Here is a 56234-nt window from a genome sequence, read left to right on the forward strand (position 1 = left end):
ACTGCTCGGGCGCTGTATGGATGGACGGGCATATTATAAGTGAGGGGGGCAAATATAAGTTAGGGGCACATATCAGGGGGGTATTGTATGTGAGGAACACAGGACAGGGGGGATTATATATGGGGGCACATGACATCCCTCCCTGTCATGTGCCCATATAATGCCCCCCTGACTTATAATACCCTCTGTCCTGTGCCCCTCACATATAATGCCCCATGTCCTTTGCCCCTCACATATAATGCCCCCTGAGGGGGCAGGACATGGGGCATTATATGTGAGGGGCACTGGACAGGGGGCAATATATGTGAGGGGCACAGGACAGGGGTTATTATAAGTCAGGGGGGCATTATATGGGCACATGACAGGGGTGGGCTGTCATGTGCCCCCACATATAATCCCCCCCCCCGTCATGTTCCCCTCATACATAATACCCCCTGTCCTGTGACCCCCACATATAATGCCCCATGTCCTGTGTTCCTGATACTACTACTGCCAAAAAGGGGTACTGCTACTACTACTACTACCTAAAGGGGACCACTACTACTACCTAAATGGGGCCACTACTACTACTACTGCTACTAGCTAAAGGAGGCCGCTACTAGTACTACCTAAAGGAGGCCGCTACTACTACTACCTAAGGAGGCCGCTACTACTACTACCTAAGGGGGCTGCTACTACTACTACCTAAGGGGGCTGCTACTACTACTACCTAAGGGGGCGGCTACTGCAACTACCTAAGGGGGCTGCTACTACTACTACCTAAGGGGGTGGCTACTACTACTACCTAAGGGGGCTGCTACTACTACTACTACCTAAGGAGGCCGCTACTACTACTTCCTAAGGGGGCGGCTACTACTACTACCTAAGGGGGCTGCTACTACTACTACCTAAGGGGGCGGCTACTACTACTACCTAAGGGGGCTGCTACTACTACTACCTAAGGGGGCTGCTACTACTACTACCTAAGGGGGCTGCTACTACTACTACCTAAGGGGGCTGCTACTACTACTACCTAAGGGGGCTGCTACTACTACTACCTAAGAAGGCCGCTACTACTACTTCCTAAGGGGGCGGCTACTACTACTACCTAAGGGGGCCGCTACTACTACTACCTAAGGGGGCTGCTACTACTACTACCTAAAGGTTGCTGCTATTGGTAATATCTAAAGAGGAATATTAATACTACTACCTACTGCCCACTGCTCCACCAGCTTTTTACGTATTTTTTTACTCTTTTACTGGTTCACGGCAACCAAAGTGGCAAAAGTACTAAAGTTCAGTGAGCCGAGCAAAACCTAAAGTTCGGATCAAATCCAGGTCGCCACGATCAGTTCGCTCAACACTATTTATTAAGCTCTAGACTTAAGAGTTTCTTTTCGAGCAAACCAACTGGATCAGAAATCTTGTTGGTCAACAGGACTGCTTTGTCCTGTTTTCATGCACGAGACCCACATCCAGAAGTGTTGTAGTGCAAGTCTTTTTATTTTACTATTGTTGCTGACCTTTGCCACATTCCATGCAGCCAGAGACAAAATGTCATTAGTCACATGGTCTCCAGGGGGCATGGCTATGCTGCAATAGATAGGTGGATAGCATTTCTTTAGTATATCCCTTTCAACCTCTTATCCACCAATACACTGCAGCATAGCCACGCCACCCTGGAGATCATGTGATCTATGACATATTGTCTCTGGCCACATGGAATGCTGGGAAAGGTCAGGCACAACATTAAAATTAAAAGTTTTGCCCTACAGCACTTACGGGTGTGGGTCCTCTTCATGAAAATGAGACAAAGTGCCACTCGGAGGTAATAGAAGCATGTTACGCTGTAATATAACTTGGCATCATGGGCCCAAAGGCTGAAAAACAAAATCCTGGAATACCTCTTTAAAGGGGTACTCCACTGGAAAACTTTTTTTTTTATCAACTGGTGCCAGAAAGTTAAACAGATTTGTAATTTACTTCTATTAAAAAAATCTTAATCCTTCCAGTATTTATCAGTTGCAGTTATGATGCACAGGAAGTTCATTTCTTTTTGAATTTCCTTTCTGCCTGACCACAGTGCTCTCTGCTGACACCTCTGTCCATTTTAGGAACTGTCCAGAGTAGGAGCAAATCCCCATAACAAACCTGTTCCCCATAGCAAACCAAGTTCCTGACATGGACAGAGGTGTCAGCAGAGAGCACTGTGGTCAGACACAAAGGAAATTGAAAAGAAAAGAACTTCCTGTGGAGCATAAAAGCAGCTGATAAGTACTGGAAGGATTACGATTTTTAAATAGAAGTCATTTACAAATCTGTTTTACTTTCTGGCACCAGTTGATTTAAAAAAAAAATATATGTTTTTCCAGTGGAGTACCCCTTTAAGCTGATCACCATTTTTTGTTTATGTTGAAGCATATTTGACTGTTGCTGCTATCTGTGTGTCCTTCACCTTCATAGAGGGTATTTGTGGCCGGCATCGGCTATAGCAGTAGCATATTTGGTTGGTGTCAGCAGTGTATGTGGAATCATTGATTGGCGCTGACTGTAACCATTTATGGCTGGCCCTGCTTGGAATGGCGGGCGTCATAAATTGCATCAGTCTGTAAGTGAAGAACTACATTGCATATCGCATAGACTTTATTTCAGTCCTGGGTGCAGGCAGACCCAAGTCATCAGTGTATGGCCGATCTCTCCTTGTAGGAAGACAAATATTAAACTTGGCAACCCCTGCTCTAGATTTTTAGGGAACTGGTTTGAAGCGTCGAAAAAAATACATACAGTAAATGGTTTTGCATTAACAAGCAGGTTTTATTTCATGCAATAGATATTACAGAAAACAAAGCGTTGTGGGTTTTTAAAACTTATTTTATGTTTTAATCAATATTTTCTATCATTTTATATTTTTATATTGGTTTTATGTTGTGTGATCATATGACCTCACCACCAGGTTGGCTCTCAGGAGCCTTAGACTATGCATTTCTGGATGTCTCCATTCTGGTTGAGAAGCCACACGACTCCCCCATCAGTAGAAACGTGTCGGAAAGTGCCGGGGACATTCAGCCGGGACCAAGAGTTTCCAGTAGGCATTTTAGCCGAGATCCCTTCCCTGAAATAGAAAGGAGAGGCCACTTAGATCTACAATGGTGGTATATTGATTACGACAGCCGCGTTATAGCTACAGCATCTCCCATAAGTGACTCCACCCCTCACATTATATATACAGTATATCCCATAAGAGAGTCCACCCCTCACATTATATATACAGTATATCCCATAAGAGAGTCCACCCCTCACATTATATATACAGTATATCCCATAAGTGAGTCCACCCCTCCCATTATATATACAGTATCTCCCATAAGTGACTCCACCCCTCACATTATATATACAGTATCTCCCATAAGTGACTCCACCCCTCACATTATATATACAGTATCTCCCATAAGTGAGTCCACCCCTCACATTATATATACAGTATCTCCCATAAGTGAGTCCACCCCTCACATTATATACAGTATATCCCATAAGAGAGTCCACCCCTCACATTATATATACAGTATCTCCCATAAGTGACTCCACCCCTCACATTATATATACAGTATATCCCATAAGAGAGTCCACCCCTCACATTATATATACAGTATATCCCATAAGAGAGTCCACCCCTCACATTATATATACAGTATATACCATAAGAGAGTCCACCCGTCACATTATATATACAGTATCTCCCATAAGTGACTCCACCCCTCACATTATATATACAGTATATCCCATAAGAGAGTCCACCCCTCACATTATATATACAGTATATCCCATAAAAGAGTCCACCCCTCACATTATATATACAGTATATCCCATAAGAGAGTCCACCCCTCACATTATATATACAGTATATCCCATAAGAGAGTCCACCCCTCACATTATATATACGGTATATCCCATAAGTGACTCCACCCCTCACATTATATATACAGTATATCCCATAAGAGAGTCCACCCCTCACATTATATATACAGTATATCCCATAAGAGAGTCCACCCCTCACATTATATATACAGTATATCCCATAAGAGAGTCCACCCCTCACATTATATACAGTATCTCCCATAAGTGACTCCACCCCTCACATTATATATACAGTATATACCATAAGGGAGTCCACCCCTCACATTATATATACAGTATATCCCATAAGTGACTCCACCCCTCACATTATATACAGTATCTCCCATAAGTGAGTCCACCCCTCACATTATATACAGTATATCCCATAAGTGACTCCACCCCTCACATTATATATACAGTATCTCCCATAAGTGATTCCACCCCTCACATTATATATACAGTATATCCCATAAGTGAGTCCACCCCTCACATTATATACAGTATATCCCATAAGTGACTCCACCCCTCACATTATATATACAGTATATCCCATAAGTGAGTCCACCCCTCACATTATATACAGTATATCCCATAAGTGAGTCCACCCCTCACATTATATATACAGTATATCCCATAAGTGAGTCCACCCCTCACATTATATACAGTATATCCCATAAGTGAGTCCACCCCTCACATTATATACAGTATATCCCATAAGTAAATCCACCCCTCACATTATATACAGTATATCCCATAAGTGAGTCCACTCCTCACATTATATACAGTATATCCCATAAGTGAGTCCACCCCTCACATTATATATACAGTATATCCCATAAGAGAGTCCACCCCTCACATTATATATACAGTATATCCCATAAGAGAGTCCACCCCTCACATTATATATACAGTATATCCCATAAGTGACTCCACCCCTCACATTATATACAGTATATCCCATAAGTAAATCCACCCCTCACATTATATACAGTATCTCCCATAAGTGACTCCACCCCTCACATTATATACAGTATCCCCCATAAGTGAGTCCACCCCTCACATTATATACAGTATATCCCATAAGTGAGTCCACCCCTCACATTATATATACAGTATATCCCATAAGTGACTCGACCCCTCACATTATATATACAGTATCTCCCATAAGAGAGTCCACCCCTCACATTATATACAGTATATCCCATAAGTGAGTCCACCCCTCACATTATATATACAGTATATCCCATAAGTGACTCCACCCCTCACATTATATATACAGTATATCCCATAAGTGACTCCACCCCTCACATTATATATACAGTATCTCCCATAAGTGACTCCACCCCTCACATTATATTTACAGTATATCCCATAAGTGAGTCCACCCCTCACATTATATATACAGTATATCCCATAAGTGAGTCCACCCCTCACATTATATACAGTATCTCCCATAAGTGAGTCCGCCCCTCACATTATATATACAGTATCTTCCATAAGTGAGTCCACCCCTCACATTATATATACAGTATATCCCATAAGTGACTCCACCCCTCACATTATATACAGTATCTCCCATAAGTGAGTCCACCCCTCCCATTATATATACAGTATATCCCATAAGTGAGTCCACCCCTCACATTATATATACAGTATCTCCCATAAGTGAGTCCACCCCTCACATTATATATACAGTATATCCCATAAGTGACTCCACCCCTCACATTATATACAGTATCTCCCATAAGTGAGTCCACTCCTCCCATTATATATACAGTATATCCCATAAGTGAGTCCACCCCTCCCATTATATATACAGTATATCCCATAAGTGACTCCACCCCTCACATTATATATACAGTATATCCCATAAGTGACTCCACCCCTCACATTATATACAGTATATCCCATAAGTGACTTCACCCCTCACATTATATACAGTATATCCCATAAGTGACTCCACCCCTCACATTATATATATACAGTATATCCCATAAGTGAGTCCACCCCTCACATTATATACAGTATCTCCTATAAGTGAGTCCACCCCTCACATTATATACAGTATATCCCATGAGTGAGTCCACCCCTCACATTATATATACAGTATATACCATAAGTGAGTCCACCCCTCACATTATATACAGTATCTCCCATAAGTGACTCCACCCCTCACATTTTATACAGTATCTCCCATAAGTGAGTCCACCCCTCACATTATATACAGTATATCCCATAAGTGAGTCCACCCCTCACATTATATACAGTATCTCCCATAAGTGAGTCCACCCCTCACATTATATACAGTATATCCCATAAGTGACTCCACCCCTCACATTATATACAGTATATCCCATAAGTGACTCCACCCCTCACATTATATACAGTATCCCCCATAAGTGAGTCCACTCCTCACATTATATACAGTATATCCCATAAGTGAATCCACCCCTCACATTATATATACAATATCTCCCATAAGTGACTCCACCCCTCACATTATATATACAGTATATCCCATAAGAGAGTCCACCCCTCACATTATATACAGTATCTCCCATAAGTGACTCCACCCCTCACATTATATACAGTATCCCCCATAAGTGAGTCCACTCCTCACATTATATACAGTATATCCCATAAGTGAGTCCACCCCTCACATTATATACAGTATATCCCATAAGTGACTCCACCCCTCACATTATGTACATTATATCCCATAAGTGACTCCACCCCTCACATTATATACAGTATATCCCATAAGTGACTCCACCCCTCACATTATATATACAGTATATCCCATAAGTGACTCCACCCCTCACATTATATATACAGTATATCCCATAAGTGAGTCCACCCCTCACATTATATATACAGTATATCCCATAAGTGAGTCCACCCCTCACATTATATATACAGTATATCCCATAAGTGAGTCCACCCCTCACATTATATATACAGTATATCCCATAAGTGACTCCACCCTTCACATTATATATACAGTATATCCCATAAGTGAGTCCACCCCTCACATTATATATACAGTATATCCTATAAGTGAGTCCACCCCTCACATTATATATACAGTATCTCCCATAAGTGACTCCACCCCTCACATTATATATACAGTATATCCCATAAGTGACTCCACCCCTCACATTATATACAGTATATCCCATAAGTGAGTCCACCCCTCACATTATATACAGTATATCCCATAAGTGAGTCCACCCCTCACATTATATATACAGTATATCCCATAAGTGACTCCACCCCTCACATTATATATACAGTATATCCCATAAGTGACTCCACCCCTCACATTATATATACAGTATCTCCCATAAGTGACTCCACCCCTCACATTATATTTACAGTATATCCCATAAGTGAGTCCACCCCTCACATTATATATACAGTATATCCCATAAGTGAGTCCACCCCTCACATTATATATACAGTATATCCCATAAGTGAGTCCACCCCTCACATTATATATACAGTATATCCCGTAAGTGACTCCACCCCTCACATTATATATACAGTATATACCATAAGGGAGTCCACCCCTCACATTATATACAGTATCTCCCATAAGTGAGTCCACCCCTCACATTATATACAGTATCTCCCATAAGTGAGTCCGCCCCTCACATTATATATACAGTATCTTCCATAAGTGAGTCCACCCCTCACATTATATATACAGTATATCCCATAAGTGACTCCACCCCTCACATTATATACAGTATCTCCCATAAGTGAGTCCACCCCTCCCATTATATATACAGTATATCCCATAAGTGAGTCCACCCCTCACATTATATATACAGTATCTCCCATAAGTGAGTCCACCCCTCACATTATATATACAGTATATCCCATAAGTGACTCCACCCCTCACATTATATACAGTATCTCCCATAAGTGAGTCCACTCCTCCCATTATATATACAGTATATCCCATAAGTGAGTCCACCCCTCCCATTATATATACAGTATATCCCATAAGTGACTCCACCCCTCACATTATATATACAGTATATCCCATAAGTGACTCCACCCCTCACATTATATACAGTATATCCCATAAGTGACTTCACCCCTCACATTATATACAGTATATCCCATAAGTGACTCCACCCCTCACATTATATATATACAGTATATCCCATAAGTGAGTCCACCCCTCACATTATATACAGTATCTCCTATAAGTGAGTCCACCCCTCACATTATATACAGTATATCCCATGAGTGAGTCCACCCCTCACATTATATATACAGTATATACCATAAGTGAGTCCACCCCTCACATTATATACAGTATCTCCCATAAGTGACTCCACCCCTCACATTTTATACAGTATCTCCCATAAGTGAGTCCACCCCTCACATTATATACAGTATATCCCATAAGTGAGTCCACCCCTCACATTATATACAGTATCTCCCATAAGTGAGTCCACCCCTCACATTATATACAGTATATCCCATAAGTGACTCCACCCCTCACATTATATACAGTATATCCCATAAGTGACTCCACCCCTCACATTATATACAGTATCCCCCATAAGTGAGTCCACTCCTCACATTATATACAGTATATCCCATAAGTGAATCCACCCCTCACATTATATATACAATATCTCCCATAAGTGACTCCACCCCTCACATTATATATACAGTATATCCCATAAGTGAGTCCACCCCTCACATTATATACAGTATCTCCCATAAGTGACTCCACCCCTCACATTATATACAGTATCCCCCATAAGTGAGTCCACTCCTCACATTATATACAGTATATCCCATAAGTGAGTCCACCCCTCACATTATATACAGTATATCCCATAAGTGACTCCACCCCTCACATTATGTACATTATATCCCATAAGTGACTCCACCCCTCACATTATATACAGTATATCCCATAAGTGACTCCACCCCTCACATTATATATACAGTATATCCCATAAGTGACTCCACCCCTCACATTATATATACAGTATATCCCATAAGTGAGTCCACCCCTCACATTATATATACAGTATATCCCATAAGTGAGTCCACCCCTCACATTATATATACAGTATATCCCATAAGTGAGTCCACCCCTCACATTATATATACAGTATATCCCATAAGTGACTCCACCCTTCACATTATATATACAGTATATCCCATAAGTGAGTCCACCCCTCACATTATATATACAGTATATCCTATAAGTGAGTCCACCCCTCACATTATATATACAGTATCTCCCATAAGTGACTCCACCCCTCACATTATATATACAGTATATCCCATAAGTGACTCCACCCCTCACATTATATACAGTATATCCCATAAGTGAGTCCACCCCTCACATTATATATACAGTATATCCCATAAGTGACTCCACCCCTCACATTATATATACAGTATCTCCCATAAGTGAGTCCACCCCTCACATTATATATACAGTATATCCCATAAGTGAGTCCACCCCTCCCATTATATATACAGTATATCCCATAAGTGAGTCCACCCCTCACATTATATATATAGTATCTCCCATAAGTGAGTCCACCCCTCACATTATATATAGTATCTCCCATAAGTGACTCCACCCCTCACATTATATACAGTATCTCCCATAAGTGACTCCACCCCTCACATTATATATACAGTATATCCCATAAGTGACTCCACCCCTCACATTATATATACAGTATATCCCATAAGTGACTCCACCCCTCACATTATATATACAGTATATCCCATAAGTGACTCCACCCCTCACATTATATATACAGTATACCCCATAAGTGACTCCACCCCTCACATTATATATACAGCATATCCCATAAGTGAATCTTATGTAGTGTACAATTAATTGCTTCTCTAATTTGAACGATTCTCTCATAGCTGCTACTTGCATCCACCACTAGGGGAGCCCTGCACATAGATTTGTTCGCTCTCATTAATATTAGCCGTATAAATCCGTATTCTCTGAGCTGATCCTGGTTGTAGCTGCAGAATATTATACTAATGACTCTAGGAATCAATCGTATGGCTCTATGGTGTCAGTCACTATACCGCCACATCCTGTTTATATACCATGTATAATAGTGATATACAATGTCTACAAAGCTTTTACCTTTTAAATGCAGTTCCCTCGGAGTTCACACCATACACTGAGCCATCTGAGCCGACCTCCACCATGACCAATTTGCCATTGACCTTCTTCCAGTGACTTCCCCTGCATTCGGTGGGCTTCACATCGTAGCGGTACATTATGTCATTGGTGGGAGTGATACCCCAGCAGCCATTAAGGCCACAGCTGTAATACTTCAGACTCCCATCTAGTTTGGTATAGGAGAAGGATGTAGATCTGGAAACGGTTTTATCCTGGTTCAGGCAGAAAACCGAATTCCCTGAATTGACTCCAGACAGGAATTTATTCCCACCTGCGTCCACCTGCTTCAGACGACCTAGAGCAACAAAATCATGGATAATGTTAGATGGATCAGATAAAGATAGATAGATAATCCCAAGCAGAACAGCACAGCTACAAATTTAGAAAAAATGAAAAAATATGAAGAGGCGCTCGCAGAGGTCAGAGTCTAGGTCAAGGACTCCTTCAGTATATAACATCCAATGATTCCACAGCACACAGGAGTTTTTCCAAAAAAGAGAAGGTGATTTATTCCATTCCCAGTGTTACAAAATAAGTGCTACGTTTCAGCAGCCTCTCGACGCCATTTTCAAGCATGTTCAAGTGACTTATGGGGAGGGTATATATAGCCCCTCCCGTTATTCAGTGTCATTACATAATTCTACATAATTCTACATCATAAAGTGCATATAAGGTATGGAAAGTTTCCATGACCACGGGGAAGCTTCTACACTATTGGATGAAGATGTGAGCTACAACTTCCGGCCTATTCGGCGCGCGGCTGCGCACTAGAGAGGATCCACGCCAATATGGAGGACAAGCATGGAGATGCGATGTACTTTGTTTACAATGGTATGTGCAACGCCCCCCTCCACTGATTATTGCTATTATTGTTTTTATGAAACACAGGTGGATTAGTTTATAAGGTATTACATGCACTGGCACTTTGTTTGTAACGTTTTTGGATTTGCACTTGTTTTTATGTGAGATTATACACTGATGCACTTTATAATGTGCTTACTTGAAAATCATACCTTATATGCACTTTATTATGTAGAATTATGTAGAATTATGTAATGACACTGAATAACGGGAGGGGCTATATATACCCTCCCCATAAGTCACTTGAACATGCTTGAAAATGGCGGTGAGAGGCTGCTGAAACGTAGCACTTATTTTGTAACACTGGGAATGGAATAAACCACCTTCTCTTTTTTGGAAAAACTCCTGTGTGCTGTGGAATCATTGGATGTTAGATAGATAGATAGATAGATAGATAGATAGATATGAGGTAGATAGATAGATATGAGATTGATAGATAGATATGAGATTGATAGATAGATATGAGATAGATAGATAGATAGATAGATAGATATGAGATTGATAGATATATATGAGATAGATAGATAGATAGATATGAGATAGATAGATAGATAGATAGATAGATAGATAGATAGATAGATAGATAGATGTGAGATAGATAGATATGAGATAGATAGATATGAGGTAGATAGATAGATATGAGATTGATAGATAGATATGAGATAGATATGAGATAGATAGATAGATAGATAGATAGATAGATATGAGATAGATAGATAGATATGAGATTGATAGATATATATGAGATAGATAGATAGATATGAGATAGATAGATAGATATGAGATAGATAGATGATAGATAGATATGAGATAAATAGATATGAGATAGATAGATAGATAGTTAGATAGATATAGATAGAAGATAGATAGATAGATATGAGATAGATAGATAGCTATATATGAGATAGATAGATGATAGATAGATATGAGATAGATAGATATGAGATAGATAGATAGATATAGATAGAAGATAGATAGATAGATAGATATGACATTGATAGATAGATATGAGATTGATAGATATGATATAGATAGATATGAGATAGATAGATAGATAGATATGAGATAGATAGATATAAGATAAAAAGATAGATATGAGATAGATATGTGGTGTCCCAGTACAGGTAAATTGTGTCAAGGTATTTTAGGCCCTGTCAGATTGAGACATCCAGTGTCCTGGGGGCTCCCCTGCAGGGACTCAACCATTTCTAATGTGTATTTGCACTGTTATAACTTAGCAATCCGTTATTAGGTGTCTGTAGCTTTAAGTATGTTACCTAGCAACCTCATGCTTAGTCAGGGTATGTGAGAATGGAGGACTGAGGGCTAGACTAAACTTTTGTGTAAGGTGTTATATTATGTTATTACTTGTATGAAACTTTATTGTAAATCCTAAAGGGGATACAGACAACTCTATGATCCACAGCTGCCTGGCCAATGGGCTTTAGTTCAGCCTTCCCTTATAAGGGGTGACATTTCCTGTGTAGAGGAGTTCTGGAGTGGTGTTGTGGAGTAGAGGTGTGGAGGAGTAAAGGAGTTGTGTGGAGTTCAGAGTACAGAGTGGAGGTCCGAGCAAGTTCAGAGGAGGTGAAGCTCCGGAGTAGCAGAGAGAATCCGCAGAGGAGTGAGAGCAAAGATGAGAGGGAGATAAGAAAAGCATGAAGTAACCCCAACTAATAGCAAGCCTTTACTTCAGCCTTGATCAGAGAATTCCTAAAGGACAATTCATTATCTTCCGGCGAAAAGCCACAAATCTACCGACACTTCAGTAAGTGACTTTAATCTCAAGCCTAATATAGCGCAGACCTAAAACTCCTAGTCCGGCCGTAAGAGCCAAGCATATATGCAATATCAAGTCCAGGCACTGCAAGCTGTGTGGTCCTCTAGAGACTGTCTGTTAACCCTTTGGGAGACTTTGGTTGAGCGCTGTGGAGATTGTACCACCTATCTTCAAGTTAGTAAAGCTTCCGTTATACTGCAACCTAGTGTGGAGTCAATTCTTTCCTTGCTAGCCTGTGGGGAGACGGAGTTCCCCGGACCTGTAGTACCCCGGGAGATACCAAGATTACAGTGGGGTCACGTGACATTAAGGGTTAATACCATCCGACCCTGGGTTAATACCCCCAAGAACCAAGTAGCTAACCCCAGCTTAGTGGCGGTCATGGGTTCCACTCGTGGTTACCACAGATAGATATGAGATAGATAGATAGATATGAGATGGATAGATAGATGTGAGATTGATAGATATGAGATAGATAGATAGATAGATATGAGATAGATCTGTGTTTCCCAACCCGGGGTGCCTCCAGCTGTTGCAAAACTACAACTCCCAGCATGCCTGGACAGTCAAAGGCTGTCCGGGCATGCTGGAAGTTGTAGTTTTGCAATAGCTGGAGGCACCCCGGTTGGGCAACAGCGAGATAGATAGATATGAGATAGATAGATAGATATGAGATAGATAGATAGTAGATAGATAGATATATATGAGATACATAGATATGAGATAGATAGATAGATATGAGATAAATAGATAGATATGAGATAGATAGATATGAGATAGATAGATATGAGATAGATAGATATGAGATAGATAGATATAGATATGAGATAGATAGATAGATAGATAGATAGATAGATATGAGATAGATAGATATAGTTATGAGATAGATATGAAAAAAATATGAGATAGATAGATAGATAGATAGATATGAGATAGATATTTATTTATTTATATAGCGCCTACAGATTCCGCAGCGCTTACAATTATGGAGTACAAACAAAGACAAGTATCAGACATAATATTACACAATAACTATTCAAACAAGAGGTGTGGGGATATATTGAGGATATGTTGGGGATATGTTGAGGATATGTTGGGGATATGTTGGGGATATGTTGGGGATATATTGAGGATATGTTGGGGATATGTTGGGGATATATTGAGGATATGTTGGGGATATGTTGGGGATATGTTGGGGATATGTTGGGGATATGTTGGGGATATGTTGGGGATATATTGAGGATATGTTGGGGATATGTTGGGGATATATTGAGGATATGTTGGGGATATGTTGGGGATATGTTGGGGATATGTTGGGGGGATATGTTGGGGATATGTTGAGGATATGTTGGGGATATGTTGAGGATATGTTGGGGGATATGTTGGGGATATGTTGGGGATATGTTGGGGATATGTTGGGGGATATGTTGGGGGATATGTTGGGGATATGTTGGGGATATATTGAGGATATGTTGGGGATATGTTGGGGATATGTTGGGGGGATATGTTGGGGATATGTTGAGGCCAATTAGAGACTGATATAGACCTGTCTGAAGAGATGTGTTTTTAGGCCACGTTTGAAACTATGGATGTTGTTGTAGAGTCTGAGGGATTGAGGGATAGCATTCCAGAGAACCGGTACAGCACAAGTGAAGTCTTGGAGACGGGAGTGAGAAGTTTGGATTATAGAAGATGTTAGTGTGAGATCATTAGCAGATCGGAGAGAACGTGTAGGATGGTAGACGGAGATGAGAGAGGAGATGTAGGGAGGTTCAGCATTGTGGAGAGCTTTGTGTGTGAGACTGAGGATTTTGTACTGTATTCTGGACTGAATTGGTAACCAGTGTAGTGACTGGCACAGGGAGGAGGAGTCGGTGTAGTGACTGGCACAGGGAGGAGGAGTCGGTGTAGTGACTGGCACAGGGAGGAGGAGTCGGTGTAGTGACTGGCACAGGGAGGAGGAGTCGGTGTAGTGACTGGCACAGGGAGGAGGCGTCGGTGTAGTGACTGGCACAGGGAGGAGGCGTCGGTGTAGCGGCTGGAGAGGAAGATGAGTCTGGCTGCAGCATTAAGGATGGACTGGAGAGGAGAGAGTTTGGAGAAAGGAAGGCCTATTAGTAAAGAGTTACAGTAGTCGAGGCGGGAGTGAATCAAAGCAATAATGAGAGTTTTAGCAGTTTCAGTCGTGAGAAACGAGCGGATTCTGAAAAAGTTTTGAGATGCAGGTGACAAGAACGTGAAAGAGACTGAATATGGGGAGTGAAAGACAGATCAGAGTCAAGTATAACTCCAAGACAGCGAGCCTGCTGCCCGGGAGTTATGGTAGTCCCACATACCGAGATGGAAATGTCAGGGTTAGGTACAGTATCAGTTGATGGAGAAAAGACAAGAAGTTCTGTTTTCGAAAGATTTCGTTTCAGATATAAAGAGGACATGGAGACGGCAGAGAGACAGTCACTGGTATTCTGTAGGAGTGCAGGGGTGATGTCTGAGACGGCAGAGAGACAGTCACTGGTATTCTGTAGGAGTGCAGGGGTGATGTTGGAGGAGGAGGTATAAAGTTGGGTGTCATCAGCGTAGAGGTGGTACCGGAAACCAAATCTACTGATTGTTTTTCCAATGGGGGATGTGTAGAGTGAAAAGAGTAGAGGACCCAGGACCGATCCCTGGGGAACCCCGACAGCAAGGGGAAGAGGAGAAGAAGTAGAGCCAGAAAACGAGACGCTAAAGAAGCGGCCAGAGAGATAGGAGGAAAACCAGGCGAGAGCAGAGTCCTTGAGACCGATGGTGCGGAGACTACTGAGGAGGAGTTGGTGATCCACAGTGTCAAAAGCCGCAGAGAGGTCCAAGAGAATCAGTAAAGAGAAATTACCATTTGATTTGGCCGTCAGAAGATCGTTAGCGATTTTGGTTAGGGCCGTTTCTGTGGAGTGAAGGGAGCGGAAACCAGACTGTAAGGGGTCAAGGAGAGAGTTCTCGGAGAGATAGCAGATAAGGCGGGAGTAGACCAAGTGTTCCAGGAGTTTGGAGATAAAGGGGAGATTTGAGACTGGTCGATAGTTGGCTGCACAGGACGGGTCCAAAGATGGTTTTTTCAATAGTGGGATTATGATAGAGTGTTTGAAGGAGGAGGGAATAGATAGATAGATAGATAGATAGATAGTAGAAAAACAGCAGCACATTCAAGAATAAAACCGTGAAGTAGAGTGGCCACAGACAGTAAAATAGAAACTTGTTCCAAAGTCTTAAAATAGTTCCCCAAAAGAGTCCACAGGAGCACTCCAAAAGTTCAAGTAAAAATAAAGATGTGTTTATTTCATCAAAAGGAGCAGGTAAAAATGTTAGTCCTCTCCAGGACCTTTCTAAAGCTCGTGAAAGGTCCTGTAGAGGACTGAAGTGTCACCCGTTCACATTAGGGATGGTATAAAGACATCTTTAGGTCTGTAGATCTGGATGCTAGTGTGATGTCCTCTTACCTGATACCTGCTTCCACTTGTTATCTTGTAATTTAAAGATATTATTCGCTTTGTTGGTTCCCCAGATACCGGCTTCACCGACCGTCACATGGTCCAGCTTTCCAGGAACCTGCTTCCATTGTTGGCCCATCAGTTTGAAGATATTGTCATCTTTATTGACGCCATAAATCTGACCAGCACCTGCATCGATCTGCTTCAGCTTCCCTGGTATCTTAGAGCACTGCAGTCCTGAGAAGAAAAACAATGAGACAGTGCAGAAAGAGCAATGCCGTAATGTAGTCTAGACCAGTGCTTCCCAACCAGGGTGTCTCCAGCTGTTGCAAAACTACAACTCCCAGCATGCCTGGACAGCCGAAGGCTGTCCAGGCATGCTGGGAGTTGAAGTTTTGCAACAGCTGGAGGCACTCTGGTTGGGAAGCACTTCAGCTGTCCAGGCATGCTGGGAGTTGCAGTTTTGCAACAGCTGGAGGCACCCTGGTTGGGAAGCACTTCGGCTGTCCAGGCATGCTGGGAGCTGTAGTTTTGCAACAGCTGGAGGCACCCTGATTGGGAAGCACTTCAGCTGTCCAGGCATGCTGGGAGTTGCAGTTTTGCAACAGCTGGAGGCACCCTGGTTGGGAAGCACTTCGGCTGTCCAGGCATGCTGGGAGCTGTAGTTTTGCAACAGCTGGAGGCACCCTGATTGGGAAGCACTTCGGCTGTTTAGGCATGCTGGGAGTTGTAGTTTTGCAACAGCTGGAGGCACGCTGGTTGGGAAGCACTTCAGCTGTCCAGGCATGCTGGGAGTTGCAGTTTTGCAACAGCTGGAGGCACCCTGGTTAGGAAGCACTTCGGCTATCCAGGCAAGCTGGGAGTTGTAGTTTTGCAACAGCTGGAGGCACCCTAGTTGGGAAGCACTTCGGCTGTCCAGGCATGCTGAGAGTTGTGGTTTTGCAACAGCTGGAGGCACTCTGGTTGGGAAGCACTTTGGCTGTTTAGGCATGCTGGGAGTTGTAGTTTTGCAACAGCTGGAGGCACCCTGGTTGGGAAGCACTTCGGCTGTCCAGGTAAGCTGGGAGTTGTAGTTTTGCAACAGCTGGAGGCACCCTAGTTGGGAAGCACTTCGGCTGTTTAGGCATGCTGGGAGTTGCAGTTTTGCAACAGCTGGAGACACCCTCGTTGGGAAGCACTTCGGCTGTTTAGGCATGCTGGGAGTTGAAGTTTTGCCACAGCTGGAGGCACCCTGGTTGGGAAGCACTTTGGCTGCCCAGGCATGCTGGGAGTTGTATTTTTGCAACAGCTGGAGGCACCCTAGTTGGGGAGCACTTCGGCTGTCCAGGCATTCTGGGAGTTGTAGTTTTGCAACAGCTGGAGACACCCTGGTTGGGAAGCACTTCAGCTATCCAGGCAAGCTGGGAGTTGTAGTTTTGCAACAGCTGGAGGCACCCTAGTTGGGAAGCACTTCAGCTGTTTAGGCATGCTGGGAGTTGCAGTTTTGCAACAACTGGAGGCACCCTGGTTGGGAAGCACTTCGGCTGTTTAGGCATGCTGGGAGTTGTAGTTTTGCAACATCTGGAGGCACCCTGGTTGGGATGCACTGGTCTAGAAGTTACCTGCAGCAGCTCCTGTCCACAACAGCACAAGACCGAGGATCTGGATCATGATGACTCCTACTGTGATGACCGACAGGTTCGGCACCTTTTATAGGCTGCCTGATTCTATAATAAGGCAGGGACCAGTGGTGATCTTGTCTTCCACCATGGGGTGTGATGGATGGGTGTAGTTTGTTTTATAAGACATTATGTTCTTGTCTCATCTGCTGTGGTATCAGGACAGTGCCCAAAGAATTTAGTGCACTGTGTTGTGAAAGGGGTACTCCGGTGGAAAACTTTTTTTCTTTTTAATGAACTGGTGCCAGAAAGTTAAACAGATTTGTAAATTACTTTCATTCTTTAAAAAAATAAAAAAATCTTTACCCTTACAGTACTTTTTAGCAGCTGTATGCTACAGAGGAAATTCTTTTCTTCTTAAATTTTTTTTTGTCTTGTCCACTGTGCTCTCTGCTGACACCTCTGTTCATATCAGGAACTGTCCAGAGCAGCATTGGTTTGCTATGGGGATTTTCTCCTGCTATGGACAGTTCCTGATACAGGCATCAGGAGTCAGCAGAGAGCACTGTGGACAAGACAAAAAAGAAAAAAAAACTGAATTTCCTCTGTAGTATACAGCTGCTAAAAAGTACAGGAAGGGTAAAGATTTTTTAATAGAAGTCATTTACAAATCTGTTTAACTTTCTGGCACCAGTTGACTTGTAAAATGTTTTCCACCGGAGTACTCCTTTAATCTATAAAGGAAAGAAAAAGAAAGATCTATCTATAAATCTATAAAAAGAAAGATCTATCTACCCTATAAAGGAAAGAGAAAGCCACTCTCGGTCCACTGTAAATATTAATAATAATATATATTTTCCTACTACCTCCAATCCTTAGGTGGGTATTTCATGTACAGGAATGGAAAGTAAAGTTGGTTATTGTCCTAGGATTGCGGTGCTTACATGACATTCAGGCTTTTATAAGGTTAACAATAACTTTAAAGGGGTACTCTCTTTTAAAAAAAAATAATGTTTAAATCAACTGATGCCAGAAAGTTAAACAGATTTGTAAATTATTTCTATTAAAATTTTTTAATCCTTCCAGTACTTTTTCGGTGCTGTCTATTACAGAGGAAATGCTTTTCTTTTTTGGATTTCTCTTCTGTCGCGACCACTGTGCTCCCTGCTGACCTCTGCTATCCATTTTAGTAACTGTCCAGAGCAGCGTACGTTTGCTATGTCGATTTTCTCCTGCTCTGGACAGTTCCTAAAATGGACAGCAGAGGTCAGCAGAGAGCACTGTGGTCACGACAAAAGAGAAATCCAAAAAGAAAAGCATTTCCTCTATAGTATACAGCATCTAAAAAGTACTGGAAGGATTAGGATTTCTTTTTTTTTATTAGAAGTGATTTACAAATCTGTTTAACTTTCTGGCACCAGTTGATTTAAAGGGTACCTACCAGTCCTGGCAGCAAGCATTTCAGACTCATGCTGGAGTCCTAAACACTACGAGCTGCCAGTCTGCTTTGTTCACAAAGGAGAACGCTCAGAACTGCCAACCTGCTTTGTTCACAGCCTATTTGGCTGTGAACAAAGCAGGCTGGCAGCTCTGAGTGTTTAGGACTCCAGCATGAGTCAGAAATGCTTGCTGACAGGACTGATCGGGAAAAATACAATAAAAAGAAGCATATTTTTCATTAACATGCTATTGGAAAGTTATTCAACATCTTTAATCTAAAATATATCAAAAGTTTATTTGATGAGAGGTACCCTTTAACAAAAAAAAAAAAGTTTTCCACAGAAGTACCCCTTTGAACGGAATATATGCTAAAATCGTTATCCTCACCATCCACGGGGGATGTTTGTGCAGAGGTGTCAGCAGAGAGCACTGTGGTCAGACTGAAAATATATTCAAAAAGAAAAGAACTTCCTGTGGATCTTACAGCTGCTGAAAAGTACTGAAAGGGTTAGGATTTTTTAACAGAAGTAATTTACAAATCTGTTTAAAAGGGTTATCCAGGAAAAAACTTTTTTATATATATCAACTGGCTCCAGAAAGTTAAACAGATTTGTAAATTACTTCTATTAAAAAATCTTAATCCTTTCAGTACTTATGAGCTTCTGAAGTTAAGGTTGTTCGTTTCTGTCTAAGTGCTCTCTGATGACACGTGTCTTGGGAACTGCACAGAGTAGAACAGGTTTGCTATGGGGATTTGCTTCTAAACTGGGCGGTTCCCGAGACACGTGTCCTCAGAGAGCATTTAGACAGAAAAGATCAACCTTAACTTCAGAAGCTCATAAGTACTGAAAGGATTAAGATTTTTTTATAGAAGTAATATACAAATCCGTTTAACTTTCTGGAGCCAGTTGATAGATATAAAAAAGTTTTTTCCTGGATAACCCCTTTAACTTTCTGGCACCAGTTAATAATTATAATTTTTTTAACACCGTAGTACCCCTTTAAAGTGCAACAGCCTAGTATGGCTCATCTCTGTCCCTCACCTTTCACCCCCTTCTTCATGAGCACCTCTGTTTTTTGTATTATTTTTTGGCTCTCGGGTGGGATTACACTGTAATATGAGAGCATGGTAAGTGAGCTATTACACCTTGTTCACACTGGTGTGGTGCTGTGCGGTGTCCGTTGCTGCCGTGGTGCCGTGTCTGCGGGGGGGGGGGGGTGCGGCCCATAGACTGGTTAGAGTGGCATTGGGGCCGCTCTGCCGGTGGGTCGTTCCCCCCTGTGGGCATTGGTGTCGCAGCGGTGGTGGTCGCCGCCCGTTGCTGCGCCATTTTATGCTAGGGACGTTAGGGACCCACTCTGGATAGGTGACCTTGACGTGGCGAGTGGGCTTGTACTTTTTGATCAAAAATGTATACTAACAACCTGTTAGTTTTTGATATTATGCTGAGAAGCAATCAGATCATTATACAAGATTGTAGATGTGCGACCATGTCTGTTTTTCTACCCGAATTCACACTGTGTTTTCTATCCCCTCCCTTTTTTTTGTTTGAACATGTGCTGCACTCTTCCCCACCACCTCAGCCCAACCCTCTATAAGTAGTAGTTAGCTACACCTGGGCCATTTCTTTCCTAGCAGCCTCCCAGTCTGACTGGGAGAGCATGGTAAGTGAGCTATTACACCTTGTTCACACTGGTGTGGTGCTGTGCGGTGTCCGTTGCTGCCGTGGTGCCGTGTCTGCGGGGGGGTGCGGCCCATAGACTGGTTAGAGTGGCATTGGGGCCGCTCTGCCGGTGGGTCGTTCCCCCCTGTGGGCATTGGTGTCGCGGCGGTGGTGGTCGCCGGCCGGTGCTGCGCCATTTTATGCTAGGGACGTTAGGGACCCACTCTGGATAGGTGGCCTTGACGTGGCGAGTGGGCTTGTACTTTTTGATCAAAAATGTATACTAACAACCTGTTAGTTTTTGATATTATGCTGAGAAGCAATCAGATCATTATACAAGATTGTAGATGTGCACCATGTCTGTTTTTCTACCCGAATTCATAATATACAAATCTGTTTAACTTTCTGGAGCCAGTTGATATATATAAAAAAGTTTTTTCCTGGATAACCCCTTTAACTTTCTGGCACCAGTTAATAATTATAATTTTTTTTAACACCGTAGTACCCCTTTAAAGTGCAACAGCCTAGTATGGCTCATCTCTGTCCCTCACCTTTCACCCCCTTCTTCATGAGCACCTCTGTTTTTTGTATTATTTTTTGGCTCTCGGGTGGGATTACACTGTAATATGCACTTGTGTATTCTTTATTTTTTTTTTTTTTTTTTATATATATAACTGTTTATTTATTGTTTTATTAATAAAATTATTAATACAGCAAAAAAGGGAGAAGAAGGAGAAAAACCCAGTAGAAACAAGGGTAAAAAAATAACATACAATTCCAGTAAAGACATGTTATAGGATGCCAAGAATCTTACATCTGTAAAGCTGTAAACTATGTCTAGGTCTCTGTAGGTTTTTGTGTCTCTATTATAAAGACTTTCTACAATCTTGTATATAGTAACTCATTAATATTTTCTTTAAACAGTCTTTCCATGCTTCTGAGTTATGACATCTATAGTTTTACTATTTAGTTCAACAGATATATGCCTAGATGAACACAAAATCTCGTACTATTTGCGTTAACAAGTGAACATTTAGTAGAGACAAAGCATTATATTTAGTTTCTGCCAGATTCCCAGAAAAGAAATAATAAAGGATGGAAAAGACAAAGGGGAGAGAAAAGAAGAAGAAATGAAATGAAATTGGAAATTGAAAAAAATAAATAAATAGATAAATACCTGTTTAATCAAGGTGTGAAAGATTAGAGTAAGCACTTGTGTATTCTTATTAAATTGTGTATGTGTATTAAATTCCGCTATGAAATTGAAGGCAGAAATTCCACTTGCTAAAATGTATAGTGTAGTGAATGGTTTTGCGTTCACAAATTCACACTTCGGAATTTGTTACGCGGAATTTGTGAACGGAAAATCCGCTTGGAAATTTCCGCCTGAAGAAAGGGGTTGCTCTTTCTTCAGGCGGAAATACTCGCGGAACACATTGTAGTCTATGGGAGACTGCAGTGTCCGCGCTGTCCTAGCGCTGACTGAATCAGTCAGCGCCGGACGCACTCGGAATCTCCGGGTGGAAACTTTCTGCCCGGAGATTCCGTAGTGTGAACCTAGTCTTACTGTCCTCAAATAAAAAACTTTTGTTATGTCATACAGACACTTCCCCCTCTAATAACGTGCCTTTCCAGACAAGCGACTGCACCGCTGATAAAAATAATTTCTATAAAAAAAATCCTTCTTTTACATTAGCATATTTTATATCAGCATTCCATCTGTATCTTTTTTTCGTTAATCTACATGGGTGTATGAAATATGCGCATATTTTAACCTTAATGTGTACTTGTGTGTTCAGGAAACATGATGCAGATTTTTTTTGTCACGTCACAATATAATAAAAAGTGCACGGTTAGCTGTATTCTTTTTTCTCATTTTTTTCCATGTTTTCTGGGTTTTCTGGGATGAATAGTGACTAAAATAACAGCGACTCTGGCATTGGGCATTACATTTTTTTTTATTTTTTATATTATTATATTTTAATGGGTTCAGACATTTTCACACACGAGGATGTCAATTAGGATGATGTTTTTTAATTTCCCTTTTTGAAAAATAGTTATGTTTTTAAAAACTTTTTATTATTACTTTTGTGGAGCCCTCCAAAGACGGGACCCGCACCTGACACATAACTATCGAGATGCTGCCGTCGCTATAGACTACAGCATCTATGAGGTTAATCAACCAGTAATGGCATGTCATTGTGTGCAGAGAGTTTTACTTGTAACTTTCTGTCTTATGTCTTTGTGATGTCCCAGTACGGGATATAGTCCTGTACAGTACTTATGCCCTGTCAGGTTGAGTCCCTCTGTGTCCTCTCCTGCAGTGTCTCTCCCATTGTTTTATCTGTATATTAGGTGTGTTAGGTATAAAGGACCTTTAAGGACCTTTGCGTTAGTCCCATGATGTTGTTGTCACATGTTTGTTACCCAGGGAGCACCAGCTCACCATGTGACCTGCAGTTTGACCTATGGGCCCCTTTATAAGGAAGGGAGGAGCTGCATTCTCTCTCTCGTGAATCATTCTCTGCTGAGGTCAAGTCCAGTCCAGACGTCTCAGAGCCAGTTTCCAGCACATCTGGAGGCCTCAAGCCTAAATTGCAGCCACAAGTCAGTAAGTCAAGTCATCTATGTCTGCTGTCACTACCTACAGTCAAGGCAAGTCTATAGTCAAGTCTATTATAGTCTGCGTGGCTGTCCTAAAGTCTGTCAAAGTCACTACAAGTCCTTCTGTGTTACTGGTCACCTCTCTGGGATCCTGGCCGAGCTGTAAAGACTATTTCCATCTGTCTACCTCAGTAAAGCTACCGTTAACCCTAACCTGTTCTTGGACTATGGTTGCCCTGCCTAACCTTGGGATAGCGGAGCAACCTTCGGGTGGTTACATAGGCAAACCATGCCCTGGCATCACAAACATTTAGGGGTGAACACCACCTGCCCCTGGGCTACAACATCTGCCCCATACACATCACCTTCCCCCCGTGGCTCACCACATCTTCTTTAGTGGAAACATGTTTGCAGTCACGTATGGTGAGAACCTCCCAGGCTTAGTGGGCACAACGGTGGCTTTTAGTTGGTGGTGGTGGCGGCAGGTCTGGTGCAATCATTTTTGTCACCCTAGGCAAAAGCTAATTTTGCCCCCTCCTTGACTCTGCCTGGTGGCCGGCCCTTTGACACGCCCCACCTTACTACTGGGGTGACACACTGTAACAAGCCCCATCCTTATGTAATCACCTTACTACTGGGGTGACACACTGTAACAAGCCCACTCCTCATGTAATCACCTTACTACTGGGGTGACACACTGTAACAAGCCCACTCCTCATGTAATTAGCTCACTACTGGGGTGACACCCAGGAAAGTTAGACAACCAGCATCCAAACCACTCGCTCAGCCAGCAGCATCATGCTGCTGGCTGAGCGAGTGGTTTGGATGCTGGTTGTCTAACTTTCCTGTGGCAGGCAGAGCGGCGCCCCCCATCAAGAGGGCGCTCTAAGCTTCTGCCTATTTTGCCTAGACGTAGAGCTGGCCCTGGGGGGCAGCATGGTTGTAACATGGGTATCCTACGGTTTACAGAGTTAGCTCCTCTATGGTTTGGCCTACTGTACTATTGGGGATTCCATGCTGGGGTGGCACTGAATGTAAAACCGAATTGGTATAAAAGATGTTACTTTAATTTAATTAGTGCAACACACAATAAAGTAGTTTACACCTAGGGTGCGCTTTAATACACAGAACATCTTCACTGGAATTCTTCTAATCTAGATCCACACCTATTCTTAAATAGGTTCCAGCAGAACTACATGGTCTATTTCTGAACTCCCTGTAAGGCCCTCAGGTTAAATGTCTTTCACAATAGTCTGGCTGCCGATATACTGATACTACAGTCCAAATATTACAGATTGACTCCAGCAGTATATCCTCCTCTCATAAAAGGCCTGTACTCCACATAGGGAATGGGGGGGCCCAAGCTTCATACAGCATGTTACAGAGTTCATAGTTACATATCCCCTATCATGTCCCCACTGTGTTGATCCAGAAAAAGGGAAATAACCCTTATGAGGCTGATGTCAATTGGGAAAAATTCCTTCGCAACTCTAATATGGCATCCGAATAAATCCCTGGATCAACGTTCTGTCCCTATAAATCTATTATCCATAACCGGTGATGTTATTATTCTCCAGAAATGTATCCAGGCCCTTGCTGGTTCACCATGACCACCTCCTCTGGCAGAGAGTTCCATAGTCTCTATGCTCTTACAGTAAAGAATTCCTATCTGTGTTGGTGCAGACACCTTCTTTCCTCCAGACGCAGAGGAAAGTCACCTTGCCAGACAGAACTGGTCACATGACCGGTCACATGCTAAGACACAATCATCACTACTCCTCCCGTCCTTACCGTTTCCGTTTAAAGGGGTACTACACTGGAAACATCTTATCCCCTAGTGACAGGGGACCCCTGCTATCTCCGGCACGGCACTCCTGTCATTCGTGCGAACTCCGCTCCGTGCCCAATGACTGGCAATGTGGGCCGCCACGCCCCCTCCATTCACGTGTATGGGAGGAGGCGTGATGACTATGTACCTGCCCTCACGGCCCCTCCCATATACATAAATGGAGGGGGCATGGCTTGACATCATGAACACGAAAGTTGCGGGGCCGCCGCTGGGAACCCCCGCCATCTAACATCTTATCCCCTGTCCTTTGGATGGGGGAAAGTATGTTTCAAATTGAGTACCCCTTTAAAAATACAACATTGTGGAAATTTTTTGAACGTCCTTCATACATTGCATTGCCCTAACGGTACACTGCCCGAGTTTACTCTTTATCTGCCAGTTACCATTGTACTGTTTAAAGTTCTTGATCTTCCATTTTGTGCATGAAGTTACGTTGTTCATTGATGTCACCAATTTCGATTGCAGCTCCTCTACTCCTGGTGCCTTGGCTTTGTCCACACCAACATGAAGGGCACCTGGAACCATCATAACCAGGACACCTCTACCATCATCTACCTTCGCCCAGCATCTGTGCAGCCCCCTCATCACTGCATTGACCTAAGGGGGTCTGCACTGCTAGATAAATCCTTGAGCTACCACCATGATCAGGCTGTGGTGCACCTCAAGGCCTAGCCTACCACAGAACCATGAGGGAGATTTATCAAAAACTGTCCAGAGGAAAAGCTGCTGAGTTGCCCATAGCAACCAATCAGATTGCTTCTTTCATTTTTCACAGGCCTTTTCAAAAGTGAAAGAAGCGATCTGATTGGTTGCTATGGGTAGCTCAGCAACTTTTCCTCTGGACGGGTTTTGATAAATCTCCCCCCCATGTCCTTGGCTATTCCCCCATCGTATGCTTTCCTCTGAGTTATTTTTTGTTTCTGTCACAGTAATTAATATTTTTCTCCTTCAAAGTGTGATGTACATCAAATGGTACGAGACCCCCAAACAGCTGTTCTAATTGTTGGTTGTCCAGGAAAAACCCCAAGGAGATGGGAGAAGCTCTTTCTTACATGTTATTTTCATCAGGATGGCATCATGGCTCAATAACCATCAGCTTAGATATTGTTGTCTCCATCACATGGCAGTAATTTCCCCTCGGTCTATTAATATGTACAGGCGACCAAACCCCTTGGTTCCTATAGAGATTATCTGTAGACTACAAGTGAATCCGATGACTAAGACAAATTAAGAAATGCAAATATTAAAAGTTGGCTTCTAAAACGTTCCAGATTAAAATCTAGAAATCTATATATAAACATGTATATATGTATACTCCCAAATGACTGGAGATATTTTACTAAACATGGTACACATGAAACTTATATGTCAGCTAAAAATATAGTAGTGTTAAATGAACCCTAACCCACCCCTTTATGTGAGGGTTGGGGGTGTTCTCTGAAATCCCATGCAAGTCTATGGGAACTCCCGGGTCCATCTCCTCATCACATTACTCTCGGGCTGCAGAAATTATCTGGGACTTTCTAATATCCTATTGACTGTCTGGTAGGCAGGTGCAGAGAATATCTAGTGCGGGGTCAGGATAGGAAGTCGGGATATGATAGGAGGATGAGATATAAGAAAGGGATATGAGGACAGGATATGAGGTTAAAGGGCTACTCTTCCCCTAGACAACTTAATCTCTATCCAAAGAATAGGGGATAAGATGTCTGCTGCGGCACCCCAGTCATCCGGTCCACGGTGCGAACTTCACTCCGTGCCGAATGACTAGCGATGCGGCACCGGAGGCTCGTGACTTCAAGGCTACGCCCCCCTCGTGATAGGCTTGCATTGAGGGGGTGTGGCAAGGAGATTGCACGGGGGGGGGGGGCTGCATATCTGCTTTAAATATGAGGGCTGGATATGAGGACGGGATATGAGATGAGACAGGATATGAGGACGGGATGTGAGGACGGGATTTGAGGACAGGATATGATGACGGGATAGGAGGACGGGATAGAAGGACAGGATATGAGGATGGGAAATAAGGACGGGATATAAGGATGGGATATGAGGACAGGATATGAGTACAGGATATGAGGACAGGATAAGAGGACAGGATATGAGGACGGGATATGAGGACAGGATATGAGGATGGGATAGGAGGACGAGATATGAGGATGGGATAGAAGGACAGGATAGGAAGACGGGACATGAGGACGGGATAGGAAGACGGGATATGAGGACAGAAGAGTAATTGTTGCATTTCTTTTTCGACAAGATTTAGGGAGAAAGACTGTACAACACTAGTTCCCCTGCTAGTAAATCTATGAGAGAAAGGTTTTAATCAACAATGTAATATTTTAAAACTTACAAGTTATGACATTATTGTTCTGTTATGGGGCAAAGGGATTATATCGCTGCTCCAGGCTCCCGGCCAAGTTCACCTGCAACCTCTGCATTTCCTTAAAGGGGTACTCTACCCTAGACATCTGCCCCCTCGTGGGGTCACCCTCAATGCAAGCCTATGGGAGGGGTCGTGGCGGCCGTCACACCACCTCCCATAGGTTTGCATTGAAGGGGCAGAGCGTGATGTCACAAGGGGGTGGAACCGTTACGTCCCCTGTATCGTGAGTCATCACGCACGGAGCAAACTTAGCTCCGTACAGTGATGACTCGGGGGGCTGCAGGAGAGATTGCAGGGGTCCCCAGCAGTGCGCCCCCCCCCCTGCGTGATCAGACATCTTATCCCCTATCCTTTGTGTGATAGCCCTTGGGGGGTGTTGGTAGTGGGGGTATTGTTTCGGTAAATGAGGGGTGAATGTTAACCCTATAGTTTGTGACGCCAGGCTGAGGGCTAGTATGCTGAGGTAATTCTCTGGCCTAACGCCGCCCTTCCCAGTAATGATAGGTGCATGTAAGAAAATGACTGAAGATCCACAAAGTAGTTGAACTTTAACTTGAAGAATTTTACTTAGATGCTTGCGGTACATCGAATGAACAATAACAGTCTCAGGCAAACAGTCTCTATATATCTCAATGACTGACAATGGTTGCGGACCTTGAATGAAATTAAAGTCTCTGAATTTAGGGTAATTATTGCAGATCCGTCCGGATTTAGGGGATAGATAAGGTCCGGTGATCCTGCAGAGTGCTTAGGGATTGATACAGTCGTGATCCTGAATATATCAGCCGTTGCCACAAGGCTCAGGCCTAACTCACTGAGATAGACAGCTGCGCAGATCCTGCTCATTTGACAGCCCGGGAACAAGAGAGAGAACAATGGCCGCCGGTCCCTTATATGGGCAGGGGCGGGGTAAATCCGATTGGTCCGGACATCTGTAACTCACTGTTACACAGTGTGATGGGATTGACTACGTCACAGGGACCTCCTAAGGTCCTTCAGCAGAAATACCATAGAGTTCACCTGACCACGTGACTCGAAAGTCCTGCCATGCTATAGAGAGGTAATTAACAATTTATAGACATTGATATAATATTTACATGCTTCCTAAATAAACTGTTAGCGCAATAACTATCTGAATGAGAAGTGACCAGGGGTGAACTAGACCATGGGGACCCCGACGTCCTAGGGACCCTAGCTAAGGAGACCCACACACGCAGGTACCGGATAGGATATGGTACCGGGACACCACAAACCCCCCTACTCAAGACAAGTCGATCTCGACGCCTGTCCCTTAAGACAGAGGGACTAGGACAGGATTATCTATATCTTTGCTATACATTTCAAGTAAACATTGAAAACATTTACATTCTCTGATACTCTTACTAGTATCTGGACTAGACAATAGAAATCTATCTAGACATTGGTGCTATCTAGACATAAATGCTATCTAGACATCAACGAAGCTATCTATCCTTTAGTTTATAGCTTCTTAGACATTTTCATTAAGCTTATTATACATTCTAAGCTTACTATACATTCTAAGCATACTAGACAATTAGGCAGCTATCTGACATATAGTTGCTAGCTCCTAAGACATTTTATTAGCTCTCTACACATTTTTATGAGGCTAAACTGAACATAAATATAACTCTCTATACATGAAACTATCTAGACATTATTTCTGCTCTATATACCTTTAGCGTCAAGCTGACTAGACAATTTTATTATCTCACACATTTTATTTCTGTGCCAACAATAAGTTACCTAAAAGTACACATAAGGTCATACTGGCTAGCCGGAAGCTAGGTCACAGCAAGGGTGGCTGCTAAGGTCTATCGGCTACACGCCACTTACCCCTAGAGCACTTTCAAAACAACCTAACTAGGTTATTCCTAGAATTACGTGTTTAATTCTGTATTAGCAAGAGCACCTACTGGCCAGGCAGAGCATCTCACACACGCAATGAAAGAGAAGAAGAAGTGTACCTAACAGTGGCAGGAATTGGGTATCAATATGCTACAATTCCTAAGTATTTTCTTAAGTGAGATATTTATTTTGATGTATGTACTAGAGAAACTTGAGGTAGTACATTTAAGTTAGTAATCTAGGGTACTGAAAAGTGATTGGCATAGCATTGAAGTGGGTTATCAAAGGTACTATGTGTGCAGGTACTAAATGTGAGTCCTGGTACCTTATGGGTAGTTTGCCCTGGGTAGTCCTTTGAGACCGCTGCAACACCACCTCCGAGTCATCAGGAGTTCCTTCACTTAAGGATTCTTCAAGAACTTCAGTCCCCGAGGGACCAGCTGGAGGGCTGGAAACAGAAGCAACATCTTCGGTTGAACTGAGGGGTTCTCTTAAGACAGGTGGAGTAGTGGCATCAATATCTGGAGCAGTCACTGGAGCAGGATTGAGGTTGGGTGTAGCAACCAATGGTGGTTGACAGGTAGCAACAGCTACTGGCAACTGACTGGGTGGTGCAACCAGTGGCGGCTGGCTGGACGGAGCTGGGAAAGGTATACCCCAATACATGGTAGGCTGCTGAGATGGGAACAAAGGAACGTCCATAGTGGGATGAATTCCTTCTCCCGGCACATATTCTCTCATTGGCCTTGGTGGAGGTGGAGTAGAAGTAGCAGGAGGATCAGGAGGAGTAGGAGGAGATTGGCCAAGCATATCTTCTTTCAGGCACACTTTTATCCTATTCCGGTGGACCACCTGTGGCTCGAACCCATCTTTTTGTATATCGTACACGTCCGTTTCAGGATAAGGAACTGCAGTAATGGTGTATGGCTCCGTTTCCCACAAGGAGTCGAATTTATGGGTTCTAGGAAATTTTCTGAGCCACACTTTTTCTCCAAGCTGCAAGGGCTGAGCCGAAGCATGTCGATTATAATCTTTCTGCTGGTGTTCATGAACTTCACCCATTTTCTTCTCAACAATGTCCTTGGCTTCCTCAATTCTTCCTTTGATGCTCTGACACCCAACCTTGGAAAGCCTGAGGAGAATTGTTGAAAGGTGCCTGTAGCCCGAAGGTTTGATCCTTTGGCAATTGGCCGTGTCGGCCCATCATCAGGAAAAAGGGCGTATACCCCGTTGAGCAGTGGATATTGTTGTTGTAAATTTCCAGGAGTTCAGGCAACAGCTCAGGCCACTCTTCGTGCTTTGAGACAGAGGCAGCTCTGAGCATCTGGATGAACACTTCATTGATCCTCTCGCAAAGCCCATTCCCTTGGGGATGGTAGGCCGTTGTCTGGAGCTTCTTGCAATCATGCAACCGGCAAAGTTCCTGGAACAACTGGGCTTCAAAGGCGGTTCCCCGATCCGTGAGGACCGATTCCGGACACCCCAGAGGTTGGATCCAATTTCAATAGAAGAGCTGAGCAGCAGTCTTGGCAGTAAGATCCTTGACCACAACCACCCACTTGGAATAATGATCCACCATAGTTAGAGCATGACAATAGCCAGATCGAGTGGGGGGCCAGCTTCACATGATCCAAGGCAACAATTTGATTCGGCCTTTCTGTACAATGGGATGCAAAGGGACTCTTGCGTCCCTCCGGGGGTTCTTTATCACGTTGCACACGGAGCACTGGGCACACCATTTCTCGATGTCTCCCCGCATCCCAATCTAGTAAAATCGCCTTCTGACGGTGATCTCTGTTTTATGGACCCCGAAGTGTCTGGATTGATCATGATAGGCGTTCAGGACCATGGCTGCATCTCTTCTGGGAACCACAATCTGATGTATGCGGTCTCCGGAAACTGGGTCCAGGGAATTTCGGTAAACCAGCCCCTTGTGCAGGAACAGGCGATTCCTCTGCCGCCACAACCGCTTCAATTCAAAGTCCCCATGGGCCATAGGCAATAGTCTAGGAGGTCCCAGATAACCCGGCTTTCATCCTGAAGTGTCTTCCAGGTGGACAGATCTTCTGGGACTTTGGGAGATTCAGGTCCGTCACCTGCCTGGGCAGTTAGAGCACTCTGGCTCACAAACCTTCGGTAGAAGGGAGGCATTTCCACATCTTCCCACACATCTTCAGCAGGAGGTGCTTCTCCCGGGGCCATGCGAGAAAGTACATCCGCATTGACATTGGTTTTTCCGCTGCAATGAAATCATAGTTGGCCAACTGAGAGGCCCAACGCTGTTCAAGAGATCCCAACTTAGCAGTGTTCTAATGGGCCAAGGGGTTGTTATCAGTGTAGACCGTGAAGGGAGTAGCATCTATCAGAGCTTGCAACCGGATACCTTCAATCATCACCTGTACATAAGGACAAGAAGCTACATACATAGACAGTCCCTTCTTGTCGCTGGTTGATTCTGGACCTTCAGCCTCTACTCCTGGGGTGCGGTCCTCGACCCCAGGGGATGCCCATTTAAAGCCCAGCATTGGCTCTTCCAATGTCCATTCTTGTTACAATAACTACAGACCGGTCTCTGACTCCCAGGTGGTCTCACAGGAGGAGTACCAGGTGGACCAACAGGGTGAGGGTCAGCCTTCTTAGGTGGTGGTGTTGCAGATCTAGAAGGATTTGGCCATACAGCCATCTCTTTAAAGGCCTTGGCTAACTGTTCAATGTCCTGTTTAATGTCTTGTAAGTCAGCTGTCCAAGGGCTAGAAGAAGGTGTTGGCAGGGCAGATTGAGAAGGGACAGGCGGCTGGGGCGCGGGCCACGGAGATTCGGTAGCGGGGACACAAGTCTCTTCTATCTGAGGTCCCAACTCTATTACTTTAGCCGCGAGTCTCTTAAAAGCTGGGAAAGCCATGTCGGGATTTTGCACTGCCAGCATTCTAAGTTGGGCCTTGTCCCATTTGTTCAGCGCCCCTTCTATAAAATGGTCCATCAGTACTCGATTGCCCTGATCGGGCGTGATGCGGTCCAACTTCTGTACCGCCTCTAATGCGCTCTGCAAAGCCACTGCATATGCTCGGAGAGTCTCACCTGGCTTCTGGCGCCGTTCATTGAGTTGTACCTCCGAGGGAGAATGAGATTCAAACACTTGAGAAAGTCCATGTCCCACTGTACCTTTATCAGCCGCTGGCCAGGTGCGAAGTTTCTCCAAGGCGAGTCCCTGGAGCTGTCCCAGAAGTAGCAGTACCTGTTGATGAGGGGGAAGTGCATAAATTCCAAAGAGGCTGTAGAATTTTTCTTTAAAGTCTCTTAATGTAAAATTGTCACCATTGTAGGTGGGAAGCACAGGATTCCCCAAGAAGACAGGTGCAGCAACAGGGGCTCCCAACACATAGGGAGAGACTGAAGGGGGACTTGCAGGGTCCTGCTCCGCCTGTGCTGGAGGTCTTGCTGGAATCACAGGCAGAGCACGTCCTTGTGAGGTCAAAAGTGTTGGTGAGGGCGGCAACACCCTTCTGGCTTGGGGTGGAGACCCCGTTGGTGGGGCCACTGGAGCATCGCTTCCTTGCTGTTCAGATGGGGACTGTGGGGCTGCAGGTTCTGACATCTCTGTATTTGGTATGCTGGCCCTTTAAATAGATCTTGAATTCCTAGGTCCCAAAGAAATACGCAGTTGTTCTCTAATCTGGAACTTGAGAGCGTAGATTTCAAATTTGAGAGCGGTGACCTGAAACTCAACAGCCTTTATTTGAAATTTTAGTGTGTTGATCGGTATCTGAAGCGACTCTATGTAGGACTTCAATTCGGCAATCTGATGTCTCAGAGTCCCGTACTGTCAAGCTCCTCACAGCTTCCAGCCCGTTGTCGCACTCTGCGCCTTTTCCCGCACTGAACTGTCTCTCTTTGTTGGTTTTTGGCACTAGACTCCAACAAAATGGCCGCGGCGGCACCGAGAGCTTCGGTGGGCAAGGTCTCTGAATCATGTACGCAGGGATGTCCCGCACTAACTTGTAGCTCTGCTGTACTGTTCGCCTCCCCCCTTACTTTACATGCGCACTTCCTCCATACAGCACCGTGTGCGCAACCCCTTACTCCGGAGTATAAGTCACAGTACATAAATAAAGTTCTTTTTCTGGGGGGAGTACACTTTCACTAATGGCGACAGTAGTAGGCAAACACCCGTATCCTGTTCGTGCAACGCCAAAAAGTCTTTGTGGTAGCCCTTGGGGGGTGTTGGTAGTGGGTGTATTGTTTCAGTAAATGAGGGGTGAATGTTAACCCTATAGTTCGTGACACCAGGCTGAGGGCTAGTATGCTGAGGTAATTCTCCGGCCTGTCGCCACCCTTCCCAGTAATGATAGGTGCATGTAAGAAATTGACTGAAGATCCACAAAGTAGTTGAACTTTAACTTGAAGAACTTTACTTAGATGTTTGCGGTACATCCAATGAACAATATCAGTCTCAGGCAAACAGTCTCTATATATCTCAATGACTGACAATTGTTGCGGACCTTGAATGAAATTAAAGTCTCTGAATTTAGGGTAATTATTGCAGATCCGTCCGGATTTAGGGGATAGATAAGGTCCGGTGATCCTGCAGAGTGCTTAGGGATTGATACACTCACGATCCTGAATATATCAGCTGTTGCCGCAAGGCTCAGGCCTAACTCACTGCGATAGACAGCTGCACAGATCCTGCTCGTTTGACAGCCCGGGAACAAGAGAGAGAACAATGGCCGCCGCTCCCTTATATGGGCAGGGGCGGGGTGAATCTGATTGGTCCAAACATCTGTCACTCACATATTGTGATGGGATTGACTATGTCACAGGGACCTCCTAAGGTCCTTAAGCAGAAATACCATAGAGTTCACCTGACCACGGAGACCCGAAGGTCCTGCTACGCTATAGACAGGTAATTAACTATTTATAGACATTGATATAATATTTACATGCTTCCTAAATAAACTGTGCAATAACTATCTGAATGAGAGGTGACCAGGGGTGAACTAGACAATGGGGACCCCGACGTCCTAGGGACTCTGGCTAAGGGGACCCACAAACGCAGGTACCGGATAGGATACAGTACCGGGACACCACATTTGGATAGAGGATAGGATGTCTAGGGCGGAGTTCCCCTTTAACCACAAATACATGGATTGCCCCTTAAAGGGGTACTCCAGTGGAAATTTTTTTTTTAAAATAAACTGGGGCCAGAAAGTTAATCAAATTTGTAAATTGCTTCTATTTAAAAATCTTAACCCTTCTAGTACTTATCAGCTGCTGCATGCTCCACAGGAAGTTTTATTTGTTTCTGGAATTCTTTCCAGTCTGACCACAGTGCTCTCTGCTGACACCTTTCTCCTGAACTGTCCAGAGCAGGAGCTTTTGCTATGGGGATTTGCATGGACTCTAGACAGTTCCTGACATGGACAGAGGTGTCAACAGAGAGCACTGTGGTCAGACTGGAAAGAATTCCAGAAAGAAATACAACTTCCTGTGGAGCATACAGCATCTGATAAGTACTGGAAGGATTAAGATTTTTAAATAGAAGTAATTTACAAATCTGTTTAACTTTCTGGCACCAGTTGATTTAAAAAAAATAGTTTTCCACCGGAGTACCCCTTTAAACTGCGGCTCAAGTGTCTCATGTAGCAATGGGATAAAGCAGTCCCTTAGTATCCTCTAGGCTTGGATGTGAGATGGTTCCTGTCAAGTTGTAAGTTATCGTCATACTCTTTATGCCAAAGCAATGGCACACCTATGCACCAGTTTTGCTTGGCTCAGATGATGCTTCAGGCTTCTAGTGACTCATTTTATGTATTGTCTGTTATGTATGTCTAGTGCCACTAGAGGGCTCTGTAGCTTCTACTGACTCATTTTATGTATTGTCTGTTATGTATGTCTAGTGCCACTAGAGGGCTCTGTAGCTTCTAGTGACTCATTTTATGTATTGTCTGTTATGTATGTCTAGTGCCACTAGAGGGCTCTGTAGCTTCTACTGACTCATTTTATGTATTGTCTGTTATGTATGTCTAGTGCCACTAGAGGGCTCTGTAGCTTCTAGTGACTCATTTTATGTATTGTCTGTTATGTATGTCTAGTGCCACTAGAGGGCTCTGTAGCTTCTAGTGACTCATTTTATGTATTATCTGTTATGTATGTCTAGTGCCACTAGATGGCTCTGTAGCTGTGAGGATTTGAAATAGTATAGCAATGTCACTTATATCTTGCTTGTCACATATGTAAAAATCTCTTTGGTTTCTTGTTCAGTCTCCATTTTGTTTGACCAGTAAAAGACATAAACCAATGCTGTCGCATCGTATTAATTATCAACAATCATTAAGTACAAGACATAACACTCAAGTGACAATTCAAGCCACAAGAATCCAGGAGCATCTTTAAGTTTGGAAGAGATTCTCCCAGCATCTAGCGAAGGGAGGAAGAGGCTCAGCCTAGAAGCAAAAAAAGATTCCGGTGACTGCAAGGGAGCCAAGAGTAGGTAAGTATATAATTTTTACTCAAATCTTGGTGAGGGGCTTCTATTAGATAGGGGAAAACTAACTGAAGTTGGGTCCTACCTAAATGGAGCAAACAACCTGCATGGAGGTCCTACTTAAACAGGATGAACTACCTACATAGGTCCTACCTAAAGGAGACAAACGACCTACAGGGGTCCTACCTAAACAGGGCAAGTGCATGCACTATTTCTCCCGCTACTATCTCCCGTCCCAAAATAACGTGCGTTATGAATGACGGGCGAGAACGGGTTAAAACGTGTATTAGAACAATCCCATGGACTATAATGGAATTTACTAACGTAAGTTAGGGCTTTTCTAATGGCCATTTTACCCCGCGATCTCCCGCCATTTTATAACGGGTGTTATATAACGGGTCCTTTTCATAGTGTGAAAGGAGCCTAAGATGTTTGTCTGGCAGATTCTGCAGAGATGAATCATGGCTGGAAGAAATCATCATGGCGGTCTGGTACAGATAAAGAAGAAAAGGGAAAGTGGTGTCATCGCTTTGCTCCGTCTGCTTAAGGAGCAGATCGATGACGGGTGTTGTCAATCACGCTGAGGGGCCGTGATTACAACCGGAGAAGACGGGACTAGGTAAGCATAGCTCCCCACCCAGAGGACTACTTATGGGGCTGGTGAGGATTTTCTGACATCATATCCTCAACATCCCTGGGGTCTACCGGGGATGGGGAGGAAGAACATTTTATCATATATAACATGTTGTCATGGACAACATATGGTAAAATCTCATGACAAATTCACTTTAAAAGATCTATAACCCACACACCCTAAATCTGGCCAGAGCAGAAGCCTCAGCAGTATACATAGATGGACAGGGCATAGAGAAAAATGTTGCATGGTATGCCATTACTCACTAAGGTATTACTTTATAACTGTGTTACTCACACTTTCTGCAGTCAGTTTATTTGGTGTTATCTAGTGATGCTTTGTGAAAGTACATGTCATACTCAATGAATAGCCTATAGGTTTACCGTGAGGAATATTCTAGAGTGGGGAAGAGTTAGATAAAAGGCTTAGGGAGTTGTTACGAGAGATAACATCTAGCCAGCTTCTGCTGCTACCGCTCTATAGGGAGCCAGAGTCATAACCCAAGATCCCTTGGCGCCCTGTCCGTGTGTAGAACTCTAGAAATCCTGGAAAATGTTACCACTCCTACTGCGGCTCCATACACAGGAGGCCATGCAGTGGGACCACATACGGCTGGGGAGAGCTGAAACCGGGCGCTCCCGTATCCCTGCCATATGTGGCCGTATGTAATGTAGACCATGGTTTTAGGGCCGGTGGGAAAACTGCATATGGGGCAAAAATGAGCCGATCGGAGCCAGCGTTTCACTCCGGTAGGCTCACCAAAATACATTACATACGGGCCGCATACGGCAGGGATACGGGAGCGCCCGGTTTTAGCTCCCCCCAGCTGTATGCAGTCCCGTATTGCCTAAAACGTGATGTGAACCCAGCCTTACATACCCTTGGAGGAAGGTTTGCACATGTACTCCGTAGCAAACTAACATAGGACCTTAGTGGGCTTCCGTCCTTAACTGGCCATACTACTACTATAAAGACCTGCATGTTGCCATGCAAACTGCAGTACATTCCTGAGTTCATGCGTGATGTCCCAGCACCAAAGGCTGACCTGTGGCTTCAGACTTCCTCATGCAGACCTGTGGCATAGGTGTGGGGCCCACTGAGGGACTTATTGTTGTGTTTATTATGTCCCAGCCCTTTACATTGTTACATCGTTTTTAAGGTTGAAAAAAGACAAGAGTCAATCAAGTTCAATCTGAAACCTGACTGTTTTCATCCAAAGGAATACAACCCCCCCCCCCCCCCCCCCCCCATGAGGCTAATGCCAATTGGCATCAGAAAAAATCCCTGGAACAATTTCTTATCCCTAGAAATCTAGAATCCATAACCTATAACATTATATTTCTCCAGAAAAATATCCAGACCCACCTTGAACTTGTTTATTGAGTTCGACATCACAACATCATGTGCAGAGAGTTCCATAGTCTCACTGCTCTTACAGTAAAGAATCTCTGCCTGTGATGATGGTGAAACCTTCTTTCCTCTAGACGTAGCGGTTGCCTCCTTGTCGTGGTTATCGGCCTAGGTATAAAAAGATCCCTAGAAAGATCTCTGTACTGTCCATTCATATATTTGTACATTGTGATCAGATCCCCCTAAGACGTCTTTTCTCTAAATAACCCCAAGTGATAACCTGTCTTGGTCCTGTAATCCCCCAATACCATTAATTATCCTTGTCGCCCTCCTCTGGACACTCTGCAGTTCAGACATGTCCTTCTTATATAGAGGAGCCCAGAATTGGACACAATACTCCATATGTGGTCTGACTAATGATTTATACAGAGGTAACTATGTCCCTGTCCCGATCCTCTATGCTTCTCTATACATCACATGACTTTGTTAGCCTTGGCAGCTGCTGCCTGGCACTGATCACTAAAGTAGAGTTTACTGCCCACCAGTACCCTCAGGCCCTTTTCGATAGTAGTTTTACCTTATGTCTTATTATTAAGCATATAATTGTAAATGTTGTTTTCACGGCCCAAGTGCATAACCTTACATTTATCCACATAAACTCCATTTGCCAATCTCATTTGCCCAAGCCTCCAGTTTCCCCAGATCCCTCTGTAATATTATGTTATTACCTTACCTAGTCATCTGCAAATATAGAAATTCTACTCTGTAATCCCTCTACAAGGTCATTAATGAACATGTTAAAAGAAGTATACCAGTACTGCCCTCTATGGTCCCCACGTGCAACTGTCCCCACCCTCTGCTTCCTATCACTGAGCCAGTTACAACCCATTTACATATTTCCTCCCCCAGTCCCAGTATCCTCATTTTATGTACTAACCTTTTATGTGGCACAGTATCAAACACCTTAGAAAAGTCCAGATATATAACATCCACAGCTTCACCCCTATCCAATCTATAACTGACCTCCTCATAGGAGCATGCGGCAGTGTCTTAAAGGGGTACTCCGCCGCTCAGCATTTGGAACAAAATGTTCCAAACGCTTAGAGTTGGCGTCGGGAGCTCGTGATGTCATAGCCACGCCCCCTCATGATGTCAACTAGTGGAGATTCCGCAGTGTGAATGCACCCTAGGAATCATAACTATTAGATTTTTCCATCCACAGAGCCATATGAGGGCTTTTTTTCTTTTTTTGTACGACCAATTGTACTTTGTAATGACACCTTTCACATTACCATAAAATGTACAGTTCTGTGAACATTTTTAATTTGTGGCGGAAAACTGAAAATTCTTTACATTTTTTTAAATATTTTTTTATTTGTAAAATGGAAAACAAAAGGGATTTAAAGGGGTATTCCATTCAAAAACTTTTTTTTTTCATATTAACTGGCTCCAGAAAATTAAACAGATTTGTAAATTGCTTCTATAAAAAAAAAATTCATCCTACCAGTACTTATCAGATGCTGGAGTTGAGTTGTTCTTTTCTGTCTGACAACAGTGCTCTCTGCTGACACCTCTGTCTGTCTCAGGAACTGTCCAAAGCAGGAGAGGTTTGCTATGGGAATTTTCTGCTACTATGGACAGTTCCTGAGTCAGCAGAGACCACTGTTGTCAGACAGAAAAGGACAACTTCAGCAGCTGAAGTACTGGAAGGATTAAGATTTTTTAATAGAAGTAATTTACAAATCAGTTTTTTGGTGCCAGTTGATATGAAAGAAAACATTTTTTTCATGGAATACCCCATTTATTGGGGAAGGGGCCTACTCACATTTATTACAAATTTATTTATTTTGTTAACTTTTTTTTTTAACCCCTTCAGGCCTTAAGGCCCATTTTGGCTTTAAGGACCGGAGCGTTTTTTGCACACCTGACCACTGTCACTTTAAACATTAATAACTCTGGAATGCTTTTAGTTATCATTCTGATTCCGAGATTGTTTTTTCGTGACATATTCTACTTTAACATAGTGGTCAATTTTTGTCGATACTTGCATCCTTTCTTGGTGAAAAATCCGTAAATTTGATGAAAAGTTTGAAAATTTTGCATTTTTCTAACTTTGAAGCTTTCTGCTTGTAAGGAAAATGGATATTACGAATACATTTTTTTTTGGATCACATATACAATATGTCTACTTTATGTTTGCATCATAAAATTGATGAGTTTTTACTTTTGGAAGACACCAGAGGGCTTCAACGGTCAGCAGCAATTTTCCGATTTTTCACAAAATTTTCAAACTCAGTATTTTTCAGGGACCAGTTCAGGTTTGAAGTGGATTTGAAGGGTCTTCATTTTAGAAATACCCGATAAATGACCCCATTATAAAAACTGCACCCCCCAAAGTATTCAAAATGACATTCAGTAAGTGTTTTAACCCTTTAGGTGTTTCACACGTATAGCAGCAAAGTGAAGGAGAAAATTCACAATCTTCATTTTTTACACTCACATGTTCTTGTAGACCCAATTTTTGAATTTTTCCAATGGTAAAAGGACAAAATTTTTACTTGTATTTGTAGCCCAATTTCTCTCGAGTAAGCACATACATCATATGTCTATGTAAAGTGTTCGGCGGGCGCAGTAGAGGGCTCAGAATGGAAGGAGCGACAAGGGGATTTTGGAGAGTACGTTTTTCTGAAATGGTTTTTGGGGGGCATGTTGCATTTAGGAAGCCCTTATGGTGCCAGAACAGCAAAAAAAAAAAAACACATGGCATACCATTTTGGAAACTAGACCCCTCGGGGAATGTAACATGGGATAAAGTGAACCTTAATACCCCACAGGTGTTTCACAACTTTTGCAAATGTAAAAAAAATAAAAAAATTTTTACCTAAAATGCTTGTTTTCCCAAGAATTTTTAATTTTTAAAAAGGGTAATAGCAGAAAATACCCCTAAAAATTTGAAGCCCAATTTCTCCTGATTCAGAAAACACCCCATATGGGGGTGAAAAGTGCTCTGCTGGCGCACTACAGGTCTCAGAAGAGGAGTAGTCACATTTGGCTTTTTGAAAGCAAATTTTTCTCTGGGGGCACGCCGCATTTAGGAAGCCCCTATGGTGCCAGGACAGCAAAAAAAAAAAACACATGGCATACCATTTTGGAAACTAGACCCCTCGGGGAATGTAACAAGGGGTTAAGTGAACCTTTATACCCCACAGGTGTTTCACAACTTTTGCATATGTAAAAAAAAAAAAAAAATTTTTACCTAAAATGCTTGTTTTCCCAAAAATTTTACATTTTTTAAAAGGGTAAAAGCAGAAAATACCCCCCAAAATTTGTAACACAATTTCTCCCGAGTACGGCGATACCCCATATGTGACCCTAAACTGTTGCCTTGAAATACGACAGGGCTCCAAAGTGAGAGCGCCATGCGCATTTGAGGCCTAAATTAGGGACTTGCATAGGGGTGGACATTGGGGAATTCTACGCCAGTGATTCCCAAACAGGGTGCCTCCAGCTGTTGCAAAACTCCCAGCATGCCTGGACAGTCAACGGCTGTCCGACAATACTGGGAGTTGTTTTGCAACAGCTGGAGGTTCCGTTCTGGAAACAGTGGCGTACCAGACGTTTTTCATTTTTATTGGGGAGGGGAGGGGGGCTGTGTAGGGGTATGTGTATATGTAGTGTTTTTTACTTTTTTATTTTATTTTTTGTGGTAGTGTAGTGTTTTTAGGGTACAGTCGCACGGGCGGGGGTTCACAGTAGTTTCTCGCTGGCAGTTTGAGCTGCAGCAGAAAGTTTGCGGCAGCTCAAACTTGCAGCCAGATACTTACTGTAATCCTCCGCCCATGTGAGTGTACCCTGTACGTTCACATTGGGGGGGGGGGGACATCCAGCTGTTGCATAACTACAACTCCCAGCATGCCCGTTGACTGTCGGTGACTGCTGAGAGCTGTAGTTTTGCAACAACTGTAGGCACACTGGTTATGTATCACTGAGTTTGTGACCTAACTCAGTGTTTCACAACCAGTGTGCCTCCAGCTGTTGCAAAACTACAACTCCCAGCATGTACGGTGCATGGTGTATGGTGACTGCTGTGAGTTGGTTTGCAACAGCTGGAGGCACACCGGTCGTGAAACACTGCGTTAGGTAAAAAAAAAACTCTGAGTTTCACAACCAGTGTGCCTTCAGCTGTTGCAAAACTACAACTCTCAGCAGTCACCGACAGCCAACGGGCATGCTGGGAGTTGTAGTTATGCAACCAGCAGATGCACCACTACAACTCCCAGCATGCACTTTAGCTGTTTGTGCAAGCTGGGAGTTGTAGTTATACAACAGCTGAAGGTACACTTTTCCATAGAAAAAATGTGCCTCCAGCTGTTGCAAAACCATAAGTCCCAGCATGCCCATAAGGGAATGCTGGGAGTTGTGGGGGTCTGCCTCCTGCTGTTGCATAACTACAGCTCACAGCATGCCCTTTTTGCATGCTGGGAGCTGTTGCTAAGCAACAGCAGGAGGCTGTCACTCACCTCCAACGATCCAGCCGCGTGAGGTCAGTCCCGCCGCTGCCGCTGCTCCTGGGGCCCCGATCCCAACATTGACGCCGGGGATCGGGGTCCCCAGCACCCGGGGTGCACGTCCCGCACCCGCTCACGCCCTCCGGAAGAGGGGCGGAGCGGGTGCGGGAGTGACACCCGCAGCAGGCGCCCTGATTGGTCGGCCGGTAATCCGGCCGACGAATCAGGGCGATCGTGAGGTGGCACCAGTGCCACCTCACCCCTGCAGGCTCTGGCTGTTCGGGGCCGTCAGAGACGGCCCCGAACAGCCAGTAATTCCGGGTCACTGGAGACCCGATTGACCCGAAATCGCCGCAGATCGCTGGACTGAATTGTCCAGCGATCTGCGGCAATCGCCAACATGGGGGGGCATAATGACCCCCCTGGGCGATATGCCGGGATCCCTGCTGAACGATTTCAGCAGGCATCCGGCTCCGGTCCCCAACCGGCTAGCGGTGGGGGCCGGAATTCCCACGGGCGTATGGATACGCCCTCGGTCCTTAAGGACTCGGGATGCAGGGCGTATCCATACGCCCTATGTCCTGAAGAGGTTAAAGTCCCACAGGGGACTATTTATTGCATCATATTATCTTTTGCTTGCTTACACTGATCAGTGTATGCATAGACATAGCACTGATCAGTGTTAACTGCAATCTACTCCTCTGGTCTGCCATAAGGCAGAGCAAAGAAGAAGATCACAGGAGCCTGCCAGAAGCAGGTAAGCAAAGCTCAGGCGGCCATCTTTACTAATCGGACCCACAATAGCACTGGGGGTGCTTGGATAAGTACTCCTGAGCCCTACAGATGCCGTGATAAATATTGATTAGAAGGAATAATGGTGGACATCAACAGGTAGGTATTTTTGCATATTTGTACATGTTTAGAAACACTGCCACTCCTGTGCACAGGCTGCGACTGGTATTGCAGTTCTCTGGTAATAACATGAATGGAGCTGAACTGTAATACCAGACACAGGTCATGTACAGCAGTGGTGATGTCTGATAATAATATTCATTCTATCTAACCCTGAAAAACCGAATAAACAAAGCAATTGTTTTATAAAAAAAAAAAACTTTAATTGTAAAAGTAAGGTGTCACAAAAATGTTCAGTTTCTTAAAAAAAATATTTGATCTTTCTAAGTTACAATACAGTTAAACCTATAAACACATTGCACTTCCTTAAAATTAGAAACATTCCCCCTATTCCTCGTAACACTTATAAACGTCGTCATTCTCAGACAGAAGCCACAGGAACCCAGCATCATAAGTCACATGACTGAAGGTGGCGCAGAAATCCAGGCGGGTCCATGCTGTACCAGTGACATTCTGGGCAGAGATCCCGTCCCTGAAAGGATAAGAGATTATTAGGAATATTTCTGATATAAAACAAAAGGTTCAAATGTAATTTCGTGGATGTAAGATGTGGAGACAACCCCCTCACCAGGACATCATTTCCTTCTCAGGACCCCCGCCACCCCCCCAACCCCAATCCTCATGAGCTGGAGAGGAGAACATCTACAAGAGTGTCTATGATGGACTCTACACATCCCATTCATTTACAGTGTTGAGTGTTGTGTGATCTGCTAAAGCAACTCTACATTGTGGGGGATATATACATCCTGGACTCCTGTGACTATGACAATATCACTATCATCACGATTGGATTTATGTAAATTCTTTATCATGTGACTCTTACCTCTTGAACGCCTCTCCGACTGAATTGACACCATAGACTGAGCCATCTGTGCCGACCTCCACCATGATCAGTTTGCCGTCCACCTGTTGCCATTTAGATCCCTGGCAGGTATTGGGGCTCACATCCTGACGGTAAAAGATATCATCAACGTTGTTGACTCCCCAGCAACCAAATGGTCCACAGCTGTAATACTTCAGAGAGCCATCAAGAGGTAGGAATGTCACAAGGGAAGACCTTGAGACTGTACAATTCTGCATCAAGCAAAAGATATTATCCTGGGCGTTCACTCCAGCCAGGAACTTATCACCACCGGCATCCACCTGCTTCAGGTAACCTGTAGGCGCGAACACATGAGAGCCATATTAGAAGAGTTAGAAGAACATTTCTGAGTAATGTCTGGTGTTAGTCACAAGAGGCCGTGTATGATGGCGGGGTTCAAGGGAAACCTCAGGGAGGATGAATGATCATGATCCACCCCCTCAGGACCTGATGGGGACGGCTAATTTTTAGAAACAGAGAGGGATCAATATAGATCTATCTATAGATCCTGGATGTTGTTGTGTTAGATATCACAAGTTATTTTTGCAATATTCGTCTAGTTATGGCCAAATGGGAAAAAAAACTGACCCACAAATTTAACCAACTCTTATTCATTTCTTAGAGATCGTATGAAAAGTTGCTTGACAAGTTGATATTCTCAAATTTGTCACAGGTTGACTGCAACTCCCCCCCCCCCCCCCCATATAAAAAAAGAACATTGAGGTTGCTAAACTATTGCAGAAACCATTGAATCTGCCATAACCTGTTTGTATGTGTACATTGCTTACCACTAATTTTAGTGTTTTTTTTTATATCTTGATAAAATAAAGTTAAATTGTTATCATACTGTATATTATGTATTATATAAACCTCATTGATATTTACCTGTCACAAGCTTCCACTTGTTGTCCTGCAGTTTGAAGACTCTATTGTCCTTATAGACCCCCCAGACTCCAGCAGGACCGACCGACACATGAGTGAGCAGCCCGGAAACTTGCTGCCAGTTGTTATTGACCATCTTGAAGATGTTTCCTTTGTCATTGACTCCGTACACTTGTCCCGCACCGGCATCGATCTGCCTTAGTTTTCCAGGCATCAATAGACATTGGAGATCTAAATACAAAAAACAAATTTGGATAAATTCAAAAGTATATCACATATGGATTTACACACATTCTCTATAGATGGAGGGTGGGTGTTTGGACTTATTTCTGCCGGTAGAAGCCCTGGGTGACTCTGTCCAGGAAGTTGAGATATGGAGAGCTGTTTGCTGGGGTCTTGTACTTTCTGGGTCTGGTACTGTAGAGCTTCTGGAGGTGTCCCAGTACTCACTAAGGCTGGGTTCACATCACGCTTTCTCCCATACGGGAGCGCATACGGCAGGGGAGAGCTAAAACCTCGCGCTCCCATATGCCTTTCTATGCGCTCCCGTATGTAATTCATTTCAATGAGCCGGCTGGAGTGAAACGTTTGGTCCAGTCGGCTCATTTTTGCGCCGTATGCGCTTTTACAACCGGACCTAAAACCACAGTTTTAGGTCCGGGGAAAAAGCGCATATGGCGCAAAAATGAGCCGACCGGACCAAACGTTTCACTCCAGCCGGCTCATTGAAATGAATTACATACGGGAGCGCATAGAAAGGCATATGGGAGCGCGAGGTTTTAGCTCTCCCCTGCCGTATGCGCTCCCGTATGGGAGAAAACGTGATGTGAACCCAGCCCTAAGTTGTGTCCCTGAGGGAATATTGTATCTCCTAGGCAAAGGGACGGCTCATGAAGCTCAATGTTATAAGTGAAAACAACTCTCCATATCACAGATTCCGAAACCCCTGAAAATGCAGCACAGGAATTCTCAGACTTTGAGGTCAACTGCACTATAGGTAAGGGTCTACCACTGCATACTTTGAAGATGATACCAACTAATATTGGGGTAAATAAGCAAGAAATCCAAAACACGCAGTAGTACAGAAGCCAATCCAGGACTGGTCTGTAGAGCAAATAGATCACATGAAAAAATATAAGACAATGAAGAGCGAAGTTATTACCTGCAGTAACAGCGGAGACACTCAACAGGAACAGGCCGAGGATGAAGATCATGGCGGCTGGAGATGGAGTCAGTGGATGTCATGGGCTGCAATCCCTTTCCTATTTATCCAAGACCCCGACTCCTCCTTACACAGTCATCTCCTCCCCACTGATAGAAGGACAAGGACAGGAGATAATGGAGATAATCTGCTCATTTATTTAGTGTTATATTTTAACTCAATTTAATAAAGAGTTATACAGTGTGTGTGCATGTATATATATATATATATATATATATATATATATTTTATTTTTTTTTTGCGTAAAAAACTTCTTAAACCCAAATGCATTCTCTTTTCTAGTTGAGCTGGAAATATCATTTTTTTAAATGAAATTAAAACAAGAAGAATTGATCCCATCTTGTGCTTATTTACTATATTTTCTATAATACACTCCTTAACATTTAAATTGCAAGAAGAAAAGGTCATGGAATAATAGTAATCACATGGTAATGATATGCAAACAAAACTTTGAAACAAAATATTCCAAACATCTCGATTTTTTTCAGTATAAAGTTAGAGTACCACGTGTAGTACTGCAAGCACTTACACGCCTTGGCATGCTAGCAATGAGATTATAAATGGTTGTCTGCCACATTATGCCACGCTGAACACACTTGGGCAGGGAAATCATCAAGATCTGCTCATGGCAGCTTCCCTTTGCAATTGATGAGGGCTCCTTGTTAGTGTATGGGGACACAGAAGGAATCCTAGCTACAGTATGGGACACAAAAGGAGCCTAGGTACAGTATGGGGGTAAAGAAGAGGGCCTAGCTACAGTTTGGGACACAAAAGAAGCCTAGGTACAGCATGAGGGTAAAGAAGAGGGCCTAGCTACAGTATAGGGGCATAGAAGAGGGCCTAGCTACAGTATAGGGGCATAGAAGAGGGCCTAGCTACAGTATGGGGTCACAGAAGAGGGCCTAGCTACAGTATGGGACACAAAAGGATCCTAGGTACAGTATGGGGGTAAAGAAGAGGACCTAGCTACAGTATGAGGGTATAGAAGAGGGCCTAGCTACAGTATGGGGGCATAGAAGAGGGCCTAGCTACAGTATGAGGGTATAGAAGAGGGCCTAGCTACAGCATGAGGTCACAGAAGAGGGCCTAGCTACAGTATAGGGGCATAGAAGAGGGCCTAGCTACAGTATAGGGGCATAGAAGAGGGCCCAGCTACAGTATGGGGTCACAGAAGAGGGCCTAGCTACAGTATGGGACACAAAAGGATCCTAGGTACAGTATGGGGGTAAAGAAGAGGACCTAGCTACAGTATGAGGGTATAGAAGAGGGCCTAGCTACAGTATGGGACACAAAAGGATCCTAGGTACAGTATGAGGGTATAGAAGAGGGCCTAGCTACAGTATGAGGGTATAGAAGAGGGCCTAGCTACAGTATGAGGGTATAGAAGAGGGCCTAGCTACAGTATGAGGGTATAGAAGAGGGCCTAGCTACAGTATGAGGGTAGAGAAGAGGGCCGAGCTACAGTATGAGGGTATAGAAGAGGGCCTAGCTACAGTATGAGGGTATAGAAGAGGGCCTAGCTACAGTATGAGGGTATAGAAGAGGGCCTAGCTACAGTATGAGGGTATAGAAGAGGGCCTAGCTACAGTATGAGGGTATAGAAGAGGGCCTAGCTACAGTATGAGGGTAGAGAAGAGGGCCGAGCTACAGTATGAGGGTATAGAAGAGGGCCTAGCTACAGTATGGGGGCATAGAAGAGGGCCTAGCTACAGTATGAGGGTATAGAAGAGGGCCTAGCTACAGTATGAGGGTATAGAAGAGGGCCTAGCTACAGTATAGGGGCATAGAAGAGGGCCTAGCTACAGTATAGGGGCATAGAAGAGGGCCTAGCTACAGTATAGGGGCATAGAAGAGGGCATAGCTACAGTATGGGGTCACAGAAGAGGGCCTAGCTACAGTATGGGGCACAAAAGGATCCTAGGTACAGTATGGGGGTAAAGAAGAGGATCTAGCTACAGTATGAGGGTATAGAAGAGGGCCTAGCTACAGTATGGGGGCATAGAAGAGGGCCTAGCTACAGTATGAGGGTATAGAAGAGGGCCTAGCTACAGCATGAGGTCACAGAAGAGGGCCTAGCTACAGTATAGGGGCATAGAAGAGGGCCCAGCTACAGTATGGGGTCACAGAAGAGGGCCTAGCTACAGTATGGGACACAAAAGGATCCTAGGTACAGTATGGGGGTAAAGAAGAGGACCTAGCTACAGTATGAGGGTATAGAAGAGGGCCTAGCTACAGTATGGGACACAAAAGGATCCTAGGTACAGTATGAGGGTATAGAAGAGGGCCTAGCTGTTACGCCGAGCGCTCCGGGTCCCCGTTCCTCCCCGGAGCGCTCGCCTCATCCTCGTTGCTGCAGCGCCCCGGTCAGATCCACTGACCGGGTGCGCTGCGGTCCCGCCTCCAGCCGGGATGCGATTCGCGATGCGGGTGGCGCCCGCTCGCGATGCGCACCCCGGTCCCCGTACCTGACTCGCTCTCCGTCGGTCCTGTCCCGGCGCGCGCGGCCCCGCTCCCTAGGGCGCGCGCGCGCCGGGTCTCTGCGATTTAAAGGGCCAGTGCACCTATGATGGTGCCTGGCCCAATCTTCCAATCTTCCAATTAGCTTAATTGGCTTCCACCTGGTCCCTGACTATATCTAACCTCCTCCCTTGCACTTCCTTGCCGGATCTTGTTGCCCTTGTGCCTAGTGAAAGCGTTCCCTTGTTTGTTCCTAGCCCGTGTTCCAGACCTCCTGCCGTTGCCCCTGACTACGATCCTTGCTGCCTGCCCCGACCTTCTGCTACGTCCGACCTTGCTTCTGTCTACTCCCTTGTACCGCGCCTATCTTCAGCAGTCAGAGAGGTTGAGCCGTTGCTAGTGGATACGACCTGGTCACTACCGCCGCAGCAAGACCATCCCGCTTTGCGGCGGGCTCTGGTGAAAACCAGTAGTGACTTAGAACCGGTCCACTAGCACGGTCCACGCCAATCCCTCTCTGGCACAGAGGATCCACCTCCTGCCAGCCGGGATCGTGACAGTAGATCCGGCCATGGATCCCGCTGAAGTTCCTCTGCCAGTTGTCACCGACCTCCCTACACTGGTCGCCCAGCAAGCCCTAAAGATCGCCCAACGAAATCAACAGCTGGCATACTTGACCTGCGTGACACTGCATCTTCAGTCACAGATACAGCAAATTCAGTCACAGCTACAGCTGCAACAACCATCTCCTCCGCCGGCTCCTGCAACTCCTCCGCAGCAACCGGCCGCTCCTAACCCCTGCTTGTCCCTGCCGGACAAATTTGATGGGGTCCGCAATGATCCTGCCACAGCCACAGTCCAGTCCTACTTCGCTGAGGTCCGTGGTGTCTTCGAGGAGCCTGCCCGAGCCTCTTCTGCCAAGACTGCCCTGCTGAACCTGGTCCAGGGTGTTTCTTCCGTTGGCGAGTACGCCATTCAGTTCCGTGCTCTTGCTTCCGAGTTGTCCTGGAATAGTGAGATTCTCTGCGCGACCTTTAAAAAAGGCCTATCCAGCAACATTAAAGATGTTCTGGCCGCACGAGAAACTCCTGCTAACCTGCATGAACTCATTCATCTTGCCACTCGCATTGACATGCGTTCTTCCGGATGGCGTCTGGAGCTCCGCCTGGATATGGACTTTGTTCGCACGAGGCGTTTTTTCTCCCCGGCTCCTCTCTCCTCTGGTCCTCTGCAATCCGTTCCTGTGCTTCCCGCCGCGGAGGCTATGCAAGTTGACCGGTCTCGCTTGACACCTCAAGAGAGGACACGACGCCGCATGGAGAATCTTTGCCTGTACTATGCCGGTACCGAACACTTCCTGAAGGATTGTCCTATCCGTCCTCCCCGCCTGGAAAGACGTACGCTGACTCCGCACAAAGGTGACACAGTTCTTGATGTCAACTCTGCTTCTCCACGCCTTACTGTGCCTGTGCGGATATCTGCCTCTACCTTCTCCTTCTCTACTATGGTCTTCTTGGATTCCGGATCTGCAGGAAAATTTTTTTTGGCCTCTCTTATCAACAGGTTCTACGTCCCTGTGACCAGTCTCGCCAGACCCCTCTACATCTATTGTATTAACAATAAAAGATTGGACTGTCTCATGCGTTTCCGCACAGAACCCCTCCTAATGTGCATCGGACCTCATCACGGAAAAATTGACTTTTTTTTCCTCAGGTTCTTTGGCCCCAAGAAGAGGGGGAGACCCAAGGGGGGGGGTACTGTTACGCCGAGCGCTCCGGGTCCCCGTTCCTCCCCGGAGCGCTCGCCTCATCCTCGTTGCTGCAGCGCCCCGGTCAGATCCACTGACCGGGTGCGCTGCGGTCCCGCCTCCAGCCGGGATGCGATTCGCGATGCGGGTGGCGCCCGCTCGCGATGCGCACCCCGGTCCCCGTACCTGACTCGCTCTCCGTCGGTCCTGTCCCGGCGCGCGCGGCCCCGCTCCCTAGGGCGCGCGCGCGCCGGGTCTCTGCGATTTAAAGGGCCAGTGCACCTATGATGGTGCCTGGCCCAATCTTCCAATCTTCCAATTAGCTTAATTGGCTTCCACCTGGTCCCTGACTATATCTAACCTCCTCCCTTGCACTTCCTTGCCGGATCTTGTTGCCCTTGTGCCTAGTGAAAGCGTTCCCTTGTTTGTTCCTAGCCCGTGTTCCAGACCTCCTGCCGTTGCCCCTGACTACGATCCTTGCTGCCTGCCCCGACCTTCTGCTACGTCCGACCTTGCTTCTGTCTACTCCCTTGTACCGCGCCTATCTTCAGCAGTCAGAGAGGTTGAGCCGTTGCTAGTGGATACGACCTGGTCACTACCGCCGCAGCAAGACCATCCCGCTTTGCGGCGGGCTCTGGTGAAAACCAGTAGTGACTTAGAACCGGTCCACTAGCACAGTCCACGCCAATCCCTCTCTGGCACAGAGGATCCACCTCCTGCCAGCCGGGATCGTGACACTAGCTACAGTATGAGGGTATAGAAGAGGGTCTAGCTACAGTATGAGGGTATAGAAGAGGGCCTAGCTACAGTATGGGGGCATAGAAGAGGGCCTAGCTACAGTATGAGGGTATAGAAGAGGGCCTAGCTACAGTATGAGGGTATAGAAGAGGGCCTAGCTACAGTATGGGGGCATAGAAGAGGGCCTAGCTACAGTATGAGGGTATAGAAGAGGGCCTAGCTACAGTATGAGGGTATAGAAGAGGGCCTAGCTACAGTATGGGGGCATAGAAGAGGGCCTAGCTACAGTATGAGGGTATAGAAGAGGGCCTAGCTACAGTATGAGGGTATAGAAGAGGGCCTAGCTACAGTATGGGGGCATAGAAGAGGGCCTAGCTACAGTATGAGGGTATAGAAGAGGGCCTAGCTACAGTATGAGGGTATAGAAGAGGGCCTAGCTACAGTATGGGGGTATAGAAGAGGGCCTAGCTACAGTATGGGGGTATAGAAGAGGGCCTAGCTACAGTATGAGGGTATAGAAGAGGGCCTAGCTACAGTATGAGGGTATAGAAGAGGGCCTAGCTACAGTATGAGGGTATAGAAGAGGGCCTAGCTACAGTATGGGGACACAAAAGGAATCCTAGCTACAGTATGGGACACAAAAGGAGCCTAGGTACAGTTTGGGGGCATAGAAGAGGGCCTAGCTACAGTATGGGGACACAAAAGGAAACATAGCTACAGTATGAGACACAAAAGGAGCCTAGGCACAGTATGGGGGTAAAGAAGAGGGCCTAGCTACAGTATGGGGGCATAGAAGAGGGCCTAGCTACAGTATGGGGGCATAGAAGAGGGCCTAGCTACAGTATGGGGGCATAGAAGAGGGCCTAGCTACAGTGTGGGGGCATAGAAGAGGGCCTAGCTGCAGTATGGTGAACAGAAGTGGCTCTAGCTACAGTATGGGGACATAGAAGAGGGCCTAGCTACAGTATGGGGACACAGGAGGGGGCCAAGCTACAGTGTGTGGACACAGAAGGGGGCCTAGCAGAGACGTAGATTGTAGCTTCTGCAAGATCAGCAACAGGGCCCCATATGCCAATTATAATACTGGTCTTTTATGGGGCAGATGTGCTTTGAGGCCCCCTTATGCACCAGGGCCCTGGTGCGACTGCTACCTCTATAGCTACGCCCCTGGGGCCTAGCTGCAATATTGGGTAACAGAAGGGGCCCTAGCAACAATATATGGTCACAGAAGGGGGGCCTAACTACATTATAGGGGGCACAGAAGGGGGCCTAATAAGGTGTGTTGGTCCAAGAGCTCATTACAGTGTGGGGCACTATTACTGTCTAGAAAGAATTTTAACTGTGTGGGGCATTACTATTTTTGGTACGTAATTACCATACATTTCGGGCACTATGGATGGAGAGTTTGTACAGAGGTGTGGGAGCCTAAGCTGGTTGTCCCAAAAATTCTGTCAAGCTAAACAATGGCAGGAAGAGAACAACTCGATCAACGAAGACGTTACCTGTAGTCATCGGTTCTGCAGGGTGTCCCCGTCGCTCCGGAACGTCTCTGCTGCCCGGTATCCTCGCTCTCCTTCGCCGCCATCATGTCGCTACGCACGCCGCTCCTATTGAAAGACGGGACAGTGTGTGCGACGACGTGATGACGATGAAGGAGAGCGCCAGCCATGCAGGGGATCCCGGCACGGAGCAGACACCGAGGAGGCAGGTAAGGTCCCTCCCGATGCAGCCGGGTTAGTGTCACTTTCGCTTCAGGCGCAGCGGTCAGCTTTGATCGCGGCGTCTGAAGGGTTAATACAGGGCATCACCGCGATCGGTAATGTCCTGTATTAGCCGCGGGTCCCGGCCATTGATGGCCGCAGGGACCGCCGCGATAGGACAGGGTTTTAATGTGTATTCGCCGTATAAGACGCACCAACTCCCCTCCCCCCTCCAGTTTTGGGGAAGAAAAAGTGCGTCTTATATGGCGAAAAATACGGTAATCATTAATTTGTTCTACAATGTTCTTTGTAATTGAGTCCCAAAGCCAGACACAGTATAGTGACATCAATGGGGCATCAGGAAACCCCCACAGATGTCTCCAAACCATCTCTAGTGATGAGGATCTTATCAGATCCCTCTATGTTCCTTCAGGATAAGTACTGGTGATCCAAGGACACCAACTTTCCAGTCTCCATTTACAGTTCTGCTTTGTTGTCTATTGTATAACCCGAGTCTCCTATCACCTTGTCCTTGTATAATGTGTTTATATTGTCCATTGTCTTCTATAATCTGGATCTTGTATAATGTGTTTATATTGACCATTGTATAACCTGGGTCTTCTATCAACTCGCTCTTGTATAATGAGTTTATATTTTTATTACATTGTCCCAGATAAATTTGTCTAGAAAACAACCCATTTCGGTCTTCAGATGAGAACGTGCTGGTGTTTTATTAAATTGACGACTATTATGTGTAAATCTGTCTGAATAGGACGTCATTCATTATTAAACTATACAGAACGCTCCTTGGCATTGATCCCCAAAGACCTATATGTCATGTATGCTTTGCCATAGTCATTATTAATGTGTAGTGCCCATTTGGTGTTTCCCCCTAAAGATATCGCCATCAGGTACTTCAACCCCCACAACCCACAAATCCCTCTTCTGTGCAGCTACCCAGACAGTAGACCCCAGGAAGGGCTTGGCCTGCTACCTAGGCTTTTGTTAAGGCTCATAAGGTTCCCTGGCCCCCTAATCCTGCTTGGTGAAGCTACTGGTCCTTGACTCTTGTGGGGCCTTCTGGAAAATATATGGGTCCCTTCTCTTTTTCGATGATTTGTAATAGGCCACATTTTTCTATACTTTCAGTGTGGCACATCATGTGTTTTGAACCTTGATGAAAGGTTTGATTCTGTAATTGCAATGATCTTTATTCTTTTTTTTTTTTATCTTAAAGGGGTACTCCGCCCCTAGACATCTTATCCCCTATCCAAAGTGTGGTGGCCCAGTACAGGAGATGTTACCCCGTACTCTTGCTGCCCTGTCAGGCAGCCTCCTTCAGTGTCCCCTGGGCCCCTTGCACTTGTTTCCCCCTGTACATATGTTCTGTAGTGTATTAAAAAAAGGAGGAGTGGGCACCCAGACGAAGGTCTCAGAACCGTAACAAATGTTGGGGTGTCAGCATCCCAGGACTTGTGTACAGCTCTATCACTTCTGGTTGGTACTTTGGTCGTATGTTACGCTCCTTTCCCTCATACGGTTAGCTCTTATTTCCTCAGCTGCTGTATTTAGCATTTTTACTGGTTCCTTACTTCTGGAATGTTTTTAGTTGTTGGTTATTGTAACATATATATTTTTTGTACTCTCTATATCGTATGCTGTATGTACCTTCCTCCTGTATATTGTTTATGATTATGTAATGACTTCATATATGTAATAGTGCCAGAGAGGCCGCTCATCTGTTGTCCACTCCCCTTTTTTTTTATTTGTTTTTATTATGTGTTACATGTGTCTAAATAAAATTTGTATATTTTTGCACTTTTTTTTTGGAGTAATCTATTTTTTGTGTTTCTGCATTTGAAATAGTTTTATAGGCTTATTACGTGTTGAGGGTATTTTTCAGTGACGCACTAGTACTAACTAAGGTAGAACAATTACTGTCTCATATCCAGCTTTATGTTTGGTGTCTTTGGTGTCTTTATTGGCATAACTAATAAAATGATTGGGGCGAAACACCCCCATGAAGGCCCCCACCCCCATACACTTTGGTCCAGTCTTGACTGCAGACTGATTTTAACTCCCATTAACACCTACCAATGGAAAAATGTAACCCAATTAATGAGATAGTGGGTAAGCAAATATCATACATATATCAACCTAAAAAACGTTACCACTAAAATAAATCCCAATACCCAAAACCATGACAAATTTGTAAATTATCATACATTTTATTCATGCAAAAATGTTATTTCATATTACAACAAAAGGGGGGAACACCGCCCCCCCCCCAAAAAAAAATAAAATAAAAACGTGTGGTGACCCACGGTGATGGCGGGACCATGGGGTGTAGCGGTGTAGGTGGATGGGGCAAGATGGTATTAACCCCCAAGGGCAAGGTGTTATTCCACTAGTGTTCGTGACGCCAGAGTGGTTTTTGGGTACCGGAACCACACGAACGGTATCTCCGCTATTCCAATGGTTAGGCAGTCAAAGGAGAGTCCACAATTAACTTATGGTTTAACAGAGGCTTTACTGAGGTAAGACAGGTGTTATTATCTTCACAGCTAGGCCAGAATCCCAAAGAGGTGGGCAGGAACACAGAAGGACCTCACAGCTTGCTGGGACTAGTAGTACTTGTAATAGACTTTAGAATCTTGATTTTAGGCTGGACTTGATTATAGGTAGTAGTGACAGTAGACATAGACTTGGGCTTATTGGAATGACGGTAGATTTGCGGCCTTCCAGGTGCTGGTCACTAGCACTGAGATCTCTGGTGTTGGCTGTTTTCAGCAAGGAGCATAAGATAGAAGAGAAGAGAGAGAATTGTAATGGCCGCCCCCTTATATAGAGCCCTTATATAGAGGGAGGCTGAGCCAAAGCCCATTGGTCAAGCTGCGGGTCATGTGTTAACCTGGTGCCCTCTGGGTCACATCATGTGATAACATAACATGTGACATTCCACAGGTCCTTCAGACATCTCACAGCATCTCACAGGTCCTTTAGACTAGCTGTATATTAATACACTGACTACAATCCTATGACAACAAATGACACTATAGTAACAGCAGGGGAGACACTGCAGGAGAGCCCCGAGGTCACTGAGGGACTCAACCTGACAGGGTCTAAGTGTAGTGCAGGACCATGTCCTGTACTGGGACATTAC

General features: G+C 44.6%; 2 protein-coding genes across 5 annotated transcripts in view; both read right to left on the reverse strand.

Moving 5' to 3' along the window:
• Positions 1 to 2786: 2786 nt before the first annotated feature.
• On the reverse strand, positions 2787 to 39078 carry LOC130294198 (fish-egg lectin-like). Of its 3 annotated transcripts, none has more exons than XM_056543740.1 (4): positions 38981 to 39078; positions 16181 to 16408; positions 10025 to 10358; positions 2787 to 3091 (listed from the first exon to the last, which is right to left on the reverse strand). In XM_056543740.1, the coding sequence occupies exons 1-4, from the start codon at positions 39072 to 39074 to the stop codon at positions 2950 to 2952; spliced, it is 798 nt and encodes a 265-aa protein (XP_056399715.1). In that variant the 5' UTR covers positions 39075 to 39078; the 3' UTR covers positions 2787 to 2949. The 3 variants fall into 3 exon arrangements, with proteins under 3 accessions (XP_056399715.1, XP_056399714.1, XP_056399716.1); XM_056543739.1 differs by lacking the exon at positions 38981 to 39078 and adding an exon at positions 25710 to 26022; XM_056543741.1 differs by lacking the exon at positions 38981 to 39078 and adding an exon at positions 17773 to 17907.
• Positions 39079 to 43641: 4563 nt separating this feature from the next.
• LOC130294203 (fish-egg lectin-like) overlaps positions 43642 to 56234 on the reverse strand; it is a 17771-nt gene continuing 5178 nt past the window's right edge. For both annotated transcript variants that reach the window (XM_056543760.1, XM_056543761.1), the window contains exons 2-5: positions 46370 to 46518; positions 45211 to 45438; positions 44287 to 44620; positions 43642 to 43935 (exon numbers count right to left, since the gene is read on the reverse strand). In XM_056543760.1, the coding sequence (XP_056399735.1) occupies positions 43791 to 43935; positions 44287 to 44620; positions 45211 to 45438; positions 46370 to 46421 (759 nt within the window). In that variant the 5' untranslated portion in view covers positions 46422 to 46518 and the 3' untranslated portion in view covers positions 43642 to 43790. The remainder of the gene's footprint in view (positions 43936 to 44286; positions 44621 to 45210; positions 45439 to 46369; positions 46519 to 56234) is intronic.

This window comes from Hyla sarda, chromosome 10, assembly GCF_029499605.1.
Source record: "Hyla sarda isolate aHylSar1 chromosome 10, aHylSar1.hap1, whole genome shotgun sequence".
Classification (NCBI taxonomy): Eukaryota; Metazoa; Chordata; class Amphibia; order Anura; family Hylidae; genus Hyla; species Hyla sarda.

What these genes read in the sequence shown, in the direction of transcription:
- LOC130294198 (XM_056543739.1), bottom strand. Translation starts at nt 25,911, where the DNA reads ATGAGGGGGCTGCACAGATGCTGGGCGAAGGTAGATGATGGTAGAGGT. An exon ending in GAACTTTAAACAGTACAATG is followed by an intron (nt 16,409 to 25,709) that starts GTAACTGGCAGA and finishes TTTTCTTCTCAG; the next exon opens with GACTGCAGTGCTCTAAGATA. An exon ending in GAGGGAACTGCATTTAAAAG is followed by an intron (nt 3,092 to 10,024) that starts GTAAAAGCTTTG and finishes TTTCTATTTCAG; the next exon opens with GGAAGGGATCTCGGCTAAAA.